Here is a 60,948-nt window from a genome sequence, read left to right as displayed (position 1 = left end):
GCGGGCTTCGCCAGGCGGCGACGCGGGGAAAGAAGGAGAAGAGGCCGGAGATGCTAGGTTGCGGGTGTCGCCCCCTGTGTCGTCCAGGCGAGAGCGACGTGGGGGTGGCGGCAACGGCGCTAGATAGAGGATGGTGTAACACCTGGTCGCTGTACGCGCTGTCGCAGACGCGGCTTACTTTGCTACCACAATTTGGCAAGCCAAAAATTGATACTACTACAACTACCAAAACTGATCAAACATTGACAACTTTTTAAGCTTGAGACGCACATGAGCATCGTTTGGACTTTGGACTGGAGAGAAACCAAAGGCATAAACCAACACGCCTGACGCACGCATCACAACCAAATCAAATCAGGTTACAAGCATAATCATCAAGGAAGAAAGGCATCCAAAGAAGAAAACTTGAAAAGCATCTGATAAACAAGGAAAAAGAGAGACCAGTCGAGAGAGAGAGGGGGGAGGCCGGGCCCACAGGGCAGCGCATCTCGGTCTGGCCGGTGGGCCCATCCCATCCCACCCCACCCCACACCCATTCCTTCCTTCGGCCACTCCACTCTCCCCCCTCCGTTAAATACCGCCACCCCACCCCCGCCGTACCACCGACATCGCCGCCGGATAGATAATCCCAGCCCAGCCCGAATCCAACCAGACCCGATCCCCACGCGCATTCCCTCCGCTCCCCGCCCCGGATCCGACCGTCCACCCGACCGCGCCGCGCGACCGCCGGGGGAGGGAGAGCATGGCGAGTGGGGGCAGGACGGATCTGGACGGCGCCGCCGTGGCGCCGCTGACCATCTGCGTGATCGGCGCCGGCGGCTTCATCGGCTCGCACCTCTGCGAGAAGCTCATGGCCGAGACCCCGCACGTCGTCCTCGCCGTCGACGTCTACTGCGACAAGATCCGCCACCTCGTCGACCCGCCCCCGCCCCGCCTCGCCGGACGCATCTCCTTCCACCGCCTCAACATCAAGAACGACTCCCGCCTCGAGGGCCTCATCAAGATGGCCGATCTGGTACGCCCCTCCCCTCCCCTCCCGCCCGTCCTCTAATGGCGGAACGGCTCGCGAAAAATGGAGCGGTTTTCCTGGGATTCAGTTTCTTGATTCGGTTGCCGATAGCGCGTTCGTCGCTTGAAAAGAAAACAGTTCGCGCTCCCTGAATTAATTTCTGGAAAACCGCTGACGATTTTGTTTCTGCGTGTCGGTGGTTGGATCTGCTCCGCGAAGACGATAAACCTGGCGGCGATCTGCACGCCGGCGGACTACAACACGCGGCCGCTCGACACCATCTACAGCAACTTCATCGACGCGCTCCCGGTGGTACGTGCTCCACCCATCCAAGATTATATTCTCGCCGCTTTCCGCGTTGCCAAGCAAACAATGTCTGAATGTCGGTGCTGCGTGCGTGCGCAGGTCAAGTACTGCTCGGAGAACAGCAAGCGTCTGATCCACTTCTCCACGTGCGAGGTCTACGGCAAGACCATCGGCAGCTTCCTCCCCAAGGACCACCCCCTCCGCAAGGTGACGAACATGGCATCCCCATTCCCTCCCCCTGCTCAGTGCTCACACTATCTGTCTGCACTGCACTTGCTCTATGCGCGTGTGTCACTCGCCAAGTGACATCAGTGGATAATGCGGTGCCTTTTTGGTTGGTTGATGAATAAACAAATGGATTTGATTTGATTTGGTTGGACTGGATTGAGATGGAATTGATTGGATGATTGGATCTGGTGCAGGTTGCTAGATTGTGATTGATGTTCACCTGTGATTATTCTGTTCTTTGTAGTAATAAAGTCCTTAAAATAAAAGGTTGGCCTGGATTAGGTGTTGGTTGGGAGTGGAATTATTCTAGTGGAAGCCTTGTTGGTTGTTGGTTGACACTGGGATAATGTCTTGTAATGGCGGTTTGGCGTGAAGCTTATGGAATGTATTGGCCTTAACAAAGAGCAGAGTTTGACTGCGTACGCTGATTTTACATTTTAGGGATGTTCTTTCTTAAGAGGAGTTGCTCATTGGTTGATATATCTAGTACTCCCTCCTTTTCTTTTTACTCCGCGTATTAGATTAGATTTGTTCGCGGTCAAACTAAGTAAACTTTGACCAAATTTATATTGAAAAATGTCAACATGTACAACACTACTTAAAAATATAATATGAAAATATATTTCATGATGGATCTAATGATACTTATTTCGTATGGTGAATGTCAATACTATTTTGTACTATAAACTTTGTCAAACTTTGAAGAAACGGAGGGAGTACCTTTGTATGGTACAGTCCTTAAATTGTCCTGTATTTGACATTCACCTGTAATTGTCCTGTTCTTTTAGTACAGTCCTTAAATAAACGGCTGGCCTGGATTTGGTGTTGGTTAGGAGTGGAATTATTCTAATTGAATCCTTGTTGGTTGTTGGTTGACACTCGGATAATGTCTTGTAATGGTTGTTTGGTGTGAAGGTTATGGCATGCCTTGACTGGAAGAACAGAGTGTGACTGCATACATTGATTTTACATTTTAGTGATGGTTTGTCTTAAGTTGCACATTGGTTAATCTGTCTAGCACCATTTTCTGGTAACTTACAGGGCAATGATGCTATCATTTCATAGTCTATTGCTTTAATAGGTTGACAATAATTAATTGTTCAAGCTATGTCCTGTTCATTTTAGTGTTGGTTTTTCTTATGTTGCTTGTTTGTTAATATGTCTGCGTTGATTGTCCGGTACCATCCTATAGTAACTCCCAGGGACTAGTTGTAAGCAAGGATACTGTCATTTCACATTGTCTGCTCTCTTTTACCTTGAAATAATTTTTTCAGCTCAAGCCATGTCATGCTTATGCCTGTCACTGCATATTGCTCTGCAAGTGGATGTAGTAATTTGGAAAACGTGCTGCCATAAGGAACTCCCCTTTTCTTATTCAATTGTTAGTTGGAGCTTCATCATTTAAAGACTCAACTAACCAGACCCTGAATTACAATGATTTTTGCTATTCTTGTCTTTAGATTCTTATCTTCGTAGCAATACTATACTCAGCCTAGCAGTAACAATAATTTGTTCAGTCGTCAGTAATATGTTTTTCCCATGTCACTTATTCATATGGTCAATTGTTCAGTTGGAGTTTCATCATTTAAAGGAGACCCTTAAGAGTTACAATGATTTTTGCTATTCTTGTCTAGATTCTTATCTTCGTAGCAATACTACCTCAGCCTAGCAGTAACAATAATTTGTTTGGTCGTCAGTGATGTGTATTTCCCATGTCACAGTCACATATTCATATGATCACACCTGGCTGTTCAGCTGATGCTCCGTGTGCTTTTCACCTTTCAAACAGGAACCTGAATTTTATGTGCTGACAGAAGATGAGTCACCCTGCATCTTTGGTCCAATCGTGAAACAGAGATGGTCCTACGCGTGCGCAAAGCAGCTTATCGAGAGGCTTGTTTTTGGTGAGTGGAAGAACTTATAACTTGTTGATTGTGCCATTAGTAGCACCCTTAAACTTTTTCTGACCATGTACATTTGAGTTTCCCCCAGCTGAAGGCGCAGAAAATGGCCTTGAATTCACGATTGTGAGACCTTTCAATTGGATTGGGCCAAGGATGGACTTCATTCCTGGCGTTGATGGTCCTAGCGAGGGTGTTCCTCGGGTTTTGGCTTGCTTCAGCAACGTATGTAAACTTATCCCTTGCTGAGGATGAATAGCTTCATTGCACTGTCTTCAGTCTTCTTTCTTACAAGATATACCTTGCCAATGGATGTGCAGAATCTCCTCCGCAGAGAGCCCCTGAAGCTTGTCGATGGCGGCGAGTCCCAGAGAACTTTTGTTTACATCAAGGATGCCATTGAAGCTGTTCTTTTGATGATTGTATGTCTTCTGTGTTTATCTTCCATATATTTTCCTGATGTTACCAGTATGTACCGCATCAGTGAAGCTTAAATCTCTGTTTTCTTTTGCAAAAGGAAAACCCTGCTCGAGCCAATGGTCATATCTTCAACGTGGGGAACCCTGACAATGAAGTCACTGTTAGGGAGTTGGCTGAAATGATGACAGAGGTAATGCCATTGACAGATTAATAGCAACTGTAAGTTATGTTAGTGTGTCTAATCTGAACCTCTCATTTGCATTCATCTGCAGGTCTATGCTAAGGTCTCAGGAGAGCCCCCGCTGGAGGAGCCTGTGATCGACGTGAGCGCAAAAGAATTCTACGGCGAAGGGTACGACGACAGCGACAAGAGGATCCCCGACATGACCCTGATCAACAAGCAGCTAGGTGTGTATATCACTGAAACCACGCAACAGCGTGTTTGTTCCGCCTTTCATTATCCTCCTGATTTATACTAGTGTACCTAATGTCTGATCTCCAAACGCTGGTTAAACAAACTGCAGGGTGGAACCCCAAGACCCCTCTCAAGGACCTGCTGGAGACGACGCTGACCTACCAGCACAAGACCTACAAGGAAGCCGTCAAGACGCAGATGTGTCTGGCCACGGCGACGCCTTCAAGCTAGACGATGACGGCGCAGCTATGCTGCTCTTGATCTTTTGGAAGCCAGATACTTATATCGTAGTGAAACCGTCGTCGTCGTTTTTGTCGCGCCTCTAGATCCCACCCACCTATCTTCTTACCTACCTAGATTCGTCATTGTGTAACCCTATATCGGGCAAAGGGAACTGAGTATCTGAGTATCTATTACATATACCTGTGGTGGCAGTGTTTGTTACGTTTGGTTGGTTGCACCTCCCGTGCTATTATTCTTTTGCTGTTAGTGAGAGAGAGATATTCTTGTTCGGCATAGTTGATGATGATCTGGAAGTCTTATTAGTTTTCAGCAGAGTTAATGTCGAGCCTTCAATCTTTAACACATTTGGTTAGTGAGCTTCATTCAGTCAGAGTGTGGTAATATGAACAATAATGTTAGGAATGATGTGTCAGGCGACATGGTGTGCAAACCGGCAGTGTTGCCTTATTGTAACAAAAAATGTCGAAACTAGAAAGAGATGTAATATGGCTTGTTTTGCTCATCAGTTTGTGCAAACCATCCGAGTTGTGGTGATGCAAAATAGTGCAGCTAGAGACTACAAAGAACTTTGCTGTAGCTTTCAATTTAGTTTGGGCAGCGTGATGCGTCGGCCAAGATCTACTGCCCAACAGGGGTCTTGTTGCGCTCGGCCCTCTGCAACAGAGGAGTCCTTTTGCAATCTTCCCCTGACCTGTTTTTTTTTTCCCACTGAAACAAGGGCAGTGTTGCAACTGCTACAGTGGCCATGTTGCAATCACGGGCTGAGCACCCCAAAACGACCCCTTTGTGGTCCCATGTTGAGACTGCAACAGTATCCATGTTGCGATCCCAGGGGAAAGTCAGGGGACGACGCAACCGCGTGCCATAGAGGGTGTATCTCATGGGAGAAAAGAAGGGAAAAAGGGTGGGCATTCAGTAGGCATGTGTTGACTCTTGAGCATGGAAGGATCACAACGCCTCACATGTTGGGGTCTCGTATTTGCAACATGGACCAAGTTAGGAGGGATGCCGTTTCATCAAAGTTGGATCCTGGCCGACGTGTGCCCAATTATTAGCCTACTGTTCCCAAGCGTTTCCCATTTAGTTTTGAGGGTTGTTCGTGTTTCTTCCGGTTTGTGCTATTACTATGTTTAATTGATCAATAAAGTTGTATCGTCTGACTAAAACTGAAGCATGCTAATTTGGTTAGTCTTCCAAAAGAGCCCAATTTGGTTAGTCTTCCAAAGGAAACAATGTGGGCAAGATCTACTTTGTGGTTCCAAATCAATCGATGGAGAAAAAGAAAAAGAAAAGACAAAAGCAAAAAGGAAGAAAGGGACCTATGTGCTCTGTGAAAGCCATCATGGCCATACATATGTTGATGCACTACTAGAAGTGTCTGCGCGCTGTGCGCCGAAGATAATCATGATAATCCATTAGTGACATGTTTCACTATCGAAACTATAATGAGTATATTATTTTGAAATGTTCAATATGCAACCACAACATGAAAACTACTGTCCATGCCAAAAATTGTCTCATGCGAAAGACAAGATGTAAACATCAGGATCCATTTTAAAAAAGTTTGAGGTACACGAGACCTGAAGAAATCAAGGGGGGTGCTCTTTATTACTCTTTCACGAGACACACAGTATACTCTCCTTTAGACAATATATGTACACTCTAAATAATATGTTGATTCCAACAAAAATCACTAAATGTTTATATGGAAGAATATTTCTCTATGCCTAGCAATCCTTTTTTGTTGAACTTCACTGTGCCACAGCAGTTGTATTTTATTCACGAATCCATGATGCGGTGGGCCAATTCTGGCTTTCCTGTAAATGTGATTTCATACCAAAAATTAACTATTACTGATCATATGGCTCAAAAATGTCTAGAACATTTCCAAGAGTTCATTCTCATAAAAACAAAATTCAATGCAAAAACGTAATCTTCTCTAGATTTTCACCATGGAAGAACCACTGGTGCAAAGTGTTTTTCCAAAATAAAAAGAAAACCCATCCAAATTTGTATTGTAAAGCAAGACTGTAGTTGAAATATACACTCATGGCACTTTTAAGAAAAATCCGCAGCCCACTGTTTTTTCTTTTTATCCGTAGCCCTCGGCAATATCACAAAAGGGTCGAATCCTCGCAGCTTGTACACCTATGAACAGATTCATCCTTTTGCAGAACATCCCTATGAGTAGATTTATTTTGAAATGAAATGTAAGTTGCACTTTTTTTTTTGGACATAATTAGCATTATGAATATTATTGTAAATATTATTATTCTAAACTGGTCCTTGATTAAACCGGCCCAAGGCTGAGCCGGGCCGCACCGCGCACGCGTCACCAATCTTATCGCCGCGAGAGGGAGGGGAAGAAAGTCTGTGGCTTTGGAGAACGCCGGCAGGAGATGGGCAACGCCGGGAGCGCGGGCGCGCCGGAGCAGGCCAAGAAGCCGGAGGAGGCCGACGGCGTGGTCGGGGCCCCGCCGTCCACCGTGCGGTTCTTCCCCGCCGCCGCGCAGCACACGGCCAGGCAGCCGCCGCCGATTAAGCTCGAGGGGGAGGACCTGCCGCCGCCGCCGCCCACGACCGCCGGCGAGGGCGTCGATGAGGACATGGCCGCCCCCCGCAACCTCTGGCAGGTATGAACGCCACCGCCCTCGCCCGCCGTCACCCGATTCCCGATTATTACCCCACGGCCGAGCCAGAAATCCCCCAAAATCCTCCATGGTTGACTCAACTGAACTGGATAGTGCGGAGATTCTTACCTGGATTGGCGTTCGGTATGCAGTATCAGTGTCCACTGCCAACTGACATCTTATTGCCAGAGAGCTTGTGGGTGCTCTATAATAGAGTGCGGGATCGTCGGGGGGACATGCCGATTGTCAGTTGTTTAGAACTGAAAATCTAACCATCTGAGCACATACCTTCATTACGGGCTAGATTGTTGCTTTTGAACTTCAGAACAGGAGGATTTACCATCCCTGCTTCCAGAGTTGAGCATGGAAAGTATAATGTGGATGCGGTGCAGTTTTATGTATAGCTGGTGCTGGATTCAGTACCCAGCCATGGACCGCCTTTAAGGTCACCGGGGGGAAAATTTCTGCTACTGCATAATACAGCGACGATGATGATTTGAACTCCAATAAGAAGCTTTGACTTGCTTCATCTAGTTGAATGCACTGCCAGTTGGGTCTCTAGTGTTAAGAAACCAACAGATTCGGTAAGAGAACCCCTACCTTCATTTTCGTGTGATTTCCTGGTGACTAAATTACTGCACTATAGGTATGCGCTAGATCAGCTATCAAGCCTCAGTTTTCACTATTAGTGAGATCTTATTTCCCGAAACCTTGTGAGCGCTCTAGTGTAGATTGCATAATCAGGAGGAACCTGCGCTACTTGCATCACGATCTTACGGTTGTTCAGAACTTTACTGTAGGCTTCTGTTTAGGTGTTCGATATGTGGTACACACCTAAACTACTTTCGCGTGCTGCTTTTTAAGTTGAAAACTGGATGTTCTACCATCACTGCTTCCAAAATCGATCATGGCAAGTATATGTGGACGTAGTGCAATTTTGCATGTACTTGTTGCTGAATTTATTAACCACTAACCACTTTGAGCCCGGGGTCAACTGGGGTTTGAAGCAATCAAGTATCTCTGAAGGTCCTGTGAGACATCATTTGTTATGTATTCATCCGCTTACAGAGACAGTGATGATTTTAAGTTTAGTCAGAAGCTTTGATTTGGTTCAGATCATATTACTGTTTTCTGTCAGTTGGTGTTTACTGTCGTAAATTTAGAGAAATCAGCACACCCATCCAGAGCATGGCAAGTATAATGTGGATGCAGCAATTCTATGTTTGCTTGACGCTCAATTTAGTGACCACTAAGCACTTTGAGGTCACTGGGGTTTGAATTGAAGCGATTACGTATCTGTGAAGGTTCTGTGAGACATCATTTGTTATGTCTTCGTCCACTTACAGAGACAGTGATGATGGTTATAAGTTCAGGAAGAAGCCTTAGTTTGGTTCATCTAGTTGATGCAGAGCATCTTACCGTTTGCTGTCAGCTGGTGTTTACTGTCTTAAGTTCAGAATAAATCAGGACATTCCTTCAGAAAACCCACATATATGCCTCAAGCACATATATGTGTATGCGACCATGTGGTCAGTCATTCATCCCTGTTAGATAGTACTGCGTATTTCTGCCTGTTAGTCTTCAGAGAAATCAGCACAGCACATCCTCTGTTTTCTGCTTCTTAGATGAAAATGGCGCTACACGATAACTAATCAGCACAGCGTATCCTCTGTAGTTTTGTTGTTCAAAACTACACTGTAGGCTTCTGTTTAGGCGTTCGATATGGGCTAGACATGTAACCTACTTTCCAGTGTGTCGCTTTTCTAACCATCTCTGCTTCCAAATCAAGCACGGCAAGTATAATATGGATGTAGCAATTATATGTTTACTTGACGCTGGATTTAGTACAACCGACCCGCTTTGAGGCCACTGGGGTTTGAAGCGATTACGTATCTCTGCAGGCTCTGTGAGGCATCATTTCTTATGTCTTCGTCAGCTTACAGAGACAGTGATGATTTTAACTTCAGTATAAGAAGCTCTGATTTGGTTCATCTAGTTGATGCAGAGCACATTCCTGTTTTTTTACCAGTTGGTGCTTACTGTCGTAACTTCAGATAAATGAGGACATTCCTTCAGATAACCCCTATGCCTCTAGTTTCCTGTGATGTACCGGCGAATATATCGCTGCAGTATATGGCCGTCTTGTGGTCACTAGTGAATGCGCACGTGCATTGCACGTTAATATTTAGGCAATATATTAATTGCACGTGGATATTAGGTATACTATTATTTGTGTGATAATTCTGTGATTAGTGCAATATTTGGTATGATATTAATTGCACGTTAAACATGTTGAACGCTCGCCATTGGAGGAGTGTAGGTCGTTGGATTGACCTGGTTTGATGGTCGAGATCAGTTGGATCTGCTTCTTTGGGTCTTTTTATATTGGTATAGATTTGCTAGATACCATGTAGTATTTCTTCCAATTATTAGTCTTCAGAGAAACCAGCACAGCATAGAGCATACCCTCTGTTTTTCGGGTTTCAGACCAAGCCATCATTCATTCATTCGCCTGGTTACTCTTGCAGGTGTACGCGCTGGGAGCGTTCCTGGTGGCGCGATGGGGCTGGGCCAAGTGGAAGGAGAGCAAGGACCGAGACGACTCCGAGGATGGCCAGTTGCCGCCACCAGCTGCTTCATCCTAGGCTTAGCTCCTGCCACTGCAAGGACCGACCGGGCTCCGCTTACGGTCTGAATCATCACTGTTAGTTGCAGCAAAGTAGATGAACGTCGCTGAACTTCCTCTCAAAGGTAGCGGTGGCGGCGACGACGAGTTGACGGCGTTGCATCATCGCGATCAGAGGTTTTTCCTCCCATCATTGTCGCTGTGTAACCAGATAATGTGTGGATTCGCAACAAGTTGTTTATGAGACTTGTGCTGCTACTGAATATGTGGTGATGAGTCGAAACCTGGCAATGTTTTTCCAGCACGAATCATACATAACTCGACACACTATTTCATCTGGCGGCAAATGCATTGATCCAATATCGCGAATTACTCGTTTACTAGATGACATAGGAATTAAAATAGATGAATAAATGAGATTTTGCAGCAGCTCCATGATCCATATTCGTCAGGCTTGAGGAACACGAATGCTGACTCTGATCAACTAACTAGCGACGGCTCATCATCAGCCGGCGGCGAGGCGCGACGGCAGCAGCAGCAGGCGGAGATCACGCCGCCCGCAGTGGCCCCGGCGACGGCGAGGAGGGCGGCGCCGGCTTCGACGACCGGCCCGCCGCCGTCCTCCCCCGCCTCGGGCGGGAGGTAGAATTTGCCGAGCAGTATGTAGTAGATGCCGATGAAGGACACGAAGTATGCCGCGAGGCCGGCGAGGAACAGCCTGACGTCGCCACGGCCCGCGCCGCCCGCCGGGGCCCCTTGGTCGTCCTTGTTGCCGCCGCCCTCGAGGTCCCGGTACTCCCCTGCAGCCACCATCGGCGCCGACTCCTCCTCCTCCTCCGGACCGGCCCACTTCGACCGGCAGAAGCTGCACCCGCAAAGGAAATTTGTTAAGCTGTGGATTGGAAACTCAAATTGCATGCATGGTTGGTAAGTCGGTTGACCTGAGAATCTTGGTCATCGAGTTTGTGATTGCTGGGAAGATGGGAGAGAAGAGGGGAGAGAGTCGAGGCACCAAGAGGAGAGATCGATCGAGGAGGAGTTTAATTGTGCAGGTACGGGACTAATCTGCAACAACCTCGCGACTAATCTGCAGTATAAATCCCATCTGTAACCGTGGCAGTTTTTCTTTTCTTTAGGATTTAATTTTTAGAGTCGCTGCTCGATCGCATCCGTCCATCACAGAGATAGCGAGCGTAGAGATGACGTGGCTCACACCACGCGCGCGATGAACATCGAACATCGTACATGCAACAAGTATTGTAGTAGTACTTTAGATGCTAAAAAAACATGTATTGTAAGTAGAGAAGGAAACAAACAAAGTCGGAGGATCGGAGCAAACCTGCCTACGCTTGTGAAACTAAATGGAATCTCACCCAACCACTCTCGAAACACCCCAAAAGTTATGTATGTTTCTGTGTGCGTCTGTGCATGGATGGCTTTGCGGTGGTGCCGAATGCCGACGATGACTAAATCCAACAGTTTTAAATTCAAGTTTTGTTTTAAAAAATTGGACGCGGAAATTATCTGCTTACCGTGGTATCCATAAATTCTGACCACCCTCGGTAAAATATATATCAATTCAGTACCAAAATCCTTCGCCATGATAATTTTGTACTCCCTCGGTAAACAAATATAAGAGCGTTTAGACCACTAAAATAGCGATCTAAACGCTCTTATATTTCTTTACGGAGGGAGTAGAAAGGAAAAAAAAAGGCTAGAACTTAAGGAGTACTCCTTCCGTTCCGATTTACTTGTCGTGATTTTATTTTAAATTTGAACTAAAACCACAACGAGAAAATCAGAATGGAGGGAGTACATAATAGCCTTTCCGAGGCGGTCACAGATAGCCCATCCAAGGGCGATCGTCAGTGACGTTGGCCATGAATTGGTAGCACATTTTCAAGGTGGTTTCAGTACCATCTCGGATAGCCACCTTACCAATGTGGGTTCCCATGAGAGAATCTTCTTCGATATAGACCGTCTGCGATGGGTTTGTATGAGTGGATGTCTTGGAAGGGGGCCTAGTGCCATGGATAAGGGTGGGCTAGCCTGGCCTAGCCATGCAACACTTCTTTTGCCAAAATTTAGTTCAAATATGCTTCAAAATGAACATAAGCAATGGCTATTTCCCCCCTAAGAGGTGGTAAAAGATTTGCCTCATATCACTTATCACTAACTAGTAGAATGCCCGTGCGTTGCCACGGGCTCTTGATATATTTTACCAGAGTTACACGTTGCTTTACATTGTCACATTTTTAACATGTAACACAAACTGAAGTCCATTATTGCAATGTAACAAACTAAGTGATGTTACAACTTAACATCTATTACAAAAATATTAATATCTAGATGATGCGCTTAAGAAATTCTTTCACAATATCATGAAAGTTTTCTCTAGCTTCATTCCCACGATGATTTAGCAAGTATAATAAAAAATGCTTCCTCAATTCATACCCATCCTGCAGAATAAATAAATGTAGTTAGTATGAAAATTTCACGCCGAAAGTCTTAAAACATGTAACCCACATTTCTCACCACGCAAACCGGCTTGACCAATTCTTTACCGTTCCACCAGAGCATAAAATGAAAAACAAAATAGCCAGACACATTCCTGAAAAACTTGAAATTAATAATATAAATAATATAATGATAACAAAAGTAAATAATCTTGTTATGAATTCATTACCCGTCTATACTCGTTGGAACACTGGCCGGAAATAAACTATGCCATTTAGATATATTGGAATTCCATCCAGGAAGCTTTATTTCGAGTGCTTCTTTGAAATCCCTTGATTTTTTTTAATTTCAGTGAATGCATCAAGTTTTTATCCTCTGACGATTGTGATGATTGAACAGGATCCATAATATATAGACGACGTGCCTCTTTGTCGATGACGTACAATATGTATCGGCCGATAGATGCATAGGGAAGATAAATCTACAAGTGGAGCTATTAGAAACAAAAACAAAGCATGATAACAATGGACATAATAATGTTGCCAATGTCTGGATGAGATGTCGGTCTCCATCCCAGGCCAGCTATCAAATAATGTTGCCAATGTCTGGATAGTTTCCTTCTCACAAAATTTTTGACCTCGTGTTGACTCTAGCAGCATGGACTAAGTAAAAGAAGACATATTGTTTCAACATTTTGATACTAATGGCACCTAGAATGAAGAGTTACGGTAACTTACACAAAATCGTAGATCCATGTAGTGTATAGGAGGGTCTATGAACAATACTCCCTCGTCACATGCCAGCATAAGCACGGCGGTGTTGAAGCAATCATTGTCCATGGGCTGCTCCATGTTAAGTATGCACTGAAGTTTCTTAAGAGTTAAACTCATGGGATCGGGTGTGGAGCTCCAGACCCATACCTTCCTGTAATTTGGATGGTAAGAAGAACAATAATATACATCCGCACATTAAATATTGATACATGATACTTACTCCAAACACCCAACATCATTGATCGACATGATGTAGTTGCAGAGGCCGGCAAGTATTTCACGTTGGTCCGTGGGAATGATAGTGATTGGGGCAGGACGTTTCTCTTCGACCACGTCAGAAGGATTATCCAGGATCTCAAGATCAGAATTAGCTAAAGTTTCTTCGTTGACAGGTTGATGGTACATGGGACATCCTCTTAGCTTATTAAGATCTGAATCGAGCAAAATAATTGCTAATTTTTGCCGAAAATGTTTCATATCCTCCTACAAATAAATTATGAAAACAATTTAGAAAATATTTTGATAATTTTTTTTGAGATAATGTATAAAACTGAAATACCTGCGTGAACTGGTCTGACAGTCCATGTGATGACCAGTATTCCATATAGTTTAGCATAAACAATCCACATGATGCGCTATAATATGATAAAATAATGCCTCAGAATGCCACACAAATGAATCTAAAAACAAACCATTATCACAAGTGCTTACCCATCGGTTTGTATTGCCTCATGAATTTGCTCTACAACCGTCCATTTTGTAACATTGAGATCAGGCCACTTATGACCTCTGATAAACTCCGGACTATGCTCTGCAAGTTTCAGCCATTTCTCGAGCCCTAGTAACTTTTATATATATACATACATACATATATATATGAGAGATGGTAGGGATGAAGTCAAACAAAATAAATGTTAAGATGAGAAAATAAATAGATAGTTACCGTAGTAGCAAGGTCATTGCGTTTGACATTCTCACCAAGTGAGTCCAATACTTGGATCTCTCGTTTTTTGGCGTTGGCAACTGCTAGATACCAATGGTAGCCCGGCATGTTAATCGGGATGAATAACTGGTGTAAATAAGATACAAGTCATAGTCAAAATTAGATATAGTTATTAATAAATCATTAAGCATATGAACTAAATAAAAACAATTCATAATTATATGCATGGATTACGAGACAAAACTAACCATATCTTGTTGTAGATAAGTATTAACATGACGCACAATGCGACGATATTTTGATGGGTCTATGTTTCTTTCCCCGTCTTCTTTTATCTGGCCCGATACAAACGTGCTAATAATGTGTACCTTTTCACCCGCCCTGTTTTGTAAATGCTCGTGAGCAAGCATGCAATATATGTAAGCATTTATCACCTGCAAACAACCATTAGATTATATATATAAATTATGATATTATATATAATAAATTAATTACAAATTTTGTGCAATTGGTCTTACACCGTCATGTAAGAACATGTCATTTTTTATAAGGCATTCCAAATCGTCAGTTGATAACAAGGCATCTCCAATGTCAACAAACCGGGTATTCTTAGGGGCAGACTTGATTGTTTCGATGATTGTAATATCTCTAGGGGTACAAACATAGTCTATGAAATTCATAAAAAAGTGAGCCAGCTTAGTGAACAATAAAATCCAAAATTGTTGAATACAAAAGGCAATATCACCAAAAATTCTTGATAATAATATTTAAAATTACCTTGTGGGATAACATGTAAATTGGCATCCTTTTTTGGTTTATTATGAGAGATAACCTCATCGACGTGATTATGTTGTGGGTTTTCAGCCCCTTGCAGTGATATTGCATCTGAACCCTCAAAGGAATCTTTCCGTGCATCTCCAGAGTCCATATCCATGTATACTATATTCTGAAGAAACAAGAATATAAATAGATCATTCATTTTATCACATAGAATATAGATACAAAGTAAGGTTAGCTTTAGGCACCTCTTCTCGCGGTGTTTCAGTGCGATCTGTCATCGTTGCCTCAGTGCGTATGTCGTAACCCATCAATTTATATCTATGATGAAATATATTAAATATTTTTCACGGCATTATAAAACTATATATAATATATAATAGAATTGTAACTGAAAGTAAAACAACGGTTTTATCGGATAATAAGAAAAGCATTTGGTTATATTATAAAAATATGTTGCTTAAATCATTTCACAAATAGAACAATTCGGGGAAAACAACAAACTATAATGTTCATTTAAGTTAGAAGGCGTTTGAAATCATATAAACCATTTTAAATAAAATGATGGGCTATGGAAAATTGACAAACAAAAACTAAAACAAACAACCCAAAATTAACAAAGTATATTTGTTTTTTATATGATTTTGTTGTGTTACCCTTAATATATGTAACAAGCATAAAAATATTTATTTTTTTGAACCATGTTTATATATATACAATTTTGTTTAATTACAAATACATAATTACATTGTTTTTTGTTTAATATCATTTTGTGAGGTAAAAAAATAATTACAACAAAAATCATCCCAACATTAATATAAGTATACCATGATGAAATATAAATGATATTCCCTACTTCATCATATTATTATATGTAATATATAATAAATATAAAAATGATTGTAAAACAACTTATTTGTATGCAAAAAAGATAACCTATTTGATATTATTAGAAATATATGTTATTTAAATAAATGTCATACCACATGTTTATATAAACATGTTCACAAGTTTTAAAAAATGTTCATGACATTTGAAAAAGCTTTTTGCTTTTTACATAAATGTTCTTGATTTCCAGAATATGTGTGCATATTTCATAATATTTTATTCAAAATATGGAAGTGTTATTGCTTTTTAAAGAAAACTGATATATATTTTTAAAATAAATTAGGTATTTTCAGAATTTGTTCCTCAGATTCAAAAAATGTGTTTGCTTTTTAGAAATTTTTTATGGATTTACCAATAAATGTTCTGACTTTTCAAAAACTGTACTGGATTTTCAAAAAAGTTATTGTTTATTGGAATTAGTTATCAAAATTAATACAATGTTCATATTTCAAAAAATTGTTCACGTTTATGAAAATATTCTGGATTTTTTAAAAAGGTTATGATTTTCAAAGTTTGTTCTCAATATTCAAAAAATGTTTGTGTTTGTAAAGAACTGTTCAGGCTTCCAAATTTGTTCGGGTTCTTTTTAAATGGATATCATTTTCCAATAAACTTCAAAGTTTCAAAAACTTTTCGATTTGCCAAATTTGACTAAATTTGACAAAATTATTATTTGTTTTAAAGTTTATTCTCAAAATTTAAAACATGATCGTGTTTGAACAAATTGTTCGCTATTTTCATATTTGCTCACTGTTTTAAAAAATATTCGTGTTTTCAATAAGTTATATTGAAATTCAAAGGTTTTTCGGTTAGGTTTTCAAAAGAGAAAAAAAGTGATGAATCAGAAAAGAAAAAAAGCCGGCCCATTCGGGACGAAACCTTTACGTGGCCCAGCCCCCCTCGCGACGACCCACCTCCCCTGGCGCGCCCGGCTTTTCCACCTCCCCGCGCGTCGGCCCACCTCCCCGCCTCTCCACCTACCCCGCCACCTCCCTTATCCAGTCACTCGCTCCTCTCCCCTCCACTCGCTCGTCTCCCCTCCACTCACTCCCCCCTCGCCCCACTTCCCATCCGCCGCCGCGACGCCGCGTGCGTCCACGTACGGGCTGGCGACCGTGCGGCTCCGCCCGGCAAACGCCGCATCAGGCCCTCTCCTACCTTCTCCACTCACCTCTCCTCTCCACTCAGTCGCCACCTATCGCCCTCTCACCTCCCCCCGACGCATCACCGCGCACGTCGCCTTTCCCGCAACGACCAAGACTCCGCCCAGTGACAGATGCGTCTCCGGCGAGCCGTGTGCGGCGGAGGGGACGCACGCAACGAGCTTCATCGCGCATGCGTGGCTGCTGGATCCGGTCGTGGTCGGTCCAGATCCGCGACGTTGCTGGTTTCCGGCGATTTCAAGGTCGATCCGAAGCGGGGAGGTGGGCCGACGCGCGGGGAGATTTCAAGATTCGTTGCTGGTGCTTCGATCTGCAACGGCAGAAACTACGGTACGCTGGTTCAAACCCTTTCCTCATCTACTTCTTCCATTTGTGGATTCCCTTGCCTGATCTCCTCCTCGTCTTCTGTTTCGAGGCGGCTCCCTGACGGCATACGTACGGGCCACGGTGGTGCAGCCAGTCGTCTTCATCGCCGGCAAGAAGCACCACCACGAGGTGCAGTCACGGTGGTGCAGCGTGTGGTCTACATCGTCTACCACTCCGCCGTCTTCCGCAACCAAACCGCCGCCCCCCTTCCCCCACACCCACTTCCGCGGCAAGGTGAGACAAACGGACCCTCCCCCTCCCCCGTCCCTTCTAATGGCCGGAGGTCCGCGGTTTGCTGTAATTTAGGGCTAGCTACTTGAGCGTGTACTGCTACTACGTTAGCTTTAGGAGAAGAGAGATGGATTTGAGACTATCAATTGATCGAGAAGTGTTTTCAGATTGCTTGCGCATGGTCAACTCTTCTGACGATTGCCCAAGCTACTACAAATACTCCCCTGGTAGATACAATCTCGGTCATGCAGTGTACCTACGTAATACCTTCCATTTTCTTGTCTTGGGGACATGCATGTTTTAATCTTGTTTAGTATTTTATCCTATTTTCTTACTATTTTTATAATTTATGATCCTACAGATGCGAACTGGCCAACTTTGCTAAGTATTTAGGACAGTTTAGTTACTTGATCAGACTCTTTATTCTGCATAATTTGGAGGTTTGATTAAAAAAATAGCTCCAAGCTTGAAATCAAATTAAGATACAATTGCATTAAGTCTAACTGAACATAGCAATAGACCCTTACATCTAAGTATTGACTGACATAGCAACAAGGGGGTTTACATGCACTTTTAATGAGGTATGTAGCAAAAGCATCAGCTTAGTGTGAAACATGCATGCGGCTAGCTGCAGTTTAAGTTTTGTACCTCAGTTATTTAGGTGTGGCTAGTTTTCTTGTCGGCTTCTTGCGTCTTATATGGTGAACATACACAATGCTATACGGTCAACATACACAAGGTTATATGGTGCACACACAACAGTAAAGTGTGTGAATTAGTTACATATATGGTTTCTTATCTAGAATATGGAATGTTGTCTTCTAACAAAAAGAATTAAAAATCTATGTGTATAATATATTCATTGCACTATTTTTGCTTGGGCACTCCGTGTTGTCGATCAACACCTTTACTTCTATATCTGTGACTTTTGATAATGCGACCTATAGTTGCCCAATGCAAAGGACTTGCTTGCGAACATAAAGGAACAACTTTTCAGGGATTGACCGTAGCTTTTATCTATTCCCATTGCGACACTAACTCATGGAGCATATTGCCGCCTTTTCAGCACGAAGGGCAATTTTTTGAGTATCAATCTGACTAAGCATGTTTTTATCTACTGATGTTGGACATCTATGGGACGCTTGAGGCCTACCAGTGATGCTCACTAAATGCAAATACTCAGCAACACCAGAAAGAAGATAAGTGTTCTTATTTGGTGTACATGATTGATATGCATTTAGTTATAGGATAAGCTGGTTGGTATGCATTTATTTATTGATGTACATGATCAATATGATAATTTGCTGCCATATTTACAAGACACCTTTCTTCCATTATACTTCCAGACATATCACAGTTTCTCATATTTTTGTTTGGTCAAAATTTTTTAAGACCACAAACTGAACAAAGAAAAGGAACTAATGAATTTTACTGGTATCCAGGGTTTGTAATGTGCTTGTTTATTTGTTTGTTATCTGCCATGTTCATAATAGCATGCATGCTTGTATTGCCATAAGATGTGCTTCAAAAAATCATGTGTTCAGATTTGCATGCATAATGTTGTAGGTGATACGCTCAGAGAATGAACGATAAAACATACTTTCGATACTATACATCAACCAAACTTGATCCTAATATAACAACTTTTATACCTTAAGATAAGCTAATGATCCTAAATCGTTCATACCTAGAGGAACTCACCTCCTTGATGTTGTTTGCTTACACAAGGTTCTCCTTGTGAAATTTTCCTCCAGGTCTGGCTGTTGTGATGGCCGAAGGGAAAGCAAGGAGGGGGACGAGGAATGGCAGAGGAGGTTAACATATAAGGTTAGGCCATGCGAAGGATAACTGGATAGCATAACATGGCTTAAAAACTATCTACCATATATACTTGTAAGGTGCAGTTCTATTTCCTTTTTCAAACTAAAGGTTACCTGGGAATAAATTAGAAAATATGTACAAAATCAGAACTTACTAAAGACCTAAATTTTTGTATTATTTAAATAAATAACTTTTAATTGCTTGAATGCCAAGTTTAACTACAACAAAAATGAATTCACGACATGCACACTGATCTTTTTCCTGCTTAGCTATTTTTGTAATATTACTTAATTTCATATTTTTGTAGTAATGTACAGTCTACAAATACTTTGTGCAGTTCTAATATATGAGAGATCACACAAGTTCGATGAATGATCTCAATTCCATATTTTACATGATTTCCCAATGCCAGAGGTAACCAATACTAATACTGGATGCATGAAAATAGCTTGCCATACATGTTATTAGTGAACCAACACTAACAAATATTTTTTTAGGAAGTAGCCAATATATAACTGATGGTGGCAGTACAATACATATATACTGGATAGGTCCGGGCAATATGTAAAACTGAGAAAGAACGAGAGCTCTAGGTATGCTGTTATTGCTCATCACATTCCATATTGCTCATCAAATACAAAACTGGAATGTTCAGTATTCCTTTTTCACGAGCTCTTAACTATTCCACTCAATCATATATATTTATAGCATAAATATGATCTGCTATGAGGTGTGCGCATTTTGATACTTGTTAGCACAGTGGTTGTCAATGGATGTTTGGCTGTTTATTTGTAGATGGAACTATTGTGGGGTATGGAAAATGTTTTTTAGTTTTTGAGCTAAGTAACTACTACTTTAATTAAGGTAGTTATGGATAATTAGTTCACACATAGGAAATTGATATGTTGCAGTGTTTACCAGGCATGGCGTGGTTTGCCAGGTCGTCACCAAGTCCCCAACGCTGTCATCGGCCAGACCTACGACTATACTAAGATGAGTCTTCATCTCTAAAAGCTTCTGTAAACTATATAATGGATCTATTATTCTAACCAGCAATGAATTTAAGTAGCAATTTCGTTTCTCGATGGTTAGTTGTATAATTGCCTGCCAACACTGACACTAATTGACAGCCAACCATGACCATCAATTTAATTTGACTTATTAATTTCCAACTATTTTTCCATATAAGGCTCAATATATATGAAGCTATGAAACTTACATACGAACATGACTTGACTCTTGGTTGTGAATTATTAATGGAGAACATGCAGCCAATGTTTTTGAATGATTTTGCACATGAATTATCTGGTTATTGTTCACTATGGGTGCATGTGTATTATTGGGTTTGAGCCTTAGGCATGCAACAATGAGATCTATTTGTATTGTCTTGTTAACTACTTAATCCGAAATCATTCATCAAGTTTGATCTTAAATATTATCACAATACTTTTGATACAACAAAAATTACTTCAACTTGCCATGTGGAAAATCCAGTTAGAGCATATCCATGTGTATGTTTCCTATGAATGGTACGGGATTTACAAACTTAAAAGATACTACATATTTGACAAATATTTTTAACCAAAAATGTTTGAATTATTTGTTCTGATATGGCTGTTTGACTGATTGGAATGATGATTGTTCGTAGTTTTTTCGAACTGTGTAAGCATAGATTTACATTTTGTAGACCCGGTGCAACGCACAGGGCTTTTATTACATGAAAGGACTTATTATCCTGACAGTCATAATTTCAAGATTTTCATAAGTGTTTGTTTATTTGTTTGTTGTCTGCCATGTTAAGAATTGCATGCATGCTTTTATTGATATAAAATGTGCTTCAGAAAATCACGTGTTATGAATCCATGCTATAATTTTGAAGGTGAACATACAGAAAATGCAAGATAAAACATACTAATATAACAACTATTACAATTTTAGAGAAGATAAAGATCCAGAATTGTTCGTACCTAGAGGAACTCGCCTTCTAGATGGTCCTTGCTTACACAAGGTACTCCTTGGGTAATTTTCCTCCAGGTCTGCTGTTGTGATGGCCGAACGAACAGCAAGGAGGGGGAGGACGGATGGCAGACAAGGTTAACATATATAGGTAGGACATGCGGAGAATAACTGGGTAGCAGATCATGGCTGAATATAGTTATACCATATATAACCTTGTTTTCTACCATATATACCATTATTGATGGTGCAGATCTGTTTCCTTTTTCCATCAAATGCACACCTGTTAATAAATAATAAAAGATGTAAAAAAATCATATCTTACTAAATAATTAAATTATTGTAATAATTAAATAAAAAGATTTTCATTGCTTGCATGCCAAAGTTTAGCTACAGCAAAAATAAATTCACGTCATGCACAATAATCATTTTCCTGCTTAGATACTTTTTTATGATTTAACAGTTTGTACTAATACTTCATTCCATATTATGGTAGTAATGTACAGTCTCAATTTACTTTTTGCAGTTGTAATATCTGAGAGACCACACAAGTTCGATGAATGCTTTCAATTCGAGTTTCTCCATGGTTTCCCAATGCCAAAGGTAACCAATACTAATTCTGGATGCATGAAATCAACTACTTATTTTAGCGCTGATGTTGATCAGTAGGCATTGACATGATAAGTACATATAGTTATTTTTGCCAAATATAATTCATGACTTTATGGATCTTTTGCAATATCGTGTATGGACTTTACTATTTAGGGCTGCCCGTGCGTTAATGTGGGAGTTGTAGTAATTATACAAGTATAGTAAGCTATACTTCTGCTACGTACTGTACATGGAATAAAACTTGCATTCACTGCTATAATTCAACATTTGTTGTGAGCCTAGGACCACATACAACAACTTAATATTGCATCAAGTTGAGAACTACCTAGAAAGCTATAAAATTTTGCAACAAAAAGGCACCAACTCTCTATCTTCTGCCACATAGAGGTCCCCAAGACCACCTGAACTTTCAATCAAATGGATGATAAATCACTACACATCAACATTAGCTACAACATATATGGTGTACAAACCAAACTGAGACTTGTGAGGGAGACAAAAAGATCGAGTTTAATCATGGTCCCACATATTCCTAGTTTTCCTTGCTACCGTTATTTCGATCGGTGCACACAAGTAGTCAGGAATTAACTTTCATAGACAGAGGAATTAGCAGGAAGACACAGAGGATTAGTACAGGTTGCACAGTATATTCTCTGAAACACAAGAGAAAGCACAACCAGCTTCCTCTTCCCAGCGCCAAAGCCGCCAACCCCTCAGCATCCTCCGTGAGCAAAGCAGATCAAAGCCGGCACCAAGACAATACGCCTGCTTCAAGCCATTAAAGGAAACCACTCTCCATACCCGGGCGCAGTCGTGCCCCTGCACACCAAGGCACCGTAAGCGTACAGCAGGCCGGCCGCGCGCTCCTGCCATTTACTATCTCACTGCGCCGCCGACGGAACAAAGCCTGTCAGAGGCAGTGGCTGAATTTATCTTCACATGCACCATGAAGCATGGCTAAGACCTACTCTTGACCCAGATGCCGAATCCACTACCTCGGCTTCTTGCTCGTTATCTTATTCCTTACAGTATTCATGCACATCTTAAATTCTTATCATGGCAGAGGTAACAGCAAAGGGCTAGGTAGAGGCGCATGGTACCGTTAATCGAGTGGTATAGGATAATGGAGGAAGATGGATAACTCCTGATGCGTCACCCCCGCCCCATCAACGACCGATCGCATACATAAGACACGCATGAACTATATCTAACCCACGTCCGCCTCCACATCCTTCTTCGGTTTGCCGTAGGCGACCTGAGAGCTGGGGGCGAGAGTTAGCTGTGGTTGGAGGCGCTGGAAACCAGTGGGGGTTTTGAGGGACAGAGCTACGTGAGGGAGAGGGGCACGGGGATCTCGGCAGAATTTTTCGTGAATGGAGCGTGGCACGAGGGGGGAATATTCGTCCGCTCGGCAGAGTATAGTCCGTCAGTTAAATGCTACGTGCAATCATAACCTCCGTTTTAGGCCGTTAGATAATCTGGTGGACCAAATTAATCTTGGTACACATAATGGGGTGGTCATAGAAAAGAAAATGTTCATTTGGTTAAGAGTAGTATAGATATTAACACAATTCGAGGCGCAATGCTGCTGCCGAAGGATGTAAATATCATGTGCACACACATGCATTTGCCTAGTTTAGGAAAAACATTAAACCCTAGCAACTCATCTCATATAGCGTCAAGCCCTATTACCCATGTACAGCTTGCACAGATGGGGCTAACGGCTCATTCATGGCAAACAACCGAATGATTCATTCAGGACGTTGCAACAAAATCAATTAATAGTCCAACAATATGGTAATAAAACCAAACTTCAATAATACCAAAACACCATAAAGTTTGAATAGTTTGATAATACCAAAACATCCTAAAATTTGTGAACATACGTCTATAGAAGACCCCATACAGTTATTATCTAAGTATTCATATCAAATAATAATAATTGTCAAATCGATGCAAAACAGATTTGAATTATAGAAAAATATTATTGGCATATCTGCATGCATCAGTCCATCTTCAATTGCTTACAACCCTCAGAGCCGCTCTAATCTCTGGCGGGATGTTTGCAGCAACTTCATTGTCTTTGAACATTAACATCTGGACCGTAACATGGTGTCTGAGCTGAATTGGATCCTAGGAAAGGCGCAAAAACTCAACCATTTAATAAACTGGTTGGATAATAATTAGCAAACATCAACTCATAATTTAAGTACTTACGGTAGTGTTCGTCCAGCCCATGCTACGTAAACGACCAATCTGGTGGGCCATCTCCTGTAGCACAAAGAAGCCGGAGTGTTTGCTGCGTCAAAAAAAATATTAAACATTATAATGGTCTGCATCTTATGTATGCGATCTATTTAGTAGATTACCGACGAGCAGAACAGGACATGGACTCTTCTTCCCAATCCATTATTTGTGTGTTCCAATCAGCGATCCTAGTCTGCAACACAGTGTTGAGTTCTTCCTTCAGCAGTGTGATTTCCTTCCTCATCAAAATGTTATGAGTGCTATCTTCAGGATCAAACGTGTTGAAGGATGGATCCATCACGACAACCCTCCTCCTCAGCCGGTTGACTACAAGTAACCCGTACGACGAATCCGAAAGTTTCAACGGTAGTAGATACTGTGGCAGGTCGACACATGTCAATTGCAATTATAATAAGTAAAATTAACCTTAAGAAAGAGCGTGTCTTACAATTATAGACTTGAACACATCATATTTAGGAAGAGGCTGGACCACAACATAGTTAATCAGCGTCGTGATACGCTCTCCTAGAGTCATCCAGGAGTACCTCAGGGCCTGTGACTGAGAATGAAACTGCAAGTCGAAATAATGTTTGCTCCCAACCCAGTTGGTGCCTGCGGTCCTCTCTAATTCAGCGCTCGCAAGCTTACGTACAACAAGGTTGAAGCATTCGGGATGAAGTTTTTTATGAAAAAAAAGGGTGTCCTGGATCATTCGGAGGGTGATGTCGATCTGGTACGGCCAGGAGCTTCGTATCCATATTGAGCTGAAAAAAAAAATGCCCAACAACGTTTAGGAAAAGACCTTAATGGTCATCTTCTAGTTTAACTTTGTCTATACTAACCTATAAACCGAATTCATGACATTGCACGAGGTCAGATTGTCCTCACCTAGATGTATCTACACGTATCGAATCTATAATCTGTTTTCATGGGCTTTGCATGACATAGTTCATGTAACGTCGGATCCAACTAAAAAAACGTAGACATGTACCTATGAATATTTTAGGATTGCCCATTTAGCTAACTTTCCTTGCTGTGTAAAAGGGTGTTCAAACAAGATTGGTATATAGCAAAATAATGTATAATAAGACAACTTACTTTAATGTATCTTCGTCTCGAATGCCCATGATACTGTGAAATATGTATTGGAGTGCATCTTCCACGGCGTGCATTGGTGGGGGCAAAAGATCCATGGGCGCAGGCACATCCTCCTGGGGACCGGGAACATCCTCCTGGGCGGCAGGCGCACCCTCTTCGGGTGCGTGCGCAGCGTTCCCAATGATCGCCTCCATTGGATAGAAAATTATTAGTTCTTTAGTTCTCGATCGGAAATTGCTGATGGGATATATGTGAACTTGTGTGGGTGGTTAAATAGTAGGCAGATGGAGTTTATCATTTTGTTACCGTGACATCTAATAATCTGGAGAGTTGATATTCCCTTCCAAATTATCAGCGTCGTTTAAATAAAGCAGTTATTCATTTCCATGTATACAATATTTTTACTTGTGGACGGATCTGATCTTAGTCCCAGTATCAGATAATATATTCCTGATTCCATTATTTTAGCACACTTGTTTTGTCAATACAACAGAAAGGGAAATAAAAGAAACTTCCTTTTCCTCCTCCCCGTGGTCGTCTGTATGTACAAGCATTATATCATTATTAGGGTAATCATATCTCTAGATTTAATACGATCTTATTTTTCTATCCCAGACAAATGAAATAATGGGTCTTTATTAACTCATATTAATATATACACCGATGGATTGCAACAGAGTACGTCTGCTAATAAATCAGATAAGATGTAAGAGATCCAAACATGCTTAAAACAATTTTGTTTCTTTACTATTTCTTTAAGTTACAAAATAGTTTTTATGATGTGTAAAATTTTCGCGTATAAAAATGCAATATATACAATCTGTGATTTGTATATTAAAATATTAAAGTTGTAACGGTGAAGTAAAAATGAACTGTTTGTTCACTTGTTTTATTAATGAAAAATAATGCTTTGGCCTTTTATTTTTCTGTTTTGGTTTACTGTATATAAATTCATTGTAGTTACCTTTTGATGTTTTGATTTGACAGATTTTATTATGAAGCTAAGCTTCTAGACACACATCTGTTCTGGTTGTTATGTGTATGAATTGACATTAAGCATGAAGCTATTTCGACTGGTATGTCATATTTTCTGCTTTCTTGAACTCGTCGTGCTCATGGTAGCATGGGATTTCCTTGATACTAATATATCGTATTACATATGCCTGTTTTCAGTGTAAGTGTGTTAATTTATCAACAAAACCTTGGTGAATCTACAATCAGGGGGAGCCTTGATGCCTTCTCATGTAAGATTAAGATCCACAACATTATGATAACTTCAGTCCATTACAGCATGATAATAGGGTCAAGCTCCACTTTAATTTGCAGGTAAAGCATGCAGGAAATAATTGTTGACTTTCAATAAGCTTTGAATATAAGGTACATACTTTCCATCACCCATAGATTTACGACAAGTGATTTTTCTTTTAACGTTGATGTTGATAAGTAGGCATTGATGTGTTAGGTATATGTTAGGCCACACCGTTAGATTGGATACTACATCGTATTGAAAACTTTAAGTAATCGTTATCATGTAATCGGAAAGTGGCCCATATCCTTCCATACTTACAAGTTGCCATAAAAAAACCGTAACCATCATGATAAAATGCATAGGCGCCTGTGCGTGGCAACGGGGAAGATATATTGTGTATAGCTTACTTGATCAAAAAAATAAAGCAATACTGAGTCTTGTCACAATATAATAGTGCATGAAACACCTAACATTGGCCTTTTATTCGCGCAAAACTTTAAAGATCAAGTAATAAACTATAATGCTCATAGTCAGGAGAAAAAAAGTCGTAAATGAACAAATGAAGCAACTATTGTTTGATATATATTCCAACTGGAACATAATCTTTACATGCGCGTCATGCGCGCACCATCGTGTTAGGATCAATTAGGCATAAACGAAGGAGGGATAAGAGAAGGAGAACATGGACCAGAGGACTCGGGCGGTTGGGGCCAAACATGCGTCGGCGGAGGCGTGGGTGCGCGTGTTTTTATCCCAGGATCATGCCTGTGTTGGGATAGCACGAGGGGAAGAGGACTAAGTCAGTTTTTCGAATAAACTAACAGCTGCGTGCGTGTGATGTTACCTTTCCTGGCTTGTGTGAAAAAAGAAATGGTGGGGGAGAGACGGGAAAAAGACGACAGCGTAAGACGAAATATTGATCACTGCGTAATATGAAAGTATACATATGTATAATACATTAATCATAATGCCAAAATGATAATTCTCAATTCAATCCATAACAAAACTGTAGAAGCAATTTATTCGTGACATTTGATTATGCATCAGTACATAGTCAGTTGTCCAAAACCCTCAAGGATGATCTAATTGCAGCTATGATACTTCTGACGTCCATTGTTCCTACCTTGAACAACACGATTGACGTACGCATGTGTTTCATCAAGTGTCGTCAGACTGGCTTCATGGATATCTACGAAAACAATAAGTGTTATATAGTAGTGACATAGTATTACAGAAAAATTCTATTGAAAACAACTTAAAAATAGAACGCATACCCTACCTTGTAGATAATGATGATAATAATTAATGTTGGGAGAGAAGAAGAATGTGCTCTCCCTCATAGTTTGCAAGCAACGATGCCTCTGATTTACCTGTATATAAGTTACAACAAACTTCTCGAACAGGTTGTCAGTGCATTGCAAATGCCAGAAGTTAGGCCCAACGTGTTCTTCACGTACACGTAAGAAAATTATCTGTCGTCTATAAACAAATACAAATGTGAGTATCATTGCAGAAATAGAATTGCATAAATAAGCACATGATAAACTCATATTATAATTGGCACTTACTGAAAGTTCATGAGGCCAATCTCGAGAGAAGGGACGCGGCGCCTATATATTGCATCCCACTTAAATTCTATCTGACCAACATAGGCAAGGATAGCAACCACATCTGCAAAATTTAAATCACAATGAGACTCCGAGTTGTACGGAGTAATATGCACAATCAACAAACTAAATGATGCACCCGTGATGGTTTTGTCCCATAGCTCAAATATTTCTGCGAACTGTGGAAAGCACGGTGGGCAAATTGTCGACGTTATCTGCTGCGCCGACATCGTAACCTCGGTCGTAGAACTTAGCGTGGCGACAAAGTCCATGGCTAGGTACCAGAAATGACCATCTGGCATTTCTGTGGTGTTAAAACCGACGCGATTGAAATCATAGGTCCTACCGGTTTCTAGAACGATGTTGAAACGGATTGCCTGGTTGTTGTATGCAATCGCTTCCATCTTTGTTCCCTAGCATATTATCATGACACATAACAACAATGAGCAAATAAACATGTATATCAAAATTGTATTTACAATATATGGGCTATAAAGTATTCTTACATGCCGATCGAGTAGTATGCACTGAAGGTACAAGTTTCCCATTCCATTCTCTTTGATGTGAGCCTTCCACATGACCCTAGCTTGAATAATCCAGCAATTATGATAAATGTGTTCCATTTGGACATGATGAAAATTGATGTTCCTGTGCGTATAAAAAAACAAAAGGATCAGGTAAAATGCATTTCCATGTATATCACAAAATTTAGCAGACAAGCAGCATAACATTCTAGTGGCCAAACACTAATCATGTGAAATTTATACATATTATTCATGTTCTCTCCAGGTGCATTCTTTGCAATCAGTACTATTGCACATGGGATAAATATGGATTTGAAAACATGCAGTACCCAATGGTTATAAGAAACAACCCCAATGAGATTACAGCCACACCATGAATCTAATAACTTATGGAACTATATAAATGAATGCTAATAAAATAGTAATATACTCAGGTGATTGTGTTAGTGCTTGCTACATCTGGTTTTAACAAATATACAAGATGAAAACAAGCCGACAATAGATGTTTTGATGGCCAAGCCTATTAATATGTTATAGTGTATCCCATGTGATCCATCTTTTTAGATAAAAGAACAAGTTGCAAAACAATGGTGATGATTTCAATAGAAAAAACCGTTATATAGTGATGGCAAATAGACGTACTAAAAGATGATTATATCTTGCCTGTTCATCGGAGGGGAGATGAGTGTACTGGTGACAGGAGCTGGCGCCGGCGCCACCACCCTCTTAGATGTGATCGATCCGTATGAGATCACCATGGTCGTCGTGGAGGAGATGACTTTTGCTGTACAGACAATTAGTGGGCAGCGGGGGTTATTTATATAAGCATGGTGGGCGGCGGGAAAATGAAAAAGTGATGAAAATCCGATTTTGGCTGGCTAGGCCCCCATGGGTGAAATATCTATATTCAGATATGTAATATTCGGCAACCTATTAAATCGGGATGTATTAATCAAGGAAACGTACATAACAAAATCGGTCCATGATATTCGGTACGATTAAAATTATGATCACTTGCCTATGAAAACGCATGTGATTTATCACTTGCCTTTGATAAACATACTTTCATTTTTATGGATATTTATTAACATTTCTTATATTCACATAAATATATTAATTAAATATAATATATTTATTTTTTTCATTAACTTGATGATATATAAAATTTTGATATAGGTATCTGCCCGTGCGTAGCTATGGGACAAATGATATATCGTGCCTAACACATAACTTTACAATCATCATCTATATCAAATAATATAATTGCACAACGGGAGAAACTAGTTTATTATTTTTCATCACGACTGTCTAAATGACAAATGAAGGTACAAATGAAGGTGCCGATAGAGAGACGGGAGAGATAGTGTGCATGCCTGCAATTATGACTTTTGGCTAAGAGTTAGCGTGACAAATTATATTATGAAATTAAGCTGTTTTTTGGTCACGCTATCGTCGTGTATAATTAGTTTAAGAAATTAGAGCGTAATTAGGGAATTATAAATAAGAATTAAGGGAAAATCAGATTGTCATTGAGCATAGTTAGGACACACGTAGCATCCATAAATGAACTGAAAAGCAAACTTTATTATTGTTCAAGTCCGAACGGTTACACGGGATGATAAAAGAAACAATCTATCATGTCAACATTACTGTAAATTTGCTTATGCTTCGTCCTTGTCAGCTGGTCCTGGCTTCTTGTCCCTCTCTTGAATAAGCTTCTCGACCAACTTTGTCAGAAGATTTATGTGTTCAATCAAAACCTGCACCAACATGCTAGTATGCTTCTGTGCCTGTAGAATCTCATAGTTGTTGGATCCCCAAACGTCTTTCCTCGCTGCACTTGACCCTGTGTTACGCTGGATATCCCAGCCTAAGGGGAGATGTGCATGAGGGATGTGATGCACCTCACGACGTCGGATTAGGTTAGCAAAATGGTTCGACGAAAGCATGGATGGGAATTGCACAGGCAGGATATGCTCATTCTTCTTTAGTTTCTCACATCTCGGTGCAGATCCCTCACCAACATTCCCATCTCTGCTCGGTTCTTCATCAGGGTGCAGCTCCTTCTTATCTTCTTGTTCTTGTTGATGATCATCAGCACCATCGATGCTGTTGGATGATGACATGTCAAAGATAGGTGTAGTGGCAAGGGTGCAAGAGCGGTATGGTTTGGGTTTGGCTGTTTAAAGGGTGAAGCATTTTATAGATGCTTATAAGGAAACAATAATTACAAAATCAAAAAATGAATCAACTCATATGATTACAATTACTATATATTCACTAGAATCATGTTTGTGATTCTGCGTGATCAACCAAGTATTAGATTACAATGAAAAATATTAAACATGCCATTTTGTAAAGACCGGATATGATCACATGCCGTAATTAATACTTAGTATGCCGATAATATATTATTTGTTTCCGGATATTATATCTGGACATCGGCATCTTATATTTTGGATATATATTAATAAGTCTGCGTCTTGTAAAATTAATTTATTTATAATTTTGGTTTGAGGCTATGTTTTAAACATGCCAATAAAAAATAACCTGCATGCTAAATAACAGGTCACAAAGTATTAGCAACATAAAAAATCCATCAAAAAGTCCTCCAATGTTATCCTTTAGGCTTTATATAAATAACTATAGTAATTTCTTTCATAGTTTCATGTTGCTGCGGTTTAATTATTTATCATGGACTTGGAGCTCCATATAAATCTAGTGCATGCTCTCATCAAAAGCTATAAAGAGATTCCTAGTATTACATGGCAGCTAGAAAAGGATACACATTTCGATGAACATTTAATTATTTGATGCCAGCACAGCAAATAGTCATGGCATGGTCAACTATAAGTCGACCACCTTCAGACCAACCAGCCATCTTCATGGAATCCTTGCTGTCCCACGCAGGCTTCACATCACACGATGCTCGATATCAGCCTAACACAAGTTCTCATGGACCAGAAACCATGAAACGATGCTTGCTCCCTGAAGCAATCCTCGTCAGGTCCAAGATTAATGCAGCCATGTACAAATATACAGTTTAGAACTGTTTTTGTCGAGTCAATAGTAAACTCATAAACGTAAATGAACCAATGGAATGGAAAAGAATAATATGTAACTTGAATTGAAATGTTAGTTAATTAGTATAGCTGGGTGAAAGTACTGGTAATATAACTTTTGACGAAAATTGCACACTTCAGCAAACAGACATTTGCATTGCCACAAACTACATAGTCTAATGGGTATTTAAACTTATTAGAAAATGGGATTACACGCACTTTATTAATTATTAAAAGTACATATGCAAAATATAATTTCAAAAGTTGGACAAACTTCCCTTATTCGTGTGTTGGTCTTATAATTCAAACCGTTCTGAATCTTTTAGTTGTGACATATTAGAATAATATGTAAATTTACAGTCAAGCATAGTATCAAATAACCAAAATAAATAAGAACAGGTACGATAACTTGCCTTAATTAAAAAAGACCCTTTGCATGTGCAATGAATTTAGCAGGCCAATCATTAAATCTGGATTACAGCTAACACACTAAATAGTATGCTGTGTAACATGTACACTGACATAAAAACAACAATAGTAGAAAAAACATAACAGCGATGATGGTGACAATATGACGGCTGATTATTGAACTGCAGTGCGTATCTTGCGATGATCGAATATACCTCCAGCTATCAAAATAACATATTAAAAAATACATGTAGAAAAACGAATTACATCATGTTTAGACAATCGCATGAGTAATTGCTCTGTCGTTACAAAACCTGCCTTGATATTAACGGGTCTTCAACCTGTAAGGACTTCCTTGTAGATGATGTTCTTCATCGAGGTCAGTAAGGACACGCTAGTTCTTTTACGCTTTTTTGGATTGTCCTTATGCTTGTTGGTCTTCTCCTTCGGCTTCTCCTTCTGAATGAGTATCTTTATGTTTCTCTTCGCGGTGGCTCGAGACAAAGCAACATAGAGCTGACCATGTGAGAGCACGGGATTGGGTAGGTAGACACCAACAATCGGGATGGTCTGCCCTTGAGCCTTGTTAATGGTCATAGCAAAGCTAAGCCTTATAGGAAATTGTTTTCTCTTAAACTTGAACGGAAACATATCATTTTCAGATGGGCAGAGAGGTATTCGAGGAAGGAAGACCCTCCTGCCAGCGTGTTGTCCAATCACGATTTCTGCATCAATGGTGTTCCTCTCAAAACCTCTAACAACAAGCCTAGTGCCATTACAAAGCCCATTAGCTGGATCAATGTTCCTTAGAAGTATCACAGGGCAGTTCAGCTTTAGTTTTAGAGCATGCGGAGGAAGCCCGTTAGGAGTCAATCCATTAAGAAACTCTTGAGCATAGTACCCATATGGGTCATCCTCCGCACTATCAAAACTATGGTAGATTACTTCATCTCCATGAAAACGCTCTATCATGCGGATGTTTATTTTGTCTACATTGTCGTTAGTTGTGGAAAGGATTGCTCGAGATGTCATGTAATTCGAATCAGCCATGTTGTCCTCTAGACTCGGAAATACGTGCTCAATAAGCTTCTCCAGGTCGTCAACCTCGCCTGTAGACGGCAGACAAATATCTTTAGGGAGTACTATGTTGCCTTGATCATCAACTTCCTCAGTTCCATTGCCGACTCTTAGCAAGTAATCGGCAAACCACGTGTCATTATGAGCCCTCATGTTGGTGATGAGCCGAAGCTGACGCATGCCCTTCCATAGATGAGAGCTTCGGAGGGTTGCATCAACTATCTGGCGCGACCCCCTTCTGACGACTGGAAGAACCTGCCTAAAGTCCCCGCCAAAAACAACAGTCTTTCCTCCAAAGGGTCGGTCGCGTATTCCCATTATGTCACGCATGCTATTATCCAATGCCTCAACCGCTTGTCGCTTTGTCATGCTGGCCTCGTCCCATATGATCAAGGAGGCCATCCGTAGCAGCTTGGCGGTCCCACTCTGCTTGGTGAAGCTGCACGAGGCTCCATCATCGCAACTCAATGGGATCTTGAACCTGGAGTGGGCAGTCCTGCCGCCAGGCATGATAGAAGCGGCGATGCCGGACGTCGCGGTAGCGATACCAATCTTGCCCTGACTTCTCACCTTGGCAAGCATCGCCCTATATAGGAAGGTCTTACCTGTACCTCCAGGGCCATCAACAAAGAAAACACCCCCATCACCGCGTTCAACAGCCCCTAGTATCTCATCGTATGCGGCCCTCTGCTCCATGTTGAGTGAAGATGCCAATTTTGTGTCATACATGTCAAACTCAACGGTTGATTCCTCGATAACCTCTCTTGCCTCGCTCTCTGTAGGGTCAAACGCATCATCTATGTTTGGAAGAGCGAAATCAACAATGTCTTTACCCATTGACTGCAACATTCCCCTAATGTCAAGCAACACCATCTGCTCCACCTCGTCAGTGGACGTGCGTGATCAACGATAGTCATCTGACATAGCCTCGAAGTGCCGATCCCATAATCCACGCACATCGCCTGGCTCGCAGTGAACCAAGATGGTTGCGAAGAGCCTCCTAAGTGAACATGGCATCGCCCACTGCTCAGCCTCATTAAGACAGTCATGGAGCGTGTTGTCTGCCTCGATGAGTCCCAACCTTTCAGCAGCCTCTCTAAAGCTCCCACATAGCACGCCATCCACGGTGAGAAAGTCGTCGAAGGATGTTTTGCCCGTAACATGGTTAAGCAACACCCGCAGGTAGTATCGCTCCCCCTCGGCAGGATTGGCAGACACTATGCGCCCAATTTGAAAACGCTTGACCCGCGGCTTCCAATACTTATTTTTCTTCTGCCACGTAACGCTTCCGGGAAAATGCTTGTACAATATATGCCTAGCCCGAGGGTGTTCCAGGTTAGCCTTGAAATACTCCGTTAACATGGATTTTGAAGCATTTTCGGAAGCTACAGCATTCTTCAAGTCAACCTGCGCATTGAACTCAACCCTGTGCATATTAGGGAGATGAAGGGGCAACTACAAGACAGGCGGGTAATTGGCGCAAAGTGGGAAGCCAAATATCCTCCACATAGCCTCCGGAGGTGTGACCCACCTAGCGTCAACGTACCTCTTGATCTCATCAATGTTACCATCAGCGTCGGGCTGATCGATGCTGAAAGAAGCCTTATCATGGCCCTTGTAAATGTACTTGTAAAGATATTTCACAGCCTTAATGCTAGAGCAGACCTCAACGTTGATGTGGCAATTGAACATCCGCAGTAGGTATGGGTTATAAGGCACAACCCATCTGTTGTCCAGCATCTTCCCTCTGACCTTAGCACGTCTTCCATCGTCTCTCCGTCGATACACTGGGTATGAGTCCTTCCCCTGTGCTGTGTTCTCATTGAACGCCCGTGGATATCTGCACTTGCAACCGTTTTCTTGCATGCAAACATTCTTCGGGTTGAGAGCACCACATGGTTCGTGCATCATATGCTTTACCACCATTGCATACAATTCCGGATACTTATGCTTGTCTGGGAGCTCCGCGGAAATGAGTCGGTCATACTGTTCCGGGACGATAAGCTTATATGTTGAGTCCATGATCAACAAAAAATGTGCGTGGGGGAGGCCCCTTTTTTGGAACTCGACTACGTATACGTAAGCAACTACAACACCCAGGATATGCTTCTTGAACAACATGTACTTCATGTGCTCTAGTTTGCCATAGAACACACGAGCCACAATATCAGGTCGGTCTTGCACCTTCTGACCAGGCAGCAACTCGTTTGTTATCTCGTCCCATTTAGGATTGCAAGTCATGGTGAGGAAGATGTCTGGCTTCCCGTATGTATGGACAATTGCCATGGCATCCATATGTCTCTTCTTCATGTCGCGGTCGCCACCAGGGTATGTACCAGGGAGCACTATTCTAACCCCAACAACGCTTGCCCGCGTCTCCCCTGAAGTGATGGCATCAACCACTCCTTTATACAAGTCGGCACGAATCTGCGTCTGGTTCTTCCTGTACCACCTCAACCGACAGCTCTCAATCTTAACGTACATGTCAACAGCCCATTGTTGCAGCAGTCGTGCTCCACAGAGTATGGGATTGAAGATTGCAGGCCGTGTCTGCAGCATATAACAGTAGTAGTCTCTGACGGAGACGCACAACCTGCTATTTCCCTCTGCACACGATAGTATATGATCAAAACAATGCTTACCTTTAGAAATAATTCATGTATTGAAACAAAAAGGTACACAGATGTCATACCTGCATCCTCATCATCATCTTGGACAAGTTGAGGATGTAGTACAGCCTCCCAAGGAACATTACGTTTAGGTAGTTTCGGATGCCAACCTAGTTCGCCCCTTGGATAGAATAGGGGATAAGACAACGGGTCATATGCTCCGGATGACACGCGTATGCTATGCCTTTCGTTGTTGTTACCATAAAGTGTTATCCTACGGTCAAACCTTTTTGCCAGGTCGCTGCCCTCAACCCAAATTGCAGCAACCTCATATGACAAAGGTCTATTATATTTTCTTTGATCAAGCCTCTTATCGGTGTTTAGGTCTATCCTATAATCATCAAGGTTCCCCTTGTGTGCACCCAAACTCCTAAATTGCTGGGAGTAAGGGTTCTCTTTAAGTATGTCTACTAACTTCTTCACGACCTCTTGATCTAATTGATTTGTGGCCGCCTTATGATGGGTTATGGTTAGGTCGTCATCATAGAAGTACAACTGCAGATGTTCTGGACGTGAGCTAGGCCCGAACGAATGCACATTGTGATAGATGGTTCCGTGTACGCGGAATGTGTATACCCCAGACTTCATGTTCGTGTAGTTCTCATCAAGGCTGACGCCAAGGGTTGTGAAGGCGAAATGCCCATTGAAGAACCGTATGTTCTCACGAAAATGTCTGGAATCTGCACCCATGCTGGACCATAGCCTCATAAGCTCTGGGATTGGTTCCGGTTGTTTAAGCTCGATCTGTCCATTGCGACAGCAGAATCCGTCAGTCTCAGAAACAAACTTTCTGGCCTTGCAGTGTTTGCAGTTTGTGTCGAGCTTCAGGATGTGGGTGTGGTCTGGTATGTTTGTGTACACACAGTCTAATGGATCAACCTCGCCAGATATAAAAGACGTCATGCTAGCTTCCTCGTCATCCTCGAATGCGTCATTATCGGATCCTATAGGCATTCGTTGAAACATGATCATGAAAATAATATTGACATAGTACTACAACTACAATGAAGATCCTAGCCTTCCTAAAACAGACTTGACCATACCTTGGTCACGATACAAGTAGTACTCCTCATCCATCATTTCGGCTGGTGTCGGCTCATCGCCCATGATGGGCTCTGGGAACACATTGATGTCGTCTGCATTATAGTTGAACAGTCAGGGACAAAGACCTGATCAGGTCAGTATAAGGTTGCTGAGAAGTTGCATCAGAACAGAAGAAAATCGATTACATACCAGGGGTGCAAACACCGTAATTCGGCATGCCCGGGGGAGGGTCGCCATCCGATGAATCATCGTCGGCAGCCCGAGAGAGGGGGATCGCGAGACTATCAGCTGTTGAGTTAGTAATGTCTGGACGAGGGAGTGCGAGAGATTCTTTGCACGGGGTATTTTTCCTTTTAGAATAACAGGCCTTCCTTCGAGCACTTGACTGCCCCTTCTCAATATCCGACCTGCTTTTGCGGCGCTGCACGCGCTTCCCTCGTATCTTTTCATTCAAATCATCTCTATCATCAACCGTCAGTTCCTCATTTTTCTTGTGATAACATGCTCGGCTACGAGAGTTTCTCTGTATCCTCTTAGATCCCTCGTTGTCATGGGTAACACCGGAGGCGTCTAATGATGGAGGGGGTAATGTTGCATCATCGTGGAATGTGTTTGTATATTTAGGGATATCAGCCGTGGCTTTTTTAAAATAATGTGTGCAAGCATCATTAGTGAGGCGGTAATATTGTAATTGGAAAATATTGTTTTAGTGAGAAATGAATAACAGAACATTCTTCTCGGACCCAACAATGATTAATTTGCATTAAGATCAAGCATATGACGCTAGGGTTTTTGCATCGACTACATTAAGTTATGTTCTTAAACGCCCTGAATTAATAACATAAATATTTACCTGAATTAGATAGCATCCGTAGATTTTCACTTGATTCTAACTTATCCTTTCTCCTCCGATAAGCTGCCCTCCTAAGTGCATTTATATGATCTCTCTTGCGATCTTCCTCGGTTACCAGACATGTTTCTTCAAGTATATTCTCGTCAATGTCTGGTGTCATTGAAACCATACTTTAAATGTAGAAAGTAAAAATTAATATTCCAACATTGATGAATCCATTATTAACAAGTCAATTACCATTTTGATCATTGTCGTTAACCAGACCATATGTCTCTGTCGATGTAGCAGTATATGCTGAATCAGGATGCGATAATAATGTTGTATAGGCAGAGCTAGTTGCGTTGTCTGGTTGAACATGGTTAATAAATGTTACACAAAAATTAATTGGTAAGAAATGACTTGAAGATAATAATGGTAATGGTTAGAACACTTGATTCTTACCAGACAAATTAATGGCGCGGAGTTTATCTTCTTCAAGAGCAAGTTCTTTTTTCCTACGATAAGAAGCTCTCCTCAGGGCGTTTCTATGGGCTCTTTTGCGTTCTTCTTCCGTTAGTGCAGCATTATCTTTTGTGACATTAAGTCATCTGATTCAGAACGATGGGTCAGTATTATATTATGGTATACCAAGGGGAAGCCACGCATACAAAAAGATAAACAATGACTACCTGATGTACCTGATCTCACAATCTTAGGTTGACGAACATTCGTGATATCACCTAGGGCACGACGTTGAACGATGTGGCCATCGACTTGTTGTATTTTCAAACCCTGTTTTTTAATAATGCGATAAGTTTCCCACCTCAAGGCTTTGTTAAGTTCCTTAGGGTCTACAACGCATATTAAACATACGGTAGTTAGTGAATAAAAACAGCCATTGCATATAGCAAAATACCTGAAAACAGTTCCACAACTTAAATGCCTTAACAATTATTCATCAACCTGCAGTTAAACAAATTACCAGATTTCGACAAGCAGCGCTGTTGATCCTCTATTTGTAACACGACATCTTTGATTTTTTTATATCCTTAGCTGAAAGCATTTGTGTGTTGTCAGGTTCCTTTGATATATGACTTTGATTCCCGCATCTGATTTCGTTTGCAGCATGTCAAAAATATCAAACAGAAAGATCGTAATGCTTTTTCACAACATCTGTACATAAGGTCATATTCGATGTTAGACAAGCATCCGTGGGAGTACCTGATAGATTTGTCCCACCGTTGATATATTCGTCTGCAGGTTCACCCTCTGTAGAACACCAATATATCAGCATAGGCACATGTTGTTAATGGAAATGACCAATAGTAGGGTGACAATCAAGAATTAGATGGTTGGAACCCAACAACGAACCATCATGAAGGTCTTTAATCCATGGTGAACTTGTTCCACCTGTATAGTGATACCCAGTAAATAACAAAAAATCAATGAAATATACACTACAAAAATATGGTTATAACAATCTTGACATTTGTAATGAGGCTGAGAGAGTACCATATTCATCTAAACTACAATCCAAATCATTGGTACTCGGAGCTGTGAATGAATCCTCTTTATGCTCTCCATCTGTAGGATGACAACCAACATGAATATAAGGACAATGTTATAAACGTCGTATCTACATGGCAACATTCCCAACAATAGTCACACAAGCTATATACCTGTAACAGTAGCTGAATTGTCCACACCACTTTGAGCTATGGGTAAGATGCTTGCATTGTTATCTTCAACTATTGTAGATCTTGTAAGGACTGAAAAGCATTATGCATTAATTATGTGAATACGAAAAGTGCACAGAACTCATGCGTAGCAGATTATGATAGGTTAAAGCATGCCCGTAGAATTAACTTCAACAGTTATCACGCTATGAAAGCTTGCGAATGTTCGTTAACACATGTGTAGTACTTTCTCATAGAAATGTTGCATACCTGTAGAAACGTCCTCTTCTGGTAGCTGATCAACCGCCCTGCTTCTTGAATTACCCATGTGTACCTATGAAATTAATTGCTATACATCAGTTAACTGCTGTATTGGCAATGAGAATATACTGTAAGCTGGCATGAGTATATTTAATTGGCACCAAAACAGGTTGTGTGCACATACTGGACCAGATATATAAAAAACGGTGGTTTTGCTAGTAGTTCGAAAAGGCAAGTGAATTCTGATGGGAAATTAATGTTAGCTATGCAAAAACAATTATGGTCTCCCATCAATGTAACATGGATTGTTGGTTACGGAGTCGTATTTGGACTAAATCAATTTCAACCACCTGATGCTCACATTGGCATAAGACCCTTGACTTTTTTCAGATGGCATAGAAACCTAGATTGTTTACTATTGCATGGAACCTATTAGATTAAAGTGTTATAACCACCTTATGTTTGTGTCACTTTTTGCATGTGATGCTGTTAAGAGGATGGAAAATGGAGATCCTCTGAAGTTGTGAGATGCAAACTCGATGACACCGTCCCTGATGCCTGTTGCCACTTGATGATTCACCACCTGCAAGCATTTGGGGCTGTCAAATAGTGATAAACAGGTATGCCTGTCAAATAGTGACAAACATTTCCCATTCAAAACGGTGGTTCATATGGGAGGATGACATTATTTCCCACTCTGAACGATTTTATTCATCCAGCCTGTACCTGCACTCAATCATTTTCAACCATCTGACTATTTCCTGTTGGCATAGAAACCTTAACTTTTGCATGTCACCAATTAGAGTCAAGCCTCTTAACTACCTTATGTTTGTGTCAACTAACCTCCAGATGCTGCTGCTGATGACACCCCACCCTGGGGCCGGCACCAGGCCCAAACTCCTGTCGGTTATGTGCACGAAAACTGAGTTCCTTGCAATGAGATGATTCAATTTAGGGCTGATAAAATGAGAGCAAGAGGTATGGCGTAGTTGAGGATGTTGAATCGAGATCACAATGCCAGTACGACCACGGAACCGATCAGAGATGCAGATTTGTAAGAGTAGTAATTGTAAAGGTAGGAATATGTAAACGCCACACCTGATTTTGCAATCGCCACTCCGCCGGCGACTGGATCGCACGCAGGTCCGCTGAAGAGCGACGGATCGGGGACGTGAGCCTGTCTTTGCACTCGGACGGCGTCGTCGCCGGGATAAGACTGCACGCTGTGAAAGAGACCTACGGTATGAGCGCTTGTGGCGGCGGACAAGGGTTTCAGGGTTTGTGACGACGGCCAAGGGTTTGAGGGGCGGGGACGAATGACCGCGGCTCGCAATGGGATCAAGGTCAAGACGATCAGATCGATCAGCCCGTCATTTCGTAGGTTAACCATGATTGATCGTTGTAGGGGTTTTTTCTATCTGTGAACCGGCGCGGTTCAGGATGGCCGTAGTTGTATATTGATGTTTTTTTTATCGGTTGGGAGGTAAAATGCGGGGGATCGGTGGAAAGTGGGAAGTGGGACGAAGTACCAAAAAAAACCAAGGGAGGTGGGACGAAAATTGACCGGCGGAGACTACCAACTGCTCCATTAAGAGTAGAGATTAATAAAGAAGAATATGGACCCCTGGATATGTCCATCCGGTCCTCATATCACTAATTAATAAAGAAGAATATAATTGCTGAGTGGGCACCCCTTGCTGAGCTGGCTACAAACACAAACAATGGACACACCGTCAAGGTTGAGTGGAAGCGCGTTATTATCACAACTCCTGAGAGCATCTCCAACAGCCGTGCTAAGCGCCGTGCGCAAAAAACCTGTTTGCCGCACGCGCTTCGGCTGGTTTAGCGTGCCCGCCTGCGCTGGCTCCAGCAGCCGCACTATAATGCAGCGCGCGCGCTGCTCCAGCAGAGCACAAAAATACAGCGCACACGCCGCACAAACCACATATACATGAGCAAAAATGATCAAACAAACAAAATAAATCAACAACAAATAGTTCAATTTCGTTATCATTACAACTCAAACAAATAGTTTATCGTTCAGTACAACAAATGCAATAAACACAGCAAATAGTTCATGAACAATACAATACAATGTCGAATGCAGATATCATCATGCTCTTTGTCGTCCATGCCATGCCCACCACTCTTCAATCAAATCATTCTGAAGTTCGTTGTGCGTTGCGGGACGCCGAATGGCATGATAGGAGGCAATAAAACGGGCTACCCTTTCATCCCTCCATCGCACTCGCACGGGATATCACAAGAGCTCATACTGTAAGTAGTCTAAATCTTGGCCACGCTCATTCCCGATGATCATGTTGTGCATGATCACACAAGCGTGCATGATGTACCAAAGCATTTTTTAATCCCAAAATCTAGCCGGTCCTCTCACAATAGCAAATTGGGCTTGCAAAATCCCAAATGCTCTCTCCACATCTTTTCTAGCCGCCACATGAGCATTGTGGAAGTCAAGATTTTTCTTACCTTCCAGCTTTTTGAACGGCTTCACGAAGGTTTGCCACTTTGGATAGATGCCATCCGCTAGATAATAGCCATAGTTGTACGTACGACCATTTGCTACAAACTGCACCGGTGGCAACTCACCGTTTGCAATCTTATTCATCAGTGGTGACCGGTTGACAACATTGATGTCATTCAAAGATCCAGACATTCCAAAGAATGCATGCCAAATCCAAGTCTCCTGATCGGCCACCGCTTCAAGGATTATAGTGGAACCCTTTTTTTGGCCGTGGAATTGCCCATGCCATGCCTTTGGACAATTCTTCCAACTCCAATGCATGCAATCTATTGAGCCAAGCATGCCAGGAAAACTGCGAGCTTTGTTCATCGCCAATAGCCTTGCGACGTCTTCAACATTGGGAGATCTCAAATACTCCTCGCCAAACACTTGCACAATTCCCACTGCAAAGCGCTTGACATACATGATGGCTTGGCTCTCACCCATAGCCAAGTGATTATCAACAAGATCAGCCGGTATACCGTATGCCAACATACGCAAAGCGGCTGTCACCTTCTGAAAGGTGCTATGTCCGAGCTCTCCGGCGGCATTCCTCCTTTGCTGAAAAAACGGTCATGGCTCGCTAGTTTCTCTGCAATGCACCTGAACAACTCGGTGCTCATCCTAAACCGGCGACGAAAATACGACTCGGGGTATATGGGATTCTCCGCAAAATAATGCCTAATCAATCTGTTGTGGGCATCGATCCTATCCCTCCAAATTTTCTGTCGACCCATAACCGAACCACCGTGCTTCGGTTTTTTTTATATGCATAGCTAGGATCATTGCAAGATCCTCCTCCTCTTCCATATCAAATTCTTCTTCGGAAGAATCATACGACGAACTCATCTACAATGTTCAATACTATACTATAAAAACTACAATTCAAAACATGCATCAAATTCATGAAGTTTGAGCAATACATACCTTGTAGGCGTTTTGTCAAACACCTTGCGGGCGCGGCGCGGCAGCGAGCGCTCGGGCGCTGTTCCTCGGACGACGGAGGCGCGCGAGCGCCGGCGGGACTAGGAGGGGATGGGGCGGAAGCGCGGGCGCGCGGGGATAGGCCGGGGAAGCCTGAACGGTCGCCGGGGGGCGCGGGCGGATCATTTCATCGCATATTTCATCACTTCAATCACTCAGAATAGTTCAAATCCACAACTATTAGTAAATTTGAATAAAACAGCCGGTAGCTAACACAATTAACTACAAAGATGATATATAATAACAGATCGATCCACTCTGGATCCATTGGAGACAATAAATAAAGTAAGCACAGGATGAAAATATATCTCAATCAGAAACCCTAAACCACGAGGAGACAGTGTAGCCTCGCAAGGCGAGACCGGCCAAACCGGCGGCCCCGACGGCGAGCAACAAGGCACCGGTGATGACCAGGAGGGCGACGTCCGCCCCCGTCAGGCCGGCCTGGAGGTAGGAGCCACCCAGGAAGAAGCAGCCTACCATTATGAAGGAGATGCCGATGAGAATGGTACCGACGACGTCGATTGTGAGCGGCCCATCAGAGTCCACGCTGCCGCCGGATTCCGGCTTCTCGCCGCTGCCTCCATGCTGGCCTTGGCCGTCCTCGAGATCCACGTCCTCGTACTCGCCCGCCGCCGATTCTTCGTCCTCCTCGGGTTGCTTCGACCGATAGTAGCTGCACCTGCAAAGAAGAAGAAAAAGCTTGGATTGGATCCATGGTGAAGCTTTGAAGCTAAGCTTCATGGATGACTCGATTGGGGTCTTCTCCGGGGGAAGAAAAGGGCGGAAGATTGTTTCGATCGATCAATCGATCTGTACCTGAAAATCTTCGTCATCGAAACGGGTCGCTGAGATCTTGCGATACGGCAAGACGCAAATTAATCAAGTTGTTGCGTACGTACGTGTTAAGTAACACGAGAGAAATAGGGACCGGAGCCTGTTGCGTTCCGCAACCTATACGTAGAGAGGAGTTTGGTCATTATCCGACTTGTGTTGTTATCCGTTTCAGTTTAGAGTTATGGCGCCCTATATGCATGCATGCATGCATCTGTCCATCAAGTTTTTCTTCTTCCGAAAAGATGTCCCATCACGTACATAGCCAGGTACTCATACATGCCTCCCCACAATCGCCCCCGCCCCCCTTCCCACGGCCCGTTTTCTTTCCCTCGGTGCTGCTAGAGGTGGTAGGGGGTTAAGTCTCGACACTGGTCGATGAAGGCGATGGCAGAAAGATCTCTGCTCTGATAGTCTTTAGCGGGCGAGGCGAGACGTGACCTCCAGATGATGACTTAAGGGCAGAGGGTATCGTTGTGCAACTTTGGCGCTGGTGTTTCTCGCTGGGTTAGCGGCCCATGGTGACGAGGCGTCGGTTGCCGCCATCCCATATGTAGTTATATGGACGACATCGGCGACCTTCTATGTGCCAATATGGCGGTCCTGCGCTCAGGCGCACGGATGGCGTCGTGGTTCCACACTGCTATGCGGTTGTCACAATGGGCCGTAGGGTCTTGGACCTTTAGATCTGACGTCAACGACGATTTTGTTTTGCTAACCAATTCTGCCGTTACAAACGAGGGCATCAGAGCATGTGGACTGTGTGGTACTGCCACTCTGCCAGAGTGTCCAAAACAGAGATTTTAGCGGTGCGACCTTCCTCTCTCATCAATATTCGTTGCATGTGCGACGACAACCTTCGTCGTTCCGAGCCTTTGGTGGCGACTCACACATGTTGTGGCTAGGCCATCTGCTTGTGCGGACATTGTCTTCACTTGCGTCCCATCCCATGTGAAGATCGTGCAACACATGTACTACCGGGATCACCGAAAGTGGTGGCAATAGACCATGGTAACTTCAACTTGGTGGTGCTTCTTGAGTACATGGTCTCGAGCTCCGAGATGAAAACCCTACGCCTAACCCTAGTTTGTGATACCTGACATTAGGGAGTTTTTCATCATTACTTGTTGAAGGCATTGCTTGGATATTCTTGAATTTTTATCTTTGGTGTGAAAACCCAGGATATGACCTTTGTTGTTTAGATCCGATGAAGGCGGTGCTTCAACATCGGCCCTTCTTGGTAGTGTTGCTGCTAGAGAATCTTTATTATTACCCTTGCGATGTCAAGAGAAGGTGTCAGTCGGTGAGTCACGATGTTTCTGTCGACTACGAGGCGCCTGTAAATTTGTTCAACCCATTCAACCTTGGAACAACCTTGCAACTGCCTCTCGACTAACTATCGACCAATCTGGAACAACCTTGCAATTAATTTGCAGTAAAGTGAACAGAAAATCAGCATCCACATAGGACAATTGAGCAGCCTTGCAATAGAAAAAACACATGACATGACAACATTTCTTGAAGAAAAATCACACGCACATATGAGAAACAGGGATGGCTGAGGGCATGGCCAATGGGTAGCCTCAACCTAGTGCCCCGCGGGTCCACATAGGCTCGGAGCTTAGTTCAGACTAAAAGCTACAGCCTCACAGGAGCTTATGTAACCTACAGAAGAGCCGGCCTCTTGGGGTGTAAAGGCTGAGAGAAAGCAAGAAAGGAGAAAGGTAGGCTGATGCATGCAAGGGAAGAGAGAGAGAGAGAGAGAGAGAGAGAGAGAGAGAGAGAGAGCAAAGAAAACAGTATGCATGTGAGGAGAGATGAGTGGCTATAGAGTGTAGCCTCTAAGGCTCGGTTGGCCAGAAATTTTCACAAACGATGGTTCTATTAGGCTGGTTGCAATGGGGTGTATCATATACTAGTGTATGATACTACATCTGTAATGCATAGTATCATATGTTGGTATCATAAAAGGCTACATTTATTACTATGCATGACACAAAGTAGCATATCATTTAATATAATACGGTATCTTGATATGATACTCAAGCATCCCTTTCTTCATTTAATTCTATGCCACCTCATAAAAAACGCTTAGTTGGCATACATGATTCTACCTATGATACTCCCATTACGGGCAGCCTTACTTTTTGATGAGATAAATAGCTGAGGCAGTATCAAACAAAAAAAATGATAAGGCCAACGGAAAAAGGAAATGGGCCGCATCATCCCACAACCCCCCACACGCTATTGAGCCTTTAACGACACAAATCACTTTCTCGGGATCCGGCGGTCAGCTGCGTGATTGGGGTATAACTATTTCTCAGCTTCAGCTAGCTAGCCGAGAATTAGCAAAACCGATTTTTCTTCATCAATTAAGTAGCCAAATCATTGGCCAAGACTACCTTTCTAGAAAGGGCTAGAACTTTAGGAGTACACGATTGAAAACACCACTCACACATAATAGCCTCTCCAAGGCGGTCACAGATAGCCCATCCAAGCTAGAGCACCCATCAGAGACGTTGGTCGTGAATTGGAAAATCCGATGAACTTTTTTCAAAAACTATGAACTTTTTTTAAAAACTATGAACTTTTTTTCAATATGATGAACTCTTTTAAAACATTGATGAAATTGTTTTCAAATTCATGAACTTTTTTCTCAAATTACTGAACTTTATTCAATTTTCTTGAACTTTTTCAAATCCGTGAACTTTTTCGTTATTTTGTGAACTTCTATGAATACGTGAACCTTTTCTTTTTCGAAAAAAATTCGCAAACTTCTCTTAATCTGTGAACTCTCATTTTTTTTGGAACCGCGCAACCCATATTGTCCTTAATTACTACCGAGGTAGTAATCACCACAAGTACTTAGCATCTCTAGTGGTTAGCCGAGCTGGTTTAGACTGCATAGGTGTGAGTAAGAATCCTGTGCGGTGCAACTTTTTCTTGGAATTTTTGTTCGCTGGCGTTGCGCGCTCGTGGGCTGGCCCAGTAAGACGCTGCTGCAGGCGCCAGTTGACTGAATGGGCGCTTAAGCGCCATATAGGAGCTCCCGATGGTGGCGACAATGCCGACATTCGGTGAGGCGTCAGCAGGGCCGGCCCTGGGGTATGGCGGGAGGGGCGACGGCCCAGGGCCCAGGCCGGGAGGGGGCCCATGATATAGGATACATATTAGTATAGCCCAGCAAGAAATAGGTATGAAAAAAATTATACATGAGAAAAGAAACGAGATGGGCCGGCCCTGCAGATAGCTAGCTAGCGATGGCGAAGCGTCACCCCAGCCAGACGCAAGGCACGGCGCCACGAGAGCTCCTATGCGCCGCTCGCAGCGGCGAATTGTCGAGCGGACGCACAGGCGCGTCTCCAGCTGGGCCGGCCCATTGGCGCAACGCAGTAAAAAAATCCCATAAAACTTATCCTAGAGAGAGGGATCGAACCAAGGACCTCCATCTTTGTACGCACGAGCATAACCATCGCGATAGACAAGCTTTCTTGGTTTTCTATGGCGTGCGGAGCTAAATGTAATGGAGACCCGAACATTTTCTCAAATTCCTAATGCGAAAATTATTTTGAAAAGGTGTTTCTTAAAAAGAGAACACTTTCCAAATTCTAGAAGAGAAACTAAAAGGCATGAAGAAATTTTTGATAAACTGAACACTTTTTAAATCCAGAACGGTTTTTGAATTTAGGGAACAAAATTTTGAAATCGAGAACACAATTTGAACATGAACATTTTTTAAAGCACGAACCTTTTTTTAATCTTAAGAACAAATTTTGACATGGAGAACAAAATTGTAAGCCTGGAAATTTGAGAACAAAATTTGAACATGAACATTTTTTAAAGCACGAACATTTTTTTAATCTTGAGAACAAAATTTGAAACAGAGAACAAGTTTGGAAGCGCGGATTTTTTAAAGCATGAACATTTTTTTTGAATCTTGAGAACAAATTTTGAAACATAGAATAAATTTGGAAGCACGAACATTTTTTGAATATTGAGAACAAATTTTGAAACAGAGAACAAATTTGAAAAATCCCGAATATATTTGGAAGCACAAACATTTTTTGGAAACCTGAACAAAAAAGTTGAAGCCTGGTACATTATATTAATTTCCAAAATTTTGTACTTTTTTGTGTAACGAGTACAATTTTCGAATTTTGAGAACAATTTTTAAAAAACTGAACATTTTACGGAAAGGAAAACAAAATTGGAATATTTTGAAAAAAAAGAGAAAAGAAAAAGAAAATGAAATAATAAACCAAAGAAAGAAAAAAACAGAAAAAACGAAAAAGAAGAAAAAAAGGAAACAGAAAGGAATTTGAAATTCTGGATAACAAAAAGGAAATAGAAAGAATAAAAAAACAGAAAAAGAAAAAAAAGGTCAGGAACCTTCCGAAAGTACCCAAAACCGGATACTGTAGCGCGTAGTTGGGCCGGCCCATCTGAATCGCTAGGTCGCTCGGCTCTGTGCGTTCGCTCGACAATCTGCCGCAATGAGCGCCCGCTAGGATATTCCCGGCGCCACGGCCGCTTGTTTTGCTTCTGAAACAAATCAAAGATCTCGTCGTGTGCCTTCGTTGCTCGTCAGTTCATCTTCGCGACTTCGTTCTCTCGTCGACTGTTGACCTATCGCTCGGCTCCTTGGCCGCCGCTAGTCGTCGTCTTTGCGTGCGCCGCGCGGCCATCTGGCATCCCGCAAGGCGGCAATTAAACCCAATATAAGAGTCGCTACTATAGCGCCTCATAGCGATGTCCACCTCATCACAGGTAAAACCAGGGCGAGCTATTTACTGTGTTGGCAAAAAAAGAATTAGGACGAAAAAACTATTCGGATCAGAAGGAAATTTCCCAGCAGCTTCCTTCTTCCTTCCCTAGGAAGGCAACCTACGCGTCTGACTCACACACCCACATCCTCGTCTCCACGCCGCCTCCTTTTCCATCGCCTGACTCAGACACGTCTCCTCCTCTTCCCTTGCTCCCAGCGTGCACTGTCCTTCCGTCTCCTCGCTGGACCACCGCCTACTCCTGCCCCCGCCCCCGTCCCCGCCAGTCTCCCCAGCCCTCGTCCTCGTCTTCATCTCCTCGCCTATGCAAGCGAGCAGGTGCTGGTGGTGGTTTGATCTGTCGTGGGGGAGGCGGCAGGCTCGGCTTGATGGTGGAAATAATAAATCCAGGTCAAGGAGAAGTGCTTCCGCTTCATTCCTATGTTGCTTCCTTTGATTCAGCTGCTCGGCCTTGCTCGCTCTACTGCAGCGATGGATTCCATCGCCGCACATGCCGGTTGACGAGGAGGAGCTGCGGCGTGGTCGGAGAACTGACTGCATCTACTACCTCGCCTCCCCGTTGACCTGCAAGAAGGTAACCCCTGCACCTCCCTCCCACTTCTTGAATCCACTACACATCGTTACACTTCTGTTCCTTGCACTAATCCAATGATTATTATAGCTTTGTAGCAGTAGGAAACTAGGAATCTGTATGACTCGAGAATGCACTCAAGTGCAGCACTACTTGCAGGGTAATGAGTTTTTTTTTTTAGGAATTTCACATGGAACAGTTCAATTTCTGCATGATTTGGAGATAATTCTAATGTTTCAGATACATACATTTGATTTGAGCTTTTTTAGTTTGACATTGATCCAACTCGAGCAGGCATGCTTTGCATTTATTGCATATTAATCTGATCAAATCAGATTTCTGTTGTACCTTCAAGTCATTTTTCTCCTAATTTCAGTTCAATACGTAAAGTACCTTTTGCCCTTGCGGGTCTACTGGATAAGTTGTAGACTGTGTACGGATAAGTAGGATATATGTGTGCTAGGTGCAAGTTTGTAATTTTGTTTTATTTGTAGGGACATTTTAGGTCCTTTATTTGTACTTGGGTCTCTTGTACTAATGTTCAGGGCAGGGCAGTGGAAATGCTGTATAATAATCTGTACGTAGTTGAGACTAAGAACAGAATAATGACATGTTTGTTTTTGGGCAAAAATTTATCATGGGGTGGGGGTTGTAAAGGAATAAGGGAGGCTGATATTCTTTTAATATTTTTAATTCAACTCTACCATAGTGAGATTGAATGCTCTACTTCCAAACAGTTGCATGGAAATGTCCACTGTCCATACAAAATGAACTCAAGTTTTCTGCAAATATTGTATATTAACCAAAGATGATTTTTATGCCATCCAAATGGTTTTACAGGTACACAACGATGATGAGGTCAGAGCCTTGTTTAAGCAAGTGCAAGGAGAAGTTCCTGGATCTCCTATATTTATTATGAAAGTGGCATCTCAGGTCATACATGATACACTGATAACAGTAATTATTTTCTATTGTATCTTTGTGTTACTCATGTTCAGTATTCAGCAAGTGCTTCTTCTGTACTGATAGAGTTTATTTATCTACAATCTTGCCTTTCTGTTATTTCTTTGTAGAGCCAACATCTAGAGGTTCAATTGCTCTGTAACAAGCATGACAACGTGGCAGCACTGGACAGTCGAGACTGTAGTGTTCAAAGAAGGCACCAAAAGGTTCGTTATTCTCCTGAAACATTGTGTTGTTCAATATCAGTTTTGTTGGAATTAGTCTGAGCCAAACATTTGTGTCCTGAGTATTGGTAGAAGTTCTACAGCTTCAAGGAATTACAACTTCATTGGACGATGTAGCAAAGTGCAAAATGTTGCACGAGTTATACAAAATTTAAGTCTTAGGATTTTCTCCAATGCAATCGTTTATTTTTGTCAGTTATACTTATACTGTACTAAAATAGTTGAATGTTGCATTTCAAATTCAAGAACAAACCTTTTCTTCCTGTATTGATATATGTGTCGGGACGTCGGCCTCTCTCTCCCTGAGCTAGCGCGCTGCCGAACGGCAGGGCCCGTCCATTCGGTTTCGATCTGATCGGGGGCTTCCTTATCCTTTGGCTTACGATTCGAGGTGCGCTCGTGCGTGCGCACGATTTCGTCTTGATTTCTGGTGAGTGACTGAGATCTGCTCTGCTCTGCTCGGTGCCGGAAAACTCAAGGTTTCAATCGAGGTCAGTTCGTTCGTTCGTTCGATAGAAGCTGATTCAGTTGAGCCCTTATATTGCTGTTGCGGCTTCCAATAATTGATGCGTAACAGTTCTGAGACACACATACTGATGCTACTTCATGCAATCAACCAGCTAAGCTAAGTTAAAGTTTGGTCTTCCAAATGGATACTAGCACCACCAAACATTAGGGATTCACTTTAGCTATATCATCCTTAGTAGATTCTCTGCTTAGTATTTGCACCTCTTCATCTCAAACTTGCTAATTCTGTTTATGGCTCGCATTCGTTCTCTTTTCTTTGGGACATGGGTATCGATGTTAGTATTTTCTATCATTATCTGAACCTTGGTAGGCTGATGGTTGATTTTATACTCCCTTCTGTATATAGCCCCTTTTGCAATCTGAGTTTATTATTTCATATGTGTTCATCAAATTCAGCCTCTGGGTGGCAGGATTAGCCCATTTAAATCAGTCTCTGCGCAAACATAAGTCGCTGCTATCCAAAAACCTGTAGAACTAGCTTGCTGTGTATTTATTTTAACTCACATATACAAGGGGTAAATAAGCACGAATCGAAAAAGAACACCTAAGATTTCTTTAATTGTGCTCATTTTTACATTAGTAGACAGAATTACATAAGTTTGCCTCTACCACTATTGATATCAGCGATGAAATTTAGCTGCTTTTTAGTTCTAGGCTGAAAATGATGCTGAAGTTCTAAACATTCTGTTTGACTGAATTTTTTCTTGATGTGCAGCTGAATTAGGGAAGGATGCCGAAGTTACATGTACACAACCCTTATATTCTACTCCCTTCGTTCCAAATTACTTGTCACAGGTATGGATGTATCTAGATGTATTTTAGTTCTAGATACATCCATTTTTATGACGAGTAATTTGGAACGGAGGGAGTACTAACAATGGCTCTCTTTTGGAGATCGCTCGCTGAAGTTATTCGCCTTTGGTTACCCCAGGGGGAAATTTTCAAGCTTGCTTCACGGGCAGTAGCTCCTCCTTCCCCAACCCCACTTTGTCTCCCCTGTGATTTGCCTGTTCCTGATCTTGGTGGCTGGCATGTCTCAAATTCTCATTGGGCAGGGCTACTAACGTAATGGAGCAAACTGGAAATTCCACCTGCATATTTTAGGTAATTATGTCGTGTTTTTTAAACCCTTCGTGTGCATATGGTAGGCATGAACTTGTCCCTGCAGCTCATGATAAGAGTAGGACCTTAAATTCGCCAGAATGAGTTCTTATTTTGATTATCTATAAAGTCTTGTTTTGATTATCTTTCACTTTACTGTAAGATAATAAATCTGGGGAGCTAAAGCTTAAGAAGTTGCAGAATGAGTTTGCCTCCTTTTTCACGCTCTATATCGAATTCTTTGGTCGTTTTATACAAAGATCTTGCCCATGTCCCTGAACTTCTTGATTTTATAGGGTTCTTGCGGATCATGCTGGTCACTCCGGGGCATTGGAGTGGGCCAACTTCCTAACGACGGGCAAGATGGAGCTGATCGGCTGCTTGGCAGCGACCATGAGGCGAGGCGTGGTGCCAGCTGCAGCGGGTGCAGGAAGCAACAACATATAAAGATGGGCGCCGAGGTACACCGTTCACTCCCTCAAAAAGGAAGAATCAACGTAGTAGCTAGCATTCAATTTTAGATGCTATGTATTTCTGATTCTTTTTGGCAGTAGAGAGCTATGTATCTCTGGTTATCATTTTACCTGTTGGACGTGCTTCTAGGACGTGCTTCTAATCCACTCTGCAAGAATATGACCTCTCTATGTTAATATAGACCTACCACTAAACGGTTTGCTGCTGCACCTATGTTAATTGTGCTCTTTTTTGAACAACTGGTGTCCATCTGGGTTCCATACGCACGTTCACAAATAAAACAGCTGGATTGGTGCGCAAAGGACCGCAGAGGAGGCGCGCCCCTGCCACTAGTATCTATACTAAACGGTACATATCCATGAATCCATTCATGTACATGTTCCTGATGACCTGATCCATCCCCGATCCCCCCCAAAGCCCTATTTCTGTAGTTCTTTTTATTCTTTATTAGTACATATTCAACTATTCATCCATCCATGATCCATCCTAATTTTCTGTCATTCTATCTACACGTCTAGGGTTTCAATCATCCGATGTATAAATTTCTAATTTTCTGTATCCTCTTTTCTTCATAATTTTCTAGCCATCGTTGACACTTCAATTCTTTCATGGACCTCTTTGAGCAGTTGAAGAAATTTAAAAAGGTGTTTTGGTTTGTATTCAATTCAAAAAATCTGATGTCCTTGGATGACAGCAATCTACGGAATGTTGCACTACTTTTGCAAAAGCTTTTTCTGATGATAACTCATCTAAGTCTTGGCTTGGCCTCACCAGGGACGCTGCGGAATCAACTCACCATTTTCATGCGACTTAAGTAACAAACGCGTTGCATAAATTAATGGTCTACTTCTGTATAGATGGGAATCATGCTATATAGCATATACTACATGGTAGAAAAAACATTCTCCCGAACTAATGTCATGTGCGTTATGTATGCCGTATTGTGGCTAGCAAATTGACTAAGCTCGATTATTAATGAAATCACAACGATCTTGTTCAATAAAAAAAGAGGTTCCTTCTGGGAGTTCACACCATCACTGCCAAAAGATTTGACTCCACATTTTTGGGTTAATTCCTCAAAACTTCTATGTTCTGCTCAAATTTGAAAAGGATAAGATAACTCCCCAAACCTCTCTAAACTAAGAAAAAGGCCCACCATCACCAAAGTTGCCATGGGGACCACTCTGTCCACGCGGTCCCCTTTGGTGTGCTACGCTGCCCATTTCTGCGCTCAATCCCAGCCACGCCCCCCCCCCCCTATGGGAGCCTTCAGACCCCTCCCGCTATCGCCATCACTCACCATCGAGCTGGAGCTCGTAGCCCGCGTCGACATGCTAGCAGAGCTCCTCGGCGTCGTGACCGACCACTCCGTCCTTCCTTGTTGCAGTGCACCTCTCCCAAGGTTGCGGCCACCTGCGTGCACGTGCAATACCGGCCACCGTCGCCACCCAATTCAAGCCACAACCTCGAGCTTGGTGAGGTTGGAATCAAGCCATAGCACCAACCCCACCAAGCTGACAATGAGGGTGTGCGAGGTGAGCAACCACACATGCACCCCAAAAAAGGTGGGGCACGAAATCGAAATAATCTCGTGCTAACTATATGACATATCACATAGGATCTTGAGTCCCAACGTTTTCTTTCATTTTCTATGCATGTGTTCCCCTAACTTGTATCATCATATACAACATTTCCACCTAGTTGCATTTAGGAGAACTCCATTCATCCAAATCGTCCAACGAAACAAATGCTGAAATTTTGTAGAGACCTATTTGTCCCTCCATCTAGGTCATCGTCTCAACCTTCGATGGCGCATCATGCGCTCCACCCCACTCTTCCCAAGCACTGCTGCTCCACACCATGACGTGATGCCATAGTCAAACGAGTTGTGTCACAAACCATCCATCCGAGGGCATCGCCTCCTCATAAAATCAAGTCTTGTTGGTCCCTAGTCTACTGATGTGATCCTCACCATTGCCAGCCAGGGATATGTGCAAGGGAGGCCCACAACACACTAGATGTAAGCTCCTCGCCATTGCAGTTGCGCAGCCTTGCAAGTCCAGTCATGTGACCCCGCCACCATCGCCACATGGGTCTTCCCTTTGACATAATCGGTGGGCGAATCTTGGGCCCCTGATGCAGCCCGCTAGACAGAACTAGGTATAGCCTTCCCGTCATCACAGGGCGACTGACCCTGGTTGTGAATTGGCGGTTTCAGGATGTGGGTTCCTGTAGGAGAACCTTCTTCGGTATAGACCATCTACAGTGGATTTTTATGAGTGGTCATCCCTGCTTTGAAAGAAGAAGAAGAAGAAGAAGAAGAAGAAGAAGAAGAAGAAGAAGAAGAAGAAGAAGAAGAATACTTGGCATTGACAATAGTCTGATGAAATGGCCTGTACCAGCTAGCTACAAAGATGATAATAACATATCTTTAATAGTACTGGGCACAATGAAGATAATGACCTATGCAAAGAATGAATAACTCATAAATCGAGTCTGACGACTACCACGAGGTGCATGCATAACCTGGGAAACAAGACACAGGTAATGACCCATCCCAGCACTTCCCCATTGGCCTGGAGGTAGGGGAGGAAGGCGTAGGCTAGTATTGTAAAGTAGATGCCGGTGATAATGGTGGGGACATGTTGACGGTGAGCGAGCTGTCAGAGTCCATGCTGCCAGCATGTTATGCCGCGGCCATCCTCAAGATCCACGTACTCCGCCGCCGCCCATTCTTTATCCTCGGGTGGCTTCACCTGCTCCGCTCGGCAAAAGTTGCGCTTGCAATGAAGAGAAAGTTATGTGTTGGATCAGATCAATGGCTCCGAAACATCAATTTTTTCTTTTTGAAAGATCCAGCGTCGCTGGCATTCATTGATAATAGCAGAAAGCAATGGAAAACAACAAGGTGGTGAAGGTCCTAGGACCAGAAGATCCGAAGATCAAAAGAAAAAGAAAAACAGCCCTAACGGCTGCAACAGAACACTCCAAACAATCCACATTAGACAACGCAGCTCCGACTCTGACGATGAACCACAAAGAAACGAGGCAAGGTTGGCGTCACGGGGATCACCGAACGAGCCACCTAACACGCGTCATCGTATACCAGCGGCCCCCCACCGCGGCTTCGACTTCACAGCACCAGGCAGTCGAGGCATTCCCACGGACACGCCGGAGAAGAAGAGCCGACTACCACGACCAAAGCCGCGCCTCCGACGTTGCTCACCACCGTCATCGTTGCCACCGAAGCCACCGTGCACGTCCAGTCGTAGGAAGCACCAAAGGGATCAAATTCTTCAAGACGGCGCCCTAAAGAGGGGAGCGACGTTGAAGACGACGCCACCGCCCGACCCTGAAGCAGGATCTGGGCTTTCACCCGAAGGACTTGATCCGGGAGTGAAGGCTGTGAAGATTCCCGACGATGCCTCCAAGGAGGATAGCGACGCCCACAGGCGCCGTCGCCGCCGGCCGGTCAGCACCGGCCAGGCTTTCACCCGGTGCAGCCACTCCCGCGCAGCAGGCCGAGGTCGACCCGTACCTCCATTGGACCGCGCACCCCCCACACAACGAGCACGCCACTGCTGTGTCGGGCCACCCGCAAACCTCCTCATCGACGGGCCTGCAGAGACCAGATCGGGTCCTGCACCCCGCATCCATCCGCGGCCGGAGCCACCCTGCTCCAACAAGCGACAGCCGGGCACCACCAGCAGCCGCCAGTGCCCCTCCCGGACCACCAGCCACGGACCTCCGGCCAGCAACCATCTCCTTCTGGCCCCATGGACTCCATAGCAGCAAAACGGGGCAGAGAAACTGCACATCTTGTGCTGCCAAGGCCGGATCCATGGCATCCAGACCTGCCCGTTGGGCCGCCGAGCGAAGACCACCGGCCGCCGCATGCCAGATCTGAGCCGGTGGCCAGCACGCCGCACCCATGGCCGCACAACGTGCCCAGCCGCACTCCTCCTCGCGCCTCGCCGCGCGCATCCTCGCGCGGTCGCCGCCTGCTAGATCTGCGCCGGCAACCAGCGCGCGCGCCCAGCCGCACGCCTCCTCGCGCGGCCGCTGCGCCCAGCCCGCGCCTCCACCTACGCGCCCCGCCACCGGATCCGCGCCCGCGCCTCCGTGCGCCGCCCCGACGGCCAGCCGCGCCGCCCGAGCGCGCGCAGCAGCTCAGGCTCCCGCCGAGGCCACCGGCCCGCGCCAGCCACCTCTGGACGGAAGGGGAAAGGGGCCCCGCCGCCGCCGAGCCACGCGGGCTTTGCCCGGCGACCGCTGCCGGCGGCGGCGAGGGGAGGAGAGGATGGTGGGTGGGTTGCTGCTGGCGGCGGCTAGGGTTTGCTCCCGAGCCGCCCGCGGGAGCGACGCGAGAGCCAATTCAGTGGGGCAATTGCCACTTACCGATCTCCGAAACATCAATGATGACTCGATTGATCCCTTAATTTTGATTTTGTGTGATCAAAGAAAATAAAAAGGCGGATGATCGTTTCGATCTCTACCTGAAAACCCTCCTCACCGAGTTAGCGCAGAAACTTGTATCAATTATTTTTTGTTTTCGCTTGTCATTGCTGGAGCCAGGAGTGTTTAATATGATTACTTATACGCACCGACGCTCGCAATCATCTAATCTGCAGATCAATATGAAATCCTATTCCCTGCAAAAACAAAAAAAATATGAAATCCTATTCGAGTTCTTGTTCGTGCCAGTTTAGGGTTAAACGCCATGTTTCTACGGCCAGATCGATCTTTTATACCCTACCATGTTTCCAGCTGCCTACTTTTACCTAAACACACAGAAGAAATATACACTGCATGGCGAGGTTTGGAAAAATGCAATCACTCATGACGATGGGATCTGAATCTCTGATCATTCTTCAGAATTAGTGCAATATTACAGGCAGCAATTAGCTATAGCCCTAATTAACGAGCTAACTACATAACATCACCAAGCCGTGGATCCTCTCACCCCAACCGGACCGCCAGCAGCAGCAGCAGAAGCGGAGCGCCAGGCCGACCCAGATGCCGCACCCGACGGCCGTGAACACACCGGCGGCGACGACCGCCAGGAGTTCTCGTTGGCACTGGCAGCCTCTGATAGCCGCGTCCTGGTGGACGCAGCAGAACCACAGCGCCAGCAGCACGCCGGTGATCACCCACACGGAGCCGATGCAGGCCACCATCAAGCCCTTGCCGGGGCTGAAGGTGCTGCCGCGGTCTGCCGCCGTTACCACGCCGCCGTCCTCCAGATCCATGCATGCACTGGTCGGTGCGGTTCCTACGTACCCGCATATAACGTACCTACAGTTAACAAGCTAACAACTCCGACGGAAAAGCTGTAACAACTCATTTGTGAAGTTATCCGATCCTAGTATCTAAAGTGACTTTCTCAAAATCAGTATTTAATCATTTTATGGGAAACTAATCTTTTCTATGTGGAGATAATAGGGACCTTAGGGCATCTCCAACACCGACCCGCAAATTCCTCCGGTATATGTCCGTTTTTGTATCCGGACGTGGTCCACGGACATGTTACAGGAAGGAGCCATCCAACGCACACATTATAAAGTATCCGGCTGGGAGGAGAAAAAGTAGATGCAGACCATGCATGTGGTGGCTATTTGTGTATGATATCCGGTTAAGAGGAGAGAGAGGAGAGGGGGACCATGCACGTGAAGAGAGAGAGAGAAAAAAGAGAGGAGGACCACGCGAGATTTTTGGTTGGTCAAGTGAATGTCCGGACTCCGGTATATCTCCCCCACTTTTGTCTCCACTTTGCGTAAAAACATATGTCCGGACTGCTTTGCAGACCGATACGGGTCCCTAGGTCCCCATTGAATTGCAGAAGTGAACAAATGTGTCCAATCGTACACATACCAAAGTTTTGCGGGTCTCCCTTGATGACGCCCCCACATCACAGTGGTTCATACGGGGCATGTTTGGTTGGGTGCCTCGCACCTGGGTCGCACCAGGCATGCAAGAGCCGGCTCGTTTGGTTACCTGTGCGGCTGTCTCGGCCTGGCTGGACTGATGCAAAACGAGGCCTCTCAGCCATGCTGAGAGGTACGCGGGAATCGGGCGTTCCTCGGATGCAGCCTCGCGCCTGCACCCGCGCCTTTACTTAAAACGAAGCGGTACATGACAATGACCCTGATACTGACTAGAATTACTTCAAAACTGCCACCGCAACTAACCTTAACTCTCTTTCCTTCCGTCTCTCACGCACCAGATCGGATCGAGCATCCAAACCAATCGCCGCCGCCGCCGTCGGGAGCTCCCTTTTGTGCCGCCGGTCAGAGCTCCCTTGTCTGCAGCTAGTCAGAGCTTCCCTGTCCGCGTCAACCCCGCCATTTGAGCTCCCACTTTCGCCACCGTTCGGAGCTCCGTCACCAGCTGCGACCCGCCGCCGGATGTCCATGCTCCTCTGCTCGCCGGCGCCTTGATGGTGAACGCTTTCCAGGAGCTGCGTCGGAGGCAGAGGCGCGCCCGTGCCAACTCAGCGAGACCGCCCGCGTTGGTGCGGGCTTGGTCTGGTGAAATTTTATCGCCGTCGTGCTTCAGGCAGTACCTGATTGATTTCTCATTCAGTCTACCAAACAGTATCTCGCATTGTCCTGCCCCACAACACAGTGGCGGAGACAGGACCCAGGCCGGGGGGCCTGGGCCTGGGGCGTGAAGTTTTGTTTCTTTGTTAACTGTAGTGATTTTGCACTGTTTGGACACTGTTTAACACTGTAGCGATGAAGCAGGCCCGGGGCGCAGTGTTAGCCTGGCTCCGCCCCTGCCATAACATGCACACAACCAAACATACATCTCAACGCAATTTTGCATCGGACTAGCCAGGCTTGACTCAACCAGGATGATGGATACGATGCAGCGTGAGGCTACGCGAGGAACCAAACATGCCCACGGTGTGTCGTCTGTATCTCAAATTGCTGCGTGGCCCACTGCACATAGGTATGCTTTTTATTTATTTTCCTTTGAAAATTCGCTCAAAAATATATAAATTTCGCAAAATATGTTTGTTTCATTTATTTCATGTTAACAGCTTGAACAAATAAAGTGAAAAAGATGTCCGCATGTTGCAAAAAGAAATGTTCATGGCGCACAATCGGATGCAGCAGCGACCACAGACCGCTCCGACTTTCTTGATAACTTTGTAGAACTGGCCAGGGTCATGATGGCCTTTCTTTTGAGAAATAACCACATTTCATTAAACAACAAGATTACAACGAATACACACGTGGAGACCATACGAGACATCCGGACAGAGAATGTGTCATAAAGATTTGACAAAGAAACTCCAAAACGACTGTACTAACACTAAGATCCTCGGAGTCCCTTACGCCTCGCCCAACTGTTTTCCACCGTCGGTTACCACCTCCGCCGCCGCGCCACCGGAACAGAAGGGAGCATCCATCATGCCCAGATCTTAAGGTACACCTTCGCAGGCAACGCTGCATAATGAGCCGATGAACTGGTCTGTTGCACATGGCAGAACCAAAGATTTGTGGCATGTTGGCCGGGGATCGACCCCATGCATGCCCTCCGGGTCTCGGTGCCGTCGTCTTCACTCAAACAGATCAGAGCCAATGCTTTCTTTCCTATCTATATCTTCCAACGGTAAAGATATAACAACTCTATTTTAAATCGATTCGATCCTAGTATGTAGTTCCAAATTAACTAACTTTGTCGTGATCACTATTTAAACTTTGTTAGGGCTCTTTTCTTGCAAGGATAAAAGGAGCTTAATTACATCATGGACGTTCTTATTTGGGCGCATCTATATCTCGGTCGCTGTATGGCCCATTGCGCATAGTATATTTTCTTTTTGAAAAGTCATGAATATTTAGTATGTTCATTTAATTATTTATGGTGAACGATTTAGACAAATAAAGTAAAAAAGAAAATGACCAGATGATGAAAAAACAAATGTTTGGCGCACAACCCGATGCAACACCGACAACAAATAGCTCAGACTTTGATGAGAAGCTACGTAGGAGAAGCGACCCACAGGGAACATCCTTTGTGTGTCATCCTCACCACTTAGACCTATGTAGCAGCTCCGACTTAACAACTATCGATGAACAAAAACATCCATAGTACACCAACAAAATCGAGTACCAAAAAGGATCCTTTTGTGACTCTACTCAATTCACCACCATCATTGTCGCTAAACAAGCCGGCACACGAAAAAGGATCCAAGGCCACTATGGCTTCACCACCACCAGCCCCAACTGTTGAGCCGGCTCCAAGACAACGCATCCAAGAAGGTTCAACGGTGTGAGAAAAGGAACTCATCCTGGTGAGATTAGGCTTTGAATCAACCGACGACACAAAGTCAATAGTAAAAATAGTACTATAACATAACAGGAGTGAAGGATTTGAGCTGCAAAATATTTTTAACTAGATTCCAGTGTGCAATGGGTCACGTGAAAACGTACACAGTAA

General features: G+C 43.4%; 3 protein-coding genes across 13 annotated transcripts; all 3 read left to right on the top strand.

The window, feature by feature from the left end:
- The first annotated feature begins 582 nt into the window (after positions 1 to 582).
- On the top strand, positions 583 to 4,723 carry LOC125546288 (UDP-D-apiose/UDP-D-xylose synthase). The gene is made up of 9 exons (XM_048710505.1): positions 583 to 1,015; positions 1,229 to 1,321; positions 1,415 to 1,522; positions 3,333 to 3,447; positions 3,536 to 3,669; positions 3,765 to 3,866; positions 3,962 to 4,054; positions 4,137 to 4,272; positions 4,389 to 4,723. The coding sequence occupies exons 1-9, from the start codon at positions 743 to 745 to the stop codon at positions 4,508 to 4,510; spliced, it is 1,176 nt and encodes a 391-aa protein (XP_048566462.1). The 5' UTR covers positions 583 to 742; the 3' UTR covers positions 4,511 to 4,723.
- A 2,112-nt stretch (positions 4,724 to 6,835) lies between these two features.
- LOC125546287 lies at positions 6,836 to 10,061 on the top strand. The gene is made up of 2 exons (XM_048710504.1): positions 6,836 to 7,155; positions 9,681 to 10,061. The coding sequence occupies exons 1-2, from the start codon at positions 6,922 to 6,924 to the stop codon at positions 9,795 to 9,797; spliced, it is 351 nt and encodes a 116-aa protein (XP_048566461.1). The 5' UTR covers positions 6,836 to 6,921; the 3' UTR covers positions 9,798 to 10,061.
- Positions 10,062 to 48,762: 38,701 nt separating this feature from the next.
- On the top strand, positions 48,763 to 53,167 carry LOC125546286 (acetyl-CoA carboxylase 1-like). 11 transcript variants are annotated; one of them, XR_007300526.1, is made up of 7 exons: positions 48,763 to 49,216; positions 50,054 to 50,146; positions 50,287 to 50,891; positions 51,644 to 51,723; positions 51,860 to 52,032; positions 52,326 to 52,490; positions 52,788 to 53,167. XR_007300526.1 is itself a non-coding variant. In XM_048710503.1 (5 exons), exons 1-4 carry the CDS (start codon positions 49,133 to 49,135, stop codon positions 51,995 to 51,997), a joined length of 411 nt encoding a protein of 136 aa, XP_048566460.1. In that variant the 5' UTR covers positions 48,763 to 49,132; the 3' UTR covers positions 51,998 to 52,032; positions 52,326 to 52,712. The 11 variants fall into 11 exon arrangements, 1 of the variants encoding a protein (XP_048566460.1); XR_007300531.1 differs by lacking the exon at positions 52,788 to 53,167 and having other exon boundaries at positions 50,287 to 50,382; positions 50,730 to 50,891; positions 52,326 to 52,712; XR_007300530.1 differs by lacking the exon at positions 52,788 to 53,167 and having other exon boundaries at positions 50,287 to 50,382; positions 50,712 to 50,891; positions 52,326 to 52,712.
- Positions 53,168 to 60,948: the final 7,781 nt, after the last annotated feature.

The sequence above is a fragment of the Triticum urartu genome, chromosome 3 (assembly GCF_003073215.2).
Source record: "Triticum urartu cultivar G1812 chromosome 3, Tu2.1, whole genome shotgun sequence".
Classification (NCBI taxonomy): domain Eukaryota; kingdom Viridiplantae; phylum Streptophyta; class Magnoliopsida; order Poales; family Poaceae; genus Triticum; species Triticum urartu.
Note: the sequence above shows the minus strand (reverse complement) of the source record. Positions and strands in the feature narration are given on the sequence as shown.

Coding starts and splice junctions, on each gene's coding strand:
- LOC125546286 (XM_048710503.1), top strand. CDS start 49,133: ATGCCGGTTGACGAGGAGGAGCTGCGGCGTGGTCGGAGAACTGACTGC. Junction 49,217..50,053: donor CCCCGTTGACCTGCAAGAAG/GTAACCCCTGCA, acceptor ATGGTTTTACAG/GTACACAACGATGATGAGGT. Junction 50,383..51,859: donor TTCAAAGAAGGCACCAAAAG/GTTCGTTATTCT, acceptor TGGTTACCCCAG/GGGGAAATTTTCAAGCTTGC.
- LOC125546288 (XM_048710505.1), top strand. CDS start 743: ATGGCGAGTGGGGGCAGGACGGATCTGGACGGCGCCGCCGTGGCGCCG. Junction 3,448..3,535: donor TATCGAGAGGCTTGTTTTTG/GTGAGTGGAAGA, acceptor AGTTTCCCCCAG/CTGAAGGCGCAGAAAATGGC. Junction 4,055..4,136: donor TGGCTGAAATGATGACAGAG/GTAATGCCATTG, acceptor ATTCATCTGCAG/GTCTATGCTAAGGTCTCAGG.
- LOC125546287 (XM_048710504.1), top strand. CDS start 6,922: ATGGGCAACGCCGGGAGCGCGGGCGCGCCGGAGCAGGCCAAGAAGCCG. Junction 7,156..9,680: donor CCCCCCGCAACCTCTGGCAG/GTATGAACGCCA, acceptor TTACTCTTGCAG/GTGTACGCGCTGGGAGCGTT.